A 72089-nucleotide genomic window follows, 5' to 3' on the forward strand; every position below is an offset into this window, starting at 1 on the left:
AGTATTCATATCTTATTGAAAAAATTAAATATTATAAATCACATAATTAACAATTTTAAAAAATTTTAAAAAATAAAATATTTAGCTGACTCTCGAAATTATATCATTGTCATTCAAATTGAAATAGAAAAAAAGTATTATAAATCACAATAATTAAAAACTTAAATTTTTTTTAATGATTAATTATCTAAATTCTATTTAAGTCACATAAATTGAAATAGAAAAAATATAGCACGGCCGTGCATATCTAGTTGTTTTGTTGTTATATAGAAGCATGGGTTTTGACTTGTGTGCTTCCTTGTCAATAACATTAGAAGTAGGGGCATTTTAGTCATTTAAATATGTTTTGCCTTACAGCCTGTTTGGACGGTGGTTTGTCATGGTATGCTATGGTATGATTATCATGGGAATCATATTTGTTTCCATGGTTTTTTAAAAATAATGGTATGGTATGTTACTATTCCATGGTTTGATAACCATGGAATGAGGCAATTTCTTGAACCACTAATTTGGTGGTGTGGTATGGTTCTCCCTTTTTTTTTTCAACTTTGTCCTTATATAATTTTATTTAAACCCATTATACCCTTTTACTCTTCTTAACCTTATACTCTCTTCTTCAACTTAACTCTCTTCTTCACTACAGCATCCATCTCTGGCACCACCCTATCATTTAACATAGTAGTATCCTCAGAAGAAGTAAGAGACGTTGCTACCTCATTAACACCTTTTAGGGTTTTTCCATTTTCGGGGTTAGAATTTTCAGGTAGAATAGACATAGGTATAGGTATTTTGCGAGGCCGACCACGACGGGGACGGTGGGAAGTGAAAGAAGGAGGCGGGTCGATGAGCTCAACATAGCTGACAAAGAAAACGACGTCATCAATATCCTGATTGAAAATTTATAACAAATAGGGGTATTTTAGTAAAATTACCCGTTAACATATAATACCATACCATCAATCCAAACAAAAAAACTATTATTAAACTACAATAAATGATACAGTCCATCCAAACATGATACAAACCGTACCATACCATACTGTATGTACCATACATTATGAAAGCATGGCAAACCACCATTCAAACAGGCTGTTACGCGTGTCTGGCATCCGGCTTTTTCGTATGTATACCCGTAGCACTTTTTGATAACCTCTCTTCTGTGATCAATATTGATGCAGAGTGGCAGAAGCCAAAGAGAGAAATTTAACAACAGCAATTCCTTCAGATCTACAATCCCTTATGGAGCGCTGTGAGAATCTGGAGAAGGAAGTCCGCTCATTTCAGTGATCAGTATCGATGCAGAGTGGCAGAAGCCAAAGAGATAAATCCATTGACGTTTGATACGCTGAACGGGAGAAATGCCTGCACTGTGCTGCCTATTATGGGAACTCTGATTGTCTCAAGACAATTCTTTGTGCTTTTCAGACATCACATATTGAGTCTTCTTGGTATACCTCTCTGAGAATTCACTTGTTTGTTTCTTATTTCTATGATGTATATTTATCGATTTGTTCTAAGTCATTGTGTTGGAATTAAACTTTTAGGGGATATGTTTGGTTTGTAAACGTTAAAGATGGTAAAGGAGCAACACCTTTGCACTTAGCAGCCCGTCAAAGATCATATTTTGCTAGACAATGGTGCTCTAGCTTGTGCTTCTACCGGTAGATATTGGTAAGTATCCCGTCCAAGTTTTAACTTTTCTTTTTCATTATATGTGCTTTCGTAGTAATTTTGTTCTTATAGCAGCTTCTTTTTTAATTTGCACAAAAATAGTTTCCCAAGGAGTACATCACTTCATTTGGCTACAAAAGCTGGTTCTCTTGATTGCATCTGTGAATTGTTAGCATGGGAGCAGATCAACTACAAAGAGATGATTCAGAGTATCAATTTTTTCCCTCTTTTAAGCTTGCCAAGTTTTGTACAACAAAGTATAGTTATGAACTTGCAGAATCTTGCTTACTAATTTTGAAACGAAATCCTTCATATGCAGAGCCTCTGCCATCGCCTTCAGTGATTGAGGGGAGGTACGTGTTAATAGAACTTTATTGAAAGGAAGAAAGGCTCAGGTTTTCAATATAATCTGAAAAGCCTCTATATATACATAGCCAATAACCTAAAGGTCCATAAACTAAAGGCCCAATAACATATGGGCTAACATCCCCCCTCAAACTCACAATGCAACAGCAATAAGCATTGAGAGTTTGTCACACAAAAAACGAAATCGAGACGCCGACTGAGCCTTCGTAAAAAGGTCAGCAATCTGCAAAGACGATGGAACAAAAGGAAGCGATATGGTCCCGAGCTGTAAATGATGACGGGTGAAGTGACAATCAATCTCAATGTGCTTCGTACGCTCATGGAAGACAGAATTCTTTGCAATTTGTACCGCACTTTTGTTATCACAATGCAGGGGAGTAGGCATAGAAATGTGAACCCCCATATCTGCAAGAAGCCAACGTAACCAAATAATCTCACATGTAGTCACAGCCATAGCACGATACTCAGCCTCCGTGGAAGATCTAGAGACAACATCTTGTTTCTTGCTCTTCCACGAGATTAAAGAGTCTCCAAAAAACACACAAAAACCAGTGGTGGATTTACGATCATTGCGATCTCCATCCCAATCAGCATCACTATAGGCTCGCAACTCGAGAGATGACGTCGAGGGAAACAAGAGATTCTGAAACTGAGTGCCACGAAGATACCTTAGAATACGAAGTACAGCTCCCCAGTGCACAGAAGTAGGAGCAGTAACAAACTGGCTAACAACATGAACTGCATGTGCTATATCTGGACGAGTAACCGTAAGATAAACCAAACTACCCACAATAGTCCGATAAAGACTCGGATCTGATAATGGAACACCATCACTAGGAGAGTAACGTGCATTGGTTTCAAGGGGAGTATCTACAGTCCTGTTGTCAGAAAGACGCGCCCGTGTAAACAAGTCAGATATATACTTAGTCTGAGAAAGAAGATACCCTTTCTTAGACTGAGCCACCTCAATACCCAGAAAATAACGCAGCAAGCCCAAGTCCTTCATTGCAAATCGATGAGCCAAATCATACTTCAATAACTCAATACCACTATGATCATCACCAGTAATAATCATATCATCTACATATAAGGACAATAGAATTCGCCCTGCACTTGTACATCTAACAAACAATGCTGAATCATGGTTACTCGGGACAAATCCAAGGGAAGTAATAACAGTGGAGAATTTCTCAAACCAAGCACGAGGGGCTTGTTTGAGACCATATAAAGCTTTTCGAAGCCGACAAACTTCACCTGGCTGGTGGTCAATACCTGGGGGAGGAGTCATATAAACTTCCGCGTGGAGATCACCATTCAGAAAAGCATTCTTGACATCCATCTGAAATATCTTCCACTGTCGAACGGATGCAACAGCAATCATAGTGCGAACAGTCGTCATCTTTGCTACGGGGGAAAAAGTCTCCTCATAATCCATACCATATTGTTGTGAATACCCTTTTGCCACAAGTCTTGCCTTGTATCGCTCAACAGACCCATCAGATTTTGTTTTTATCTTATACACCCATCGACAACCAATCGCATGCTTACCAGGTGGGAGAGTAACCAAATCCCATGTATGTGTATGATGAAGAGCAGCAAGTTCCTCGGCCATAGCATTCTGCCAAAGAGGATCAGACACAGCCTCTCTATACGACTCAGGTTCAGACAAATGATGTATGTTTGCAATAAAGGAAGCAAATGAGGCTGAATATGTAGAATAGTAAAAATCTGGCAGTTTGGTGGACTTACAAGGTCGAGTAGACCTCCTCAGAGGTGGTGGGTCTCCAGTCTCAACAGTCGAAGGAGCAGACTCAGGCACAGGCGAGGCTGAAGCACTATCAGGTGGCACACCAGATGGCATGGATGAATCCGGAACTGGAACCTCTATGTCAATCCCAAAGGGATCAATAAGCCGAATATCTGACTTTGTCACATCATGGGTTTTAGCTGGAATGGAATAAAAAGGAATATGTTCCAAAAAAGTGACATGTCGTGAAACATATAATTTCTGACTTACAGGATCATAGCAACGATAGCCTTTTTGTCTAATACCATACCCCAAAAACACACATATAGCTGATTTTGACCCTAACTTATTTCGTTCAACATGAGGACGAAGAACAAAGCAAGTACATCCAAAAACTCGTAATGCAGAATAATTCGGCGGGTGACCATATAGTTTCTCAAACGGAGACATCCCTGAAGTCAATGCAGTAGGAATACGATTAATCACATATACAGCAGTTAGAACTGCTTCTCCCCAAAAAATACTAGGAACCTCTGCAGACAAAAGTAAAGAGCGTGCTGTCTCAACAATATGACGATGTTTTCTTTCTGCCAGACCGTTCTGCTCAGGAGTGTCGGTACAAGATGACTGGTGTATGGTACCATCAGAGGCAAGTAACTGAGTGAAGTCATTAGAGGTATATTCACCCCCTAAGTCACACCTGAAACACTTTATCACAGCTGAATGTTGTGTTTTAACAAGGGCTCTAAAGTTGTTGTAAATGCCAAAGAAATCAGATCTGCGTTTCATAAGATACACCCAGGTATAACGAGTATAGTCATCTATAAACGAAACATAATAGGTCGATCCACCCTTAGTGGATACTGGCGCTGGTCCCCATACATCAGAATGAATAATGTCAAAAGGAGCAACAGAATAAGACACACTTTTATTAAACGGTAAGGCAGAAAATTTTGCCAGTTTACAACCACTACAATCTGAAATATCACTAGTGTTCACATGACCCAAAGCACCACTAGAGACCAAAAAACGTAAACGTGAAACTGACACATGTCCTAATCTGGAATGCCAAAGATAAAACTGAGAAGACAAAGGACTCAAACGAAAAGAAGATAAATCTATGCTAGAGGCAGCAACTACAGACACTTTGAGATTCTCCAAGACATAGAGTTCCCCCAACCTACGGCCGGTCCCAATCACCCTCTGAGTGTGTTGGTCCTGTATAACACAAACAGAATCAGAAAAAAACACCCAATTACCAGCCTTACACAACTGACTGACCGAAACAAGATTTAAAGCAAGTTTGGGAATGTAATAAACATCAGAGAGGACAATGTGAGGGGTAGTAACAGAACCAACACCCTCGACTGACATAGGTACAGCACTCGCGGACATAACAGAGATTGGTGAAATGGGTGACAAAGAACCAAACGATGACAAATGAGGGGACATGTGATGAGACGCACCAGAATCCAATATCCACAAGGAGGAAGGAATACCTGAGGTACTAGAAGAAACTGAACCCGAATGAGACATAGATGCTGACATGGCCGTAGGATTAGAAACGAAGAACTGTTTGAACTGTTCGAAAACCTGGGGATCCAACGCAGAAGGTGGCATAGTGCTAACAGACTCAACATCTACAGATGGTGCAGCAGCAGCGAACTGTGGAGGACGAGATGACCACGGAGGAGCACCAGAGGAGCGTGACGGAGACTTTTGCTGCCCATATTTCTGTTGCTGCCCAGATTGAGGCTGTTTGACCTTGTTAAGTAACAACGGACACTGAGCCTTCCAATGATTTTTCTGTTTGCAGAATGCACACTCATCAAATGCAACTTTAGGAGATTGTCGAGTCTGAGTACGGGGTGGCCTAGACTGATCAGTTGAAGCAGCAAACACGACAGGAGTAGTAGTTACTTTAGACCCTTTATCCACTTGAGACTTGATACGAGTCTCCTCTGCAATCAGTTCATGAACCACAGAATCAACAGTAGGGAGGGGAGATCGATGAAGGATTGTTCCACGTAGGCCCTCAAAGTCAGAACGGAGTGCCATCAAAAACTGAACCAAGCGTTGCTCTTCCCGTCTAGCAATGTACGGCCCAAAACCTTTTAACTCCGCAGATTCAGTAAGTGCCAATTGATCCCACAAATCCGACATGGCAGCATAAAAATCTTGAATACTGAGATCATGCTGTTGAAGAGCACGGATATCATACTCCAACTGGTACTGCTTAGCAAAATTAGACTGAGTGTAGAGTCTTTCCAAATGATCCCAGACCTCCTTTGCTGTGTCATACTTAGCCAATTGCATACCAATTGACTGAGTTACAGAATTGTTAATCCAAGTGATAATCTTGGAGTTATTAGTTTCCCATAAGTCCACCAACAAATCAAAATTTTCAGTTTTATCATCGATAGGTCTTGGTTTTACTCCGGTGATATAACCCCACATATTCTTCCCACGAAGAAAATTCTTCATGACATAACTCCAATAGGCATAGTTCTTACCATCTAATTGAGTACTAATGGACTGGAGAGAATCATCCTTTCCAGTCATTGTAAACACAGCAACACACAAACAATTCAAAAAACAAAAAGATGCAAAACCCTAGGTTGAACAATTCCGAACGAACAACAATGGCAGCAAGCAAAAGAACGAAAGACGAACAATACCAGACAGCAAACGAAGACAGCAACAAATCAATCCAACCAAAAACCCAACGAAAACAGCAAACGAATACAGCAGCACCTCAAAAAAAAATTCGGGGCTCCGCCCCGAACCCCGGACGGGGGCGCGCTGCCCCCCGTACCCCCCAGCGAACTCACCGCGGAGTTCGATCCGCGCAGTAGGTGCCTTCTACAAAATCTTCAACCAACAAATCAAAGGACATGGATCGAACTAGCTTTGATACCATGTTAATAGAACTTTATTGAAAGGAAGAAAGGCTCAGGTTTTCAATATAATCTGAAAAGCCTCTATATATACATAGCCAATAACCTAAAGGTCCATAAACTAAAGGCCCAATAACATATGGGCTAACAGTACGAACGAGGACATATACAGGTACTCCTTTCTTTTCTATCTCCCACCTTTCCTCCATAGAAGTGTATATGTTTAAACAGAAGATACCAAGCTTTATAATGTTAATGAGCAGCCCGACGTTGTGGTTAATTGTGCCGCACTTTCTGTTCAAATGGTTGTGAAAATAAATTTGCCACTGTGGTTGAGGAACCTAGAGATGATGACACTATCCTTCTTCATTATGGAAAAATCAGAATGACGCAGTAGAAGACCCATTCCCCCTGATGCTTCTTCCAGTGTAGCTCACTTGAAAACCCAAGTTTGCCCTCTTCCCATTTCTTTTTCCCAAGATAACCAAACATGCTAAGCATATCTTTGTCCAGCTTACACTATGTAGAATCATCACCTTTAAAAAAGGGCAGTCCCGTGCATTAAAGCACCCGCTATGCGCGGGATCTGAAGAAGTGTCGGATCACAAGGGTCTATTATATGCATCCTCACCTTGGATTTTTGCCAAGAGGCTGTTTCTTTACCAACAAAGTTTATTAATATCATGCACCATTTCCAGATCTATGCAAGAGTATTTGAAATACAAGCACAAATTGAGAAACAGACACATATTTAGCAATCTTCACCTTAATATTTATCTCATTTTTGGAAGAGGGAGGAATAAACAGTGACCAATAACCTTTTCATTCTAAAGTCAGCATGGGCAATGTTCAAAGGCACTTGAGATACATGCACAATCCCTTTAGTGAGACACAAAGAGGAGAAAAAGAAATATGATTAATTATATTTATTTTTGCCTTGTGTCACATGAAATAGGTGCTGGTTTATATCTATTTTACTATTTTGTTCGATGAAATTGAACAACAAAAGATAATATTGGAAAATGAAGTATGCTTTCCACAAAATTAGACACCACTAATGTTTAGCCAAAACATAGTTTTCCAGAGAGAACAAAAAGTACTACACTAAAGTAAAGAGAATCTCACCATAGATTCTTCATCGCCCTCACCAATCGCAGGGCCAAATCACAGAGCTCTTGTGTAGTGGACTCGACAGTCATGGGCTTACCATAAGAGAATCTATGGTGCTATAAGGGGAAGGTAGAAAATTTTCGATTATTCGATCGAGACAGAGCAACACAAATTGCTCTCAATCATATGCATGTGAGACTGGTTTTTAAGTGTGTAATAATGTAATAATTAGGCAATTCATTTCTGACCCTTGGAACTTATAAACCTAGCTTAGATAAATGAATAAAGTTGTGTGTGCTTCAGTAAAGACGAAGACGAGTATCTTGGAGAGATTTTTGTGTGAGCTGGGTTGCATTTTCACATCTATCTGACATACTAATGTTTTGCTTCCCCTCACTTGCCATAAAAAATGGAGAATGAAAACCAATTTAATCACGATCAATGATGTAGGTTCGTCTATGTTGAAAGTAGTAGCTCGACCTCTTGCACCTTTAGCCCGAAGTTTTCTTTGTTGTGAATATGATTATTTGTATGTCTTGTTAAGAATTACTCAATCTTAAAAGTCATAATATATAATATATAAATATGACTCTAAACTTACATCAAATTATAACATTACTTAAATTTTGTCAGTGCATAAGTAGGTCTTTTAACTATACAAAACCTAAATAAATAAACACTCCGATTTTGCAATTTACACACGTCCACTGAAATGCTACCACCTAATAAAAAAAATACATTATAACTATGACCTTTTAACTTTGCCAGTGCACAAATAGGCTCTTTAACTATACAGTTCTAACTCTAACTTGCATGGTTTTGAGTGTATACACATATTTTATCACGTAGGATTAGAGTGTTTATTTGTTCAAGTTTTGTATAGTTAAAGGGCTTACTTGTGCACTGTCAAAATTTAAGTTCAATGTTATAATTTGATATTAAATTTAGGATTATATTTATTGTATTATGCCATTTTAAAATATTAAAAATATTCTTAACACGGGTCATATCCTTTAGTATTAGTACATTATATAAGTGGTGGTTTCGACATGTATGCTTGCCGGCAGGAAAAAATTGTTCAGGGATATTTTTGTTATTTGATGGCAGATAGTGATGAATTGGCACAGCGCTTTATTATACGCGTGGTAATACAAGCCCTCCATCGCATACTTGCTATTGTCTCCTTCTTTCTCATCTCTGTGTTCTTCTCCATTACTAAATAAATGTTCTGATAAGCATACAAAAACAGCAATCAACAAAGCGAAAAAACAAATTTAGGTTGGTGCGCCTGCTTTCTGCGGGTATGAATTTACCATTTCTAAAGGTTTTGATTATACAAATTTTATTCGTTGGGATGAAGTTTGCTTATTTTCAAAAATTAGGGTTTGTTTGTAAGCTTAATTAGGGGTTAAGGTTAGTGAAATTAGCGTCTGTCGTGTGAAAATTTGGATCTGTTTGAGAACAGTTCATAATAGGAGCTTTGGTTGAGTTGTGGTTAGATTTCAGCGATGGAGGTGAAGGGGATGGGAAAAATTACAGGTATGGTTTACTAATTGAGTAATTTTCCTTCGACGCTTTATGCCTGTTCTTGCATTTGTCTCTTGTGATTGAGTGTCTTAGCTCTATCTTTTGTAATCTCTAGCTTAATTAGTTATTTTCTAATAAGCTGCAATCAGAACTACAAATTGGTCCTGTAAGTTTATCAGTTTTGTTGGTTTGTACGAACTTATGATTATGAGATTTTAGCAGTTCATTTATAATTCTTCATTATATTGCTGATAATAATAATAATAATAATAAGGATAAACATGTTTTTGACTTGGAATTCTATAAATTAGGGATAGTGCCAAAAGTTAAAACTTGGTACGTAATACATCCTCAAATGTTTAGATGCAGATGGGCTTCAATTATAGATTTTGAAGAAATCTGATTTATGCATTTTCTTATTTCAGCTCGACTATACAAGATAAAACTTCAGTCTATACATGATCAGTTTTTGAAAAATCTGCAGAATATCCTCATTCGTGAACAGAAAGGACAAAAACATCACATTCATAAACAGGTTCGATTGGTGTTATGTATAAGCTCCTTTCGCAAGGATCTTTTGTAATATCTTCAACTTTGATTTCGACGGATACAGTGAATATTGTGCTTGGATGGATGACACAGCAGCTTCATTGATGAATAGAACAGCAACGGCGACCTCCCTCTCCGCTAGAGCCGTCCAAAAGTGTATTGATTCCCAATTTTGGTATAACCTCAAGACTGTTTATTGCTTATCTTACGGAATGTTTGAAAATTATGTCTTTGCGTTACATCAGTTCGTTTTTGAATGATGAATTTCGTATGCGTTCTTTCTCGGATTAATTTAATTTACTCCTCTGCGTTTACTGATATGTTCATAAGAGATTCATTTATCATAATGACCTGCTTATACATCGCATAAGAGGAGTTAAAATTCATTTTAGAAAGACATTTTTTATTTTTTGTAGCGATGATCATGATATTTCATTTATTAGGATATCAATTTTTGGTTCTTAGTTCTCTTTTTTCCCTTTCTGTCGACTGCTATAAAATTATAGTTGGTTTGAACAATAAGTAATGATCAAATGTCTACTTCATTTCAGGTTTAATAACTTTTACGAGCAACAAATGTTGTTGGGTTCTACGTAGCTATACATTTTTTTATCCTTTTCTGGTTATTCTCTTCCAATTCCATTTCATTGGCTCACTGTGGGGATGGTTGCGATGAATTTTTTGAGCTTAAGCTGATGGGCGAACAAAAGCAGTGCCTCTAAAGCTAGGGAGCCAGGGGTAAAGCTACGTACACACCACTCTACCTAGATCTCATTTGTGGAATTACATTAGGTATGTTGTTATAGTAGTAGTTTATACTTATAAAATGATCTGATGCAACTGAGCAAACCATAAGGATTCAATAGGACTGGACTATTAGAACGGAAAACCTCCAATTAAACCCAAAAAATATAAACCAGAAAGCAAAGAAGCCATAACCAAAAACTACAAGTTGTATAATATAAAATAATTTGACATAAAAACATACCAAAAATAAATTTTAAAAAATAAAAATTAACACATACCATCAAAGCATTGGAACAGAGAATATGCTCTATTGTCTAACAAGTTAACTTTATCTAATTTTACTTTAATTTGAAAAAGAATTGTTGTTGATGAAAATTGCCAGATTTTTACTTCTACAGATATGAAGGAATCAAGTTTGTTACTTTATAATTCCATGTTAGATATATCAATATGTTATAGTTTTCATAGATTCCCTCTTATATTAGGATTAGTCTTTTGAGTTTAGATGTTAAGAGAAAATTAAAGAAAGGGTGAATATCGACTGTTGTTGCTGGTGGACTGGACTATAAATTACTCTTATGAATATTAATTAATAAAACTGGGAAGTGACACAAAACTAAAGCATCGAGGGAAATTTGACACATAAAACTCTCATGAATACGTATAGTTTTTGTGTTACTTTTAATTGCAGAAAGTGACAAAGGAGGTCTTCAATTTTCGTCTTTGTGCTTCTCTTGTAATGTATGAATGTTGTTTGTGCAGATTCAAATGTCTTAATTGAGTTGAGAGACTTCAAATATGATTGAACAATGCCTAAGGTTTCCGCCGTCATGAACTTTGTTGTAAATGGAGGTAATTAAAGATATGAACTGGGAAGCAGCTAGAAAGGTCCTCAATGTCGTATTTTTCTTGATTTTAACTACGCTCCTGCCTTTTCTTATTTTGTTTTCCTTACAAATATAGGCTTCGACCCCATTACTATCTGAAGCTCGCTGTTCTGGTTTTGCAGGTGGTAGCTGGTAAATTTGTGCATGCTTATTCGACGAATGATTGGATGCTTGGCGTTGCCTTTCGTGCCAGGTATGCATTATCTGCAAACTTAATAGTACTTTATTTGACGGTTTCAACGATTCCCCTCTATTTGCTTTCACATTTGATTTGTCGTTTTCTGCTTCTCTCCCTTCACTTATTTTTCATGTAAAAATCAAAATAATCAGGCTTCATGTGGAAGCTAACAAAGCAGACCTCGAAATCGATATATCAGAAAGGGCATTATTGTAGTTCCAGTTAGTCAAGTGAATTATTGGTGTCTTGTAATGTGAGGAAAGGAATGGTGGTGTAAAGTTTAGTCTCATATGTTCGACAAGGTTTGTTAGCTAGGGAACTGGTCCTTTGAAGATGCTACATTCATTCTGAATGTAATTCGAACTTTCTAGCCAAGGTTCGAGGGAAGGAAATGTTTAATTTTATTGGAGAGTAGTTGCTTATTGTTCAGGCCTTCACTTATACAGTTCATTAGGTTATGCGGTGCGAGTATTAAGGAAATCTCTGAGCTACATATAACATAATGCGAATATACCTTATCGCGAGGCCCAAAACCACCCTCTCTGAGCTTGTTTTCACCCGAGAAGTTGTTTGTAGCTGTCTATATGAATCCAAAATTGAATATTTTCAGATGTATATATTCTTCCTCCTTTCTTTTCTTACCTATGCAAGAGAACTTTGTAGATACATATACATGTTCAACATAACTGACATCCAAGTTTTTCCTGCTACCTTTAACATACAGAGAGTTATATCAATCTGGCATCCTGTTCCATTGTCACTGACGCTGGTGAAGCCAATGCCACTGCAAAACTCCCAACACTTCTGCATACAATTGCCAAGACTAATGTCTGCATTATCATAGTAATTAGTAATAGTACCAGATATATCTGCGAAGTCTCCTCTCTTTTGCCAAGACTAAGTGTTTTGCAGCAAAATTTACTATCAATAATGACAACTCTTGCTGATTCATTCTTAGCAGAATTGGATGAATTAGACCATAATACAACTGATGTTCATGAACATATGGAGAAAGATGGATGTGAAAAATTAGCATTTAATTATCATGATGATGATGATGAGTATGATCTAGATAATGTTTTGAAGCTACGAAAATCACGTCATTACATTGACATAATGCAGAAATTAAAGGCGAAGATGCCCTATTTTTCGCGAATAAGGGTGATGTTCTTCCTGAAGCAGATGATCCAGAATATAAGTTGATATAGATTGTAACATGTTATCAGTTGATATTGAAGATGAAATTGACATATAATCCATAATTTTATGTGTGACAAGTACAGATTGACATTTCCCGACTTAGATTCACTTGTTAATCATCCAATTGATTATGCTAGAGTTGTTAAAAGAATTGGTAATGAGATGGATTCAAGTCTTGTTGATTTGCAGGGGTTATTGCCTTTAGCTATTACCATGGTTGTTACTGTTACAGCATCAACCACCACTGGCAAGCCACTGCTGGAGCACGTTTTAGAAAGGACATTGGAAGCATGTGATAGAATCTTAAACTCAGGGCATTTTTCGGTCGAGACAGGATTGCATCAGGGATCGACTCTTAGCCCGTTCCTTTTTGCGTTGGTGATGGACGTGTTGACGCGGAGCATTCAAGGGGAGGTGCCTTGGTGTATGTTATTTGCATATGATGTAGTGTTGATTGATGAGATGCGGGGAGGTGTGAATGAAAAATTGGAGGTTTGGAGGCAAACTCTTGAATCTAAGAGATTCAGGTTGAGTAGGTCCAAGACAGAGTAGGAGTGCAAGTTTAGTGATTCGAGTCAAGAGGACGAAGTGGTGGTGAGGTTGGATTCCCATGATGTTTGTAAGTGGGATAGTTTTAAGTATCTTGAGTCTATGATTCAAGGAAATGACGAGATTGATGAGGATGTCTCTAAACGTATTAGAGCAGGTTGGATGAAGTGGAGGCTCGCCTCAGGAGTGCTGTGAGATAAGAAGGTGCCCGCAAATTCTGCAGAGTGGCAGTCCGTCTGGCCATGCTGTACGGAGTCAAGTGTTGGTCAGTCAAGAACTCCACATTCAAAAATTGAAGGTGGCGGAAATGAGAATGTTGCGTTGGATGTGTGGACTTACTAGAGGGGATAGAGTTAGGAATGAGATTATCCGGGAGAAGGTGGGAGTGGCTTCGGTGGATGACAAGATGCGAGAAGGAAGGTTGAGATGGTTTGGGCATGTGATGAGGAGAGGCACGGATGTCCCAGTTCGGAGGTGTGAGAGGCTAGATTTGGATGGCTTCAGGAGGAGTAGAGGTAGGTCAAAGAAATACTGGAGGGAGGTGATTAGACATGACATGGAGCAGTTACAACTTACTGAGGACATGACTCTAGACAGGAAGGTGTGGAGGTCGCGGATTAGGGTAGAAAGCTAGTGTGAGTGTGTGGATTGTGGCAAGGTGGTAGGAGAGCACTTGTGTAGCCGGGTGTCCCTCTTTCTTATCTCTTATTTCAAATTGCTAGTATTTTCTCTTATTTCGTATTTCTCTAATATTTTTTTTTTATTTCTTATTTCGTTTATGTCATCCATCCTGTTTCATGTTTCATTACGACCTTGATGTACTATTCTCTATCTTGAGCCGGGGGTCTATCGGAAACAGCCTCTCTACTTCTTCGGAGGGAGCGGTATGGACTGCGTACATTTCACCCTCCTCAGACCTCATTTTGTGGAAATATACTGGGATTGTTGTTGTCGTCGTCGTCGTCTTTCCTTGAACCAAAAAATTATGTTTCATCTATCTGTTAACGTTTCATTCCCGTTCTTTCATTTTCATATATAAACTACTTATCAAAACACTAACACTTCACAATTTATGCAACAGGTTTCAATTGTATGGTTATTCATCTCAACTCTCAAGCTAAGGATGCATCATATTTTTTTATCTAATGTAAATAAAATGTACATAATTCCTTGTAAAATTTTGCTCCTTTAACAAATAGCATAAAATAAATAGTTTGTTCCATATATTGATGCATTGAATTTAATTATTCTTTACCTGCAACATGGGCTTGTGCTAACACGGGCCTCGACCCCCTAGTATATATAGAAGAGATGTTTCGATGCGTGTGTTATTCGTCCTTAAAGTTCAATGTAAGGACATAATGGACTTTGCCGTGCTAACGCGTGTGTTATTCGTCCTTAAAGTCCAATGTAAGGACATTAACTTTGCCCGTGCTAGCACGGGCCTCGACCCCCTAGTATATATAGAAGAGATGTTTAAACGCGTGTGTTATTCGTCCTTAAAGTTCAATGTAAGGACATAGTGGACTTTTGACTATTTATTTGTTCACAGGTGTCTTTTATTTCTTTCATTACCAACCACGTGTCTTCACATCAAACATAAGACTACATCAGACCTTCATGGTTATCTTCACAGTTCATGCTATTCTTTTTCTTTTCGAAGCAATCTGATTTGACTGGAGAAAGAAAAGTAATCCGATTTCTCTTCGCTGCTAAAAATTCTACAGAAATTATTTTGATTGTTCAGTTCCAATTTTTATTAATTTCGGTAGGCTTTCTATTTCTAATGATACCGCTTTGAGATTTTTTTTGGTAGAATAGCTTCATTCTCTTACTAGGTTGATATGTGTTCTTTTACAAGGGATAAGCTACGTGTCTTGCTGCTGCAACTGCATAGACACGTAAGACGCCCATCTTGCTTAAGCTGGTTAAATTGCGATTTTGCATATTCGTAGGGAGAAAAAGTATGACTATGCACCCAATAAGGGCTTTGATGCAGCCAAGGTGCTCGAAGATATGCCTTATGCAACTTAGATCTGATACTTGAGGATAGTTGAATTTAATTTATTAAATTTTTCTTCTACTGAATAGCATTTGATTTTTATTTCTTAAGAGTTTTTCTCCTATTTGGATGTCTCGCTTTTATAAGTGCACAACTGATGCATATGTGGAATAGGACATGTTCTGCTTTTAGAGGGATTTGGATCATGTAACATCCCGTAGCATTCTCCGCTTAATACCGCCCTTAGTAGCATGCCGAGAGAACTCTCCGCTTAATACCGCCCTTAGTAGCATGCCGAGAGAACTTACAACATGAAATTTCTAAGTGTTAAAAGACTTAGTCATATTTATGAGCCCTTAACTTCAATGATTTTTAAATTGATCTTTCTGACCTCGAGGAATAGATTTTTGAGTTGATTCATGTTCAAGGGTGTAAAGGGATGTCTTGGAGAAGTTTCAGATTTTTCAGATGAGGTTTAAGACGTGTTTGAATTTCGAAAACAGTAGGTTACCACGATTGCACTGCTTTGCGGTGCTATAGCGATGGGACCTTTGTCGCATCACGGTGAGCTCCAAAAGTGGGTTTTAGCTGCGAATTTAAATTTTGAAGGGCAGTCTCGTCTTTTCCCCACAGCCCCAAATCGTGAAAACAATAAATTAAAGCATCATTAGGGCATTATATGTCCAAAACTACACAATTCCCTCGAGAATTTAACCCTAACTCTCCTCCAAAATTCAAGAATTCAACCTTAGTCAAGATTTCAAGAAAAGAGTCAAGACTAGGATTTCAAATCTTCAAACTAAACATAAGGTATGTGGGACTATTCTTAAACTCCACGGGCATGAATTTTATCTTTTTTATCAAATATAATGATTTATAATCATGTTGCAAATGAAGGGTTTTGAATATTATTTTAAAAAGCATGTTATTAAATCGTCTTGATGAAAATATATGTATTGTGTTGAACCCTTTTCGTGGAAATTGAATTATAACCCTTGTGCATTTACGTTTATAGTTTTGAAAAATTTAATTGAGAGCATGAACAATGAATCCCCTCTCTTGTTAAGAAATATAGTATCTATTTGTATTGCGAGTGATTTAGAATGTATGAATTAAGGTTTGAAAGTAAGTTTCTTAACATCATGTTTGACATGTTTTTATGATATGATGGGATGGAGTTTTCTTGCTATATCCATACTTTTGCATTAAAAAGAAGAATTGCATGTGATTGAATAAATTGACATGACCATCGTATGTTAAAGTCTTGCAAAAAGAGGATAATTGCATAAGTTTTCTTGAGATTTTAAAGTGATGGCTCTCTTGTGATGTTGTAAATCTTTGGTGGTCATTTGCACGTCTTGAATGAGATGGGTTGTGAATTTGTTATGATATGAACGACTTGCAAGTCAGGGTATGACGATACCCGTTGATGACATGCCCTTAACAGAATAAGTATTGGGTGTTTTGAAAAGCATGAAGCATGATTTTGAAGAACTAAAAGTTGGGCTTAAGAGAGCTAGTTGGTTATTCGAAAAAGGCGTTTGAGTATAAGAGCTCATCGCTGGAAACCATAGTTGTCGATACGGGTATTATCTTTAAATGGGATAATTTGAACATCATGTAAGGGTGATGCCACAGTATACTTGTAAGGGGGTGTACCAACTTATGAAAACTCCAATCTTTGCGGCAAACTTGGGTTGGGAGCTTGACTGCCGAGTCAAGGGCGGATTTCCTATAGTCCTTGGAATTATAAATTGTAGGGGTACCGACTAGCTCATAAGAATAACAAAGAGTGAGTCTGGGTTGTCGAAGGCCCGTGCCAGCATAGGCCCAATATATGTTATTTTTTGGTATTAATTTATGTGATACAAATAGAATTTAGATAATCAATCACAATTTTAATATGTTTTAGATATTTTAAGTTGTTGATTGTTGTAATTTATAATACTTGTTTATGTAATTTTCAAATAATACATGTTACGCTTCTTGTCCAAACTTTTGTATCATTGATAGTTAATTATATTTTTAACTTTGTCAATTTAAATGAAACTGGTATAATTTCGAGAGTCAATCAAATATTTTATATCTTTTAAGTTGTTAATTATTGTAATCTATAATAATTTTTATGTATTTTTTTGAAATATAACAAATTAATTTCTTTAGATATTTTAAGCTGTCAAAATATTGTAATTTATAATACTTTTTATGTAATTTTTAAATAATATAAGTTACTCTTTTTATCCAAACTTTTGTGGCATTAATAGTTAATTATATTTTAAAAAGAATTTAAATTTTTAATTATTGTGATATATAATATTTTTTCACTCTAATTTAAATGCCACTAATATAATTATGAGAATCAACTCAATATTTCATACCTTCTAAAATTTTTAAGTTATTAATTATTGTGATGTACAGGAATTTTTTCGCAATTTTTTTGAAATACATAACAAACTAAAAGAAATAAGACAAATAAACTAAAATGTATGAAATAATGAAGGCAAGGGAAAGGATCAATGAAGTTATGCCAAAGCAGATTGGTTTTTTAAAATTTTTAAGTTGTTATGAAGGCAAGGGAAAGGATCAATGAAGTTATGCCAAAGCAGATTGGTTTTTAAAATTTTTAAGTTGTTAATTATTGTAATTTATATTATTTTTTTGAAATATATAAAAGATGTTTTTTAGATATTTTAATTGTTAACTGTTGTAATTTATAATATTTTTTTTAATGTAATTTTCAAATAATATATGTTACTCTTCTTGTACAAAATTTTGTGGCTTTGATAATCAATTATATTTTTTAAGTAATTTAATTTTTTAATTATTATTATTTATAATACTCTTTTTTCTATCTCAATTTAAGTGACACAGTAGTTAGATGATCACAATAATTAATCAGAGGTGGTAGAGTGAAATTGCGAGTGAAGCAACAAAACACAAATGTCTTAGATAACTTACAATAATTAATTAAAAGTGATATAATAAAATTATGAAAAATATGTAAGGGGGTCTCATGTAAGACATTAAATTAATTTAGAATTAAATATTATTAGTGTTTTAATACTTAGATAATTTATAATAATTAATTAAAGATAATATAGTAAAACTATAATTGAAAAATTGAAATAAACATGTTATAAAAATCTATTTTATTTTTTATTAAATATTATTAATTTTTAATATATAAACGACGTATAATAATTAATTATGAGTGATATTATAAAATGGTGCATTGTCGGCAGGGAGGACAACGGAAGCTGCTCAAACTCCCTCTTATATATTAGTAGAAAATATACCTTCATCTTTATTGCTCGGTGCTCTCACCTGTCCTTTCCCTTCTATATTTACCTTCCATCTTTAATGCTCAGTGCTCTCACCTGTCCCCTTCCTCCCCTTCTATATTTTCATTAATTGATCCCGACCTTCTCCTAATAATTACCACTACATTATCAATGCTCGACCCGCCAAAATTTAGATCTATATCATTAAAAATCTCCTTCGGGGCGCACTAGCCAAAATAACTACGTGCATGCTTATAAATTAATTGTGGGTCATTATGGGTTCGTATTTGCCTGCTAATTTATTTTGTGGACTGATCATTCTGGTAGTTTTATGTGTAAGTTGTCCTTTGGTGAACTGTGGGGCGGAGGATTTTTTTCAATCAGAATGTTTACAGGTACCAACATCGGAGTTTGTGGGCTCAGTTAAGTCCACCATTGACACAATCCGGCAAGTCACTTCCATAGTGTCGAAATTCGCCAACTTCTTTAGTGATTTTCGACTTTTTAATGCCATTTCTGATTGCCTTGATCTACTGGAGCTCTCAGCAGATGAACTTACCTGGACTCTCACTGCTTCTCAGAATCCCAAAGGTAGTGCATAGTGGCCATAACTTTAAGTTGTTCTTTTTTGAGTAACGAACTTTCGGAAAGTTTACTACAGTCAATTTTATCTTTTTGAGATTCTTGCTTTATTCGCTTTAAAACTTTAAATTGCAATGTCAATAGATGTTCTTGTTCCTTTACTTTTCAGCCTGTTTTGCACTTTATTAAAGTACAAAAGGCTTGATATTTTTTAGTTGGAACTTGGAACCTCTCCATGATTACGAAATTTTTTAGCTCCAAATCCCTGTATTCTACTCTACAACAATAACATAGTACCACTTTATTCTTGCACAATAGGGGTCTTGAGGGGATACTCTCTACACAATCCGTACCACACGCTATTTCGACAGCGAAGTAGGAAGGTTGTTCTGAATCTCAATTTAATAAAGTATAATAAAATAAATACTATGTCGACTTGTCACTATCCATCAAAAAACATTTATTATATAACCCCTCTGTTCACATAACTCATGTTAACTTGTCATCCTCCTTAAAAAATAATTACTCCCTCCGTTTCGAAATAAGTGAATTATTGATATATTTTTTTGTGTTTCAAAATAAGTGAATCCTTGAATTTTTTTTTCAAATTTATCCTTATGATTTGACAACCAATTAACTTTTGAAAAAGTATTATAAGGTCAATTTTTTCTTTTTTGGGATAAAAATAGAAAGTTATGTTAAATTTATATCTTTAATGTTTTTTTTTTTAATCTGTGTGTTAAAATTCAACAATTCATTTATTATGAAACGGAGAGAGTATTAAACTTAGTTTATTAAATTAATTTTATTAATTATATTTTATAAATTTAAATTTTTCCTATTTATTTGTCTCAAATTTCCTAATTTGATTTCTCATTTTATTTGTCATTTTTCATAAATCAAGAATAGACTTTTTTTTTTTTTTTCATGTTTTACCCTTTTACATTAATTATTTTTTTTTCAAATGAAAATAAACATAATTTAACAGGTCTACTATGATAAATTAGACATTTTATTAATTATTTTTTTTAATTAATATGTCAAATTAATTTGAATAAGTAAAATGGGACAGGGGTAGTAATATTTTATGGAGTCATTAATGATAAGGTAATATTGAAAGAAATAATACACTTTTGTTCTTCTTTGAGTAGCGAACTTTCGGAAAGTTTACTACAGTAAATTTTAATCTTTTTGAGATTCTCGCTTTATTTGCTTTAAAACTTTAGATCGCAATGCCAGTAGGTGTTTTTGTTCCTTTACTTTTCAGCCTGTTTTCCACTTCATTAAAGTAGAAAAGGTTTGGTATTTTTTAGTTGGAACTTGGAACCTCTCCATAATTACGAAGTTTTTAGCTCCAAATACCTGTATTCGACTCTACTACAATAACATACCACTTTATATTTACACAATAGGGTCCTCAGAGGATACAGTATGCACAATTCATACCACAAGCTATTTCAACAGTGAAGTTTTTGGAAGGTTGTTGTGAATCTCAATTTAATAAAGTATAATAAAATAAATCCTATGTCGACTTGTCACTATCCATCAAAAACATTTACTTATATAACTCGTCTGTTCACAAAACTCATGTTAACTTGTCACCCTCCTTAAAAAATATTAAAGTATTTAAGTTATTTTATTAAATTAATTTTATTAATTATATTTTAAAAATTTTAATTTGATTATTAATATTTTATGCAGTCATTAATGATAGGTATTATTGAAAGAAATAATAAACTTTTCTTAATTTCATAACTCAGACAAATAAATTTAAATACTCACTCTTATCTCATATTAGTTATCATTTTAGTAAAAATAGTTATTTCATATTATTTGTCCATCTTACTAAATTAAAAAAATATTAATTAAATTGTCTCATACTTATCCTTGCAAATTTTTTTTTTAAAGTATTCATATGTATTTGTAAAGTTTCCAAGAAGCTCTTCAAGGATTTGATTAGTAAAATTATCTTTTAATTTATGATTTTTAACGTGTGTAAAAAAAAAAATGACCAATTAATAAGGAACATAGAGAATAACTAATTTTAGTAAAGTTACCGAGTAAAATAAAACAGAAAAGTAGTGCCTAATTATAAGTAATTATTTTTAACAAAGTGGGTGCTTAGAATTTAAACACTCCTTGTGGAAAGAAAGCATAGTATAAAGCTTCTTGCGTTCCAAAAGGTAATCCCACTTTCAGATTTAATTGTCACTATTTTAATTTAATTTTCAAATTTTTACTTATCGTTTTTGATAAAATTAAGAAAAGACAAAAAAAAAAAATTATTTTGATTTTAGCATTAGTTACTAATTTTAAAATTATTTTCAAGACATAATAATAAACATCAATTAATAACAATGGTATGGTAAAATTACAATGCAAATCATTATTTCTTAATGAATGTATCAAGTCACTTTGACAAAATTACAATGCAAATCATTATTTTCTTAATGAATGTATCAAGTCAGTTTGACAAGTAAATTCAAAGAGAGAGTCTGTGTGGTCTCTTTTGCATTTTGTACTCTCCATCAAGTATTTATTTAACTAAATTGTTGTTACTAGTAATTGTAACTAAAAATTTTAAATTTGACTACTATTTACTCTAATTAGTTTGAGAAAATGTTACTAAATATGATATGGGTAAAATTAAATTAAATAACTAATTCTCTTATAATTTTACTAAGGTGGATAAGTAAAAGAGAAAAATCATTTTTTTGGTGATTGTCTATCTTGTTCTAAAAATTTACCAATTTTCCCGGAAAGAAAATAAACATGCTTGTCAAATCTTTTTCATTTTTTACCATCAGAAGAGTAATTGAGATCTCTACTCTTTAACTTTTACATAATTTGCAAATCTGTTAGGGTCAGCTTTATCTTCACTTTAATGTCATATCCCATAATCCAAAGAGTCCTAGCCCCTTGGATACTCTTGCCAGAACAACTACCGGAGCGGTTTTTGGCCTTTGGAACTTTTATATTACGAGGAGGACGTAAATGAATTGAATAATTGTCTAACTTAGTAAGAAGTATAATAAATTACTCCCTTCGTTTTGAAATAAATGAATTGTTGGGGTATTTATTGGTGCTTCAAATAAGTGAATTGTTGAATTTTTTTTCACAATTACCCTTACGATTTGACAAGCAAAAGAGACTGCACCTTTTTTTCTTTTTTGGGTAAAAGAGATTCAAGGATAAAAATGAAAATTTATATTAAATTTATGTCTTTGATATTTTTTTCTAAATTTATATGTTAAAATTTAACAATTCATACTTATTTGTTTATTTTGGAAGCATAAGTATTAGTGTAGGAACATTTTAATAAAGACGGGTGATGTGATGATGGGACAGGGAAAAACAACAGCACCGGTAATCTAAGTGCAGATTTGAGGAATTATTTAAGCGGAGCACTGATTAATCAAGACACATGCATAGAAGGATTTGATGGGACGAACGGGCTTGTTAAGAATTTGGTTGCGGGAAGTCTCAACCAAGTTACTTTATTAGTCCGCGACATTCTTTATATGGTCCGTCCCGCCCCTAAGAACGCCCCCCAGGGCCAGGCCAATGACAGACGTGGGAATCCGTGGCAGTGGTCCCGTGAAAGGAAACTAACGTCAAACAAACAAGACAGCCACTCATATCCCTCCTGGCTTAAACGAAAATATCGAAGGTGGTTGTTGCAAGCAGCTCCAACTAAAGGGGTAGTAGCGGACGCTGTGGTAGCCCTTGATGGGACTGGTAATTTCACGCGTATTAAAGATGCCATAGAAGCAGCACCACAATTAAGTACAAAAAAATTTGTCATATATATCAAGAGGGGAGTTTATAATGAATATGTGGAGATTAGTAAGAAGAAATGGAACATAATGATGATTGGTGACGGCATTGATGTTACTGTTATTTCTGGCAATAGAAGTTTTATTGATGGATGGACCACTTACAGATCTGCAACCTTTGGTAAGTCTTCATTTTCATTTATTGTACACACATCCAAATTCAGGCGTAGTACTACTATAGTAAGTATATTTCAAACATAAACCCCACCCCCACTATTTAAATATTGATCGGAGTACTGTACATAATAAGAAGATTACTAAAATGCCACTATTTATTACTCGTATGCTTTAAAGATGGCCCGTAATGTATGTCTGTAAATAGATCAGTCAAGTCATGGATTGACTAATTAATTATAGTAGAATTAAATAAAATACAAGTAATACTACAGTTCAGTAATTCCATAATGACTCGGAACCAAAATAAGTCAAAAAAAAAAGTGATTAAAATATATTACTTATTCAATAAGTTTTCAAAATAGATTAAACGTAATAAATTATTACGTTTTATATATTTTTTTAACGGTCAATTGACGGGGGTGAAAAGTGAAAATATTGTTTGTAAAACATAACAAATTATTATGTTTTAGAAAAAGTAATGTAAACTGTAATAATTTATTACGTTGTATACGAAAAACAGAAAAAAAACAATGTATTATCATATCATCATCTTTATGTCAAATAATGTAAAACATAATAATTTATTACAATTTTCAAATATTTTGGTAAAACATAATAAATTATTACAAACTACATAAATAACCCCACCTATTCCTGTTCCATCATTTACTTACCTTTATTTTTTGATAATTAAAGATAGAAGTAGGTTATTTTTTTATATAGGATAAGTATAAGAAAAATAGATGGTATTTATCCACGTGGACAGACACATAAGCATTTTTTTTTACGTGTACGCACATGTTTTACACGTTGTGATATGTGGGCCAAAAAGGACCACGTGACGTACTAAAACAACAAGTTCGGAGTACTTAAAATGACTCAAAGTTCAAGTGCACCATAAATAAAATGAGACAAGTTCAGGGGGAAATTGATACTTCTCTCTTTTTTATTTTTTTTATTTTTGTGTAGAACATAAAAATTTATTACAAAGAGATCGCTGAAAATCAAATAAGTTCGTCGCTTGGGGGTGGGAGTGGGGTGGGGGGACCGCTAAAAATCAAAGAACTAAGTAAAAGGGATGACACAGTTAGATGGGGTGGGGTGGGGGGGTGGGGGGTTTACCCTTAAAATAAGGTAAGTAAATGATGGGACAGTAGTTTGTAATAATTTATTATGATTTACAAAAAATTTTGCAAAACGTAATAAAATATTACGTTTTAAAGAACTTTTTGTAAATCATAATAAATTATTACGTTTTACATGATTTGACATAAAGATGATATGATAGTACATTGATTTTTTTATTTTTGTATAAAACGTAATAAATTATTATGTTTTATATTACTTTTTGTAAAATGTAATAATTTGTTATGCTTTATAAACAGTATCTTAACTGTTCACCTCCGTCAGTTGATCGTTAAGAAAAATACATAATAACGTAATAATTTATTACGTTTAGCCTATTTTGGTAACTTAATAAGTAGGTGACCTATTTTGATCACTTTTCGTATGTCTTGACTTATTTTGGTTTCGAGTTTTTCATAAATTCATTTCTTTGGCCATTTATTATGGAAAATCTTTTGGTCCCACCAGGCATATCAATAAGACTATAAGACGTTCGGATCACAAAAAAAGAACTGTTTATAAAAAGATGAAAAAAAGGAAGGGTGTTTTTTTTTTTTTTGGTGAAAGGGATGCTTCATATCATAATAATAGCATGAGTTTTACTAAATATATCCGGGAGTCATCAATCTGGATCAAAATCAACAATGGAAGTTACATATTGGCATTGAATATATTGTGCAACATCAAGATTCCTAACTAATCTTTGATATGTAGTTCCTAGGATGTTTGCCTGTAATTTCTACATGGCATACATTGGAGGAACTAGCAAAAGTTTAGCTTGTTCAAAATTTATCGCTTGTGCACCATGTTTGGCAAGTGCATCTGCGACTCCATTTTGTTCTCGATAGACATGGCTAACCACTAGACATTCCAGCTTCCTTAGGTTGGACCTGCACTCATGAACAATGAAGAAAGGGTGTTGCTAAATGACTCGAATCACTTTGGCACGAATGGCATGAAAGTCATAAAAAGATCATAACGTCCTCTAGCTCCAAATCAGCTTATGTTTTCCTCCAAAATGCAAAACCATATCTTTCTTATTTTCTTTAGGCTCCAAAACCATTTATTTTTTCCTCCAAAAACAAAATTACTATAACTTTTATTTCTTATTTTTTATTATTCTTTCATATTTTTCTTATTTCATATTTTTTGTTATTCTTTCATATTTTTCTTATTTCATATTTTTTATTATTCTTTCATATTTACTCCTTATATTTTTACTTTTTTATTCTATTTTTTCTTTTCTTATTCTAAGTTCTTTTATCTGATTTAAAGTCTTTTAATCATCATTTTTATTTGTATTATATATTTTTTTCTTCCAATACTTCAATCTCTTTAGTTGTTTTACCATATAGATTTTTTTACTTTTTTTTTTTAAATTTTAAATCTTCAATATATCTCATCTACAAAATTTCTCCTATAATTTAAAAAAAAAAATTCAAAGTAATAAAAATATTTAACTAAGAGAAATCATGAATGAAATTTTTGGAATTGAATAGTGATAGTTTAGTCGCTAAATTAATTTATTTGTATAGTGATTAATAAATAATACAAGTACTTTTAAAGTTAAATTGATTTTTATTTTATTTACAAACAATAGAAAATTATCTTTAAATAGCAATTCAATTGAAGATTATCAACATGATATTTCAACTATAAAATCAATTAAATTTGACTTAAAAAATTTAGTATAAATTTTATTTTGACTCTAAATAACCCGCATGTTGAGTTTATATAGGTTTGACTGAACATTCAACTGTATGTAAAGATTAAGTAAATTAATAAAAATTGTTGGGATCGTCACATAATGTTATTCTAACAAACTGGTCAAAAAACTTATAATCATTGGATCACGAGTATGAGACTAGACAGTCGCGATAAAATACAAATTTATTTTAGTTAAATTATATTTAAGATTTTTGAAGTATTTCTATATTGTTTCACTAAAATTACAAAGTATTTTTCATAATTAATTTATCTAAGAAACTTAATTAGTTTGTAAAAAATGAAGCCGAGAAAATTTTTCGATCCAATATTTATTTTTTTTCACTTTAGTTCACAAAATATAAATATTAAAAAGAAAAAAAACTACACTACTGAACAAACATAAGCTCTTAATTATCTTATTTAGCCTAAGTTTTAATTAATTACAATTCAAACGATCCCTAATAGAAGTGGGAGTGAAAGGTGTTACAATTCATTATCTTTCTTTTCAATTAAGTACATCCATACAAGTGCGACCTATAAAATAAAAATACAAATAGAATTGCATCAACAAAGACAAGAAATATAAATGACGGTGCGAATACAAATACAATATGTAATTGTATTATTTTTATTATCATTCATGATTTATGCTCGACGCGGCCATATATTTTAAGAATACAAAAAAAAAAAAAAATAGAACAAAAAAGAGAGACCGAAAAAAATAAAAAAGAAAGGAAAATTTTTAAAAAAGAAAGAAAATAGAAGTTAGAGATTGGAGAGAGAAAAAAAAAGTGAAAAAAATGAAACAAAAATAGGAAAAAGGAAAAGAAAAAAACCAAAAAGAAGGAAAAACACACACGAAAAAAACTAAGGAAAAAGAACCCAAAAAAAGAAAATTTTTAAAAAAGGAATAATGCAAAAAGGAAAAAAAAAAAGAGCAAAAAGTACCTAAAAACGAAAAAAGAAAAGAATTGAAAAAGGAAAGAAAGGGAAATAGAAGTTAGAAATAGAAGAGCGCGAAAAAACGAAAAGAAAACAGAAAACGAAAATAAAAACGAAAAAAAGTGAAAAAAGTTGCATGTAACTACTCTCATTATATTTATATCTTATAACGAATAAAGTCGGTTGCATACAGTTGATACATTGACTACATATAATAATTTTGAAGTTAGATTACGGGCTCCTCCAATTTGTTGAAAGTTTGACTATTTTCACAAAGTTTTTCACCTTAAAAATATACATATGAGTGAATTAAAGTTATTAGAAGTTAATAATTGTGTTGACTAAAAATTATTTTTCTTTTTATATATTTTCGCTAAAAAATATATTAATAATTGATCAAAATTGAACTAAAAAAAATAATTCTAAGCTAATATCTTTTTAAATTATTTTTCACTTCATCTCATGAAATAAATCTTTAAAGTATGCATAAGAGTGAAGCTCAGTTATTAGAGGTCAACAATCGTGTCAACCAAAACTTTCAAATATTTTTTCATATTATTTCGCTTAAATTTTTAAACAAATGGTCAACTCGAACTCAAAAAATCTCAAATCAATTATTATTATTATTATTATTATTATTATTATTATTGTTATTATTATTATTATTATTATTATTATTATTATTATTACTCTATTTCATTAAAAATAAATTTAAAAGTGATATTAAGTTACTAGAAGTTAATAATTATGTTGGCGAATTGTGAAATTCACAAATTCAGACTCGATTTATTCTTAGTATATATTGAATCGGCATTTTCTAAGTAGAAATCAATCATTTATGTTGACTATACTGACAAATTGACACATGATTCAATCCTAACATAGATTGAATCAATATTCCCCATTTAGAAGTCAATCATTTATTTGACTATAGTTGTGATAAATTGAGACTCAATTCGATTCTAATAAATATTAAATCAACATTTTTTAATTAGATGTCAAATATTTATGTTGATTATAATCTTCAAGAAGTCAAACATTTATGTTGATTGTGATCGTGAAAAAATGAAACTCAATTTACTTCTAACATAATTAGAAGTCAAACATTTATGTTGATTAAAATAGTGACAAATAAAGAATTAATTTAATTCTTATATAAATTGCATCAATATTTTACAAAAAAAAGTCAAACATTTATGTTGATTATAGTCGTGATAAATTAAAACTTAATTTAATTATTGCATAGATTGAATCAATATTTTTTAATTAGAAATCAGACATTTATGTTGATTATAATGGTGACAAATTGAGAATAAATTTAATTCTAATATAAAGTGCATCAATATTTTACAAAGAGAAGTCAAAATTTAATTTTAATATAAATTGCATCAATATTTTATAAAGAGAAGCCTAAAATTTATGTTAATTTTAGTCATGACAAATTGAGACTCAATTTAATCATGATATAGATTGAATCAACATTCGTTAGTTAGAAGTCAACTATATATGTTAATTATAATCGTGATAAATTGAGACTCATTCGATCCTAACATAGATTGAATCAATATTTTTCTATTAGGAGTTAGCTATTGTGATAATTAAAGTCGTGATAATTTGAGGCTCAATTTATTTTTTATTAATTTACAAAATTTAATTTAGTTGTGGACCTTTTAAAATGTTAAAAATGTGAATCTGCACCAAATTAGCTATATAAATAGTTGTTTTAAAATCATAATTACACATGCACATATATAGGATGATTTGTATTAGCTCTCTCTCAATTTATATGACTCATTTTTTAATCAGTCTAAAAAAGAATAACAAATTTTTATATTTAATAATAATTTAAATTTTAAAACACCATTTTATTCTTAATGAAATGATTTATAGCCACACAAACATCCGCCATTTATTTTAGAACACAAATTTTTAAAAAAAATTCTTTCTTAAATTTCGTGTCAAGTCATAGTAACTCATATAAATTTAGAAGAGGGAGTAATTTATATTTTGATAATTCTAAAACCTAATTTATATTCAAAATGACTTGGTTTTAATTTTTTAGTTATGTTGAAATTGGATATAAAATATTTGTTGAGGAGAAGGAGCATCGAAGAGAAAAAGGAAAAAATATTAATGAAAAAAAAAAAATAGAACGTGATGACTCAAAAGAGGAACTTTAAAGAAATTAAAACATATATTTTATTTTGAAATTTTTTATTATATTAAGATGGGAGAAGAGAAAATAAAAAAAAAATTACAAGTGAGAAATTAAATTTTCACCAGTATGATAAAAATTTAAGTTGCCGATCAATTTACGTTAAATTCCTCATTTGATGTGTATATAAGTCTTGATTGGTCAATTTTTTTAACTTATCAAATTAAGATTGACAATATTTGTATTAATGAGCTATATATCCATATAGTAAAATTAGATTGTTTGATTTTCTTGAATTTTGTAAGTTTGATTTAAAGTACACTACAATAAAATTCTTATTATACATTTATTGTTGTTCTTCTTGTCTCAAATTATAGCATGAAATTGAGATGTTTATTTCTTTTTTGTACACGTGATGAAATGAAAGCTTTGTGTGCGAGTGAGAGAATTCATCCAAATTACTACTCTTGTTTTTATTTGCGTGGGTCAATTTAACCACTCTCTCGCAGTTGTGGAGGAACATCCTAAGTAAGGAGTTTAAAATTGAAAAATATAAATAAAAAAATCAATCGAAAGTAGATTTAATATTTGCTTTATATACATGAAAAATAACTGTAAACTTATATAAACAGTACGACTTGAATGAACCCTCTCATTATTAGTTAGCTTTACTCCTATTTCCTCGATCCAATAATACTTGTCCATTATTCATTGATTTAGATAAATATCTAAAAAAGTAATAAGTATAATATAATTTACTATCACCTTTTAAATATAGTAAATTTGTTCATATTTTTAAAGATACATTAGGTCTAATGAATAGATATAATATCAAGGGTATAATCGACACAAATAGATAAATTGATTCGTTGATTTTCAACCTGAACAAGTATAATTGGACACTAATTTTAGTAATATAGACAAGAGAAGATAGACGAATGGAGTATTTTTTAAATCTAAATTAGATTAGATTAATTCAATATTGTAGAATTAAAATCTAGATATTTAAAAATGATACTTAAAGTATCATAAATTGCAATCTTTCTCATATTAATAAGAACAAAATACAATTTATAATACTATTCAAAGTTTACATTTATGACTTAAAAAGAATTATGATAAATATTTTGATACTGAGTAAAAAGAATTATGATAAATATTTTGATACTGAGGGTTTTGAAACTGTGAAGTACTGAATATCTTTGGATTTAAGTTAAATATATAGTGATGGTGTAAAGATTTTAATATACTGTTAATATTAGGAAGAAGGATGTTTTGGTCCCTCAGTTATTCGTAAATTTTGATTTTACTTTTCATGATATTTATTTTAGGATATTTTATCTCAATTAATTCAATAACATAATTTAGATGTAAAAATGTTGTTTACCAAAAGATTACCAATATAAAGAGTGAAATTTATTTCTATGCCTCTTCAGATAAAAGTAATGATCAAAATCACTAACTAAAGGGAATACATTTGACATTCTCAAAATCCTATAAAGATGCAGCTAAGTTCTGGCACTACATATCTTATAATTAAAAAAATATAAAAAAATATCATAATATATTAATTTAATAATAAAAATAAAATATTCTATTAATTTGTGAAACAGACTATACTCAGAATTTCTTCTAAGTGGTGCAATTTTTCTTAAATTCTTAAATTTGTGAAATAGGTTTTTGTTGTTTTCACAATTTTTCAACTTCAATTTCAACTTTTATTATTATTACTACATATAATCCCAATCTTTTAAATTTTTACATAAAACTCTCCTTATAACATTACTTTTTCAATATTACGTATATAGCAGTTTTAAAGAATAAGATAATTATAATGTCAAACTTAATGCTATTCTAATTAATATATATCTCTTTTTCTCTCTCATCATTATTTTTCTCTTATTTAATATTCTCCCTTATTTAAGACATTATTTTACTGCTAATTTATATTTATACCCATAAATATATAAAGTATTATATTTATAATAAAAATATACAAAGTATGTTATATATAAAGTTTATACCATGTATATACTATATACACACATATATAAATATATAAAGTATTAAGAAATATACTAAGCATATTTATAATATAAATATACCAAGTATGTTATTTATGAAGTTTATACCATGTATATACCATATATACATCTATAAATATACAAAGTATTCAGAAACGTACTAAGCATATTTATATATTTATGGTATATGATATAATATACCATAAATATGCAAAGCATGTTTTACATAGAAATAATTTATTCACACATAGCAAAATCTTTTATGTATAAGAAAATTAAAGAAATAAATTAGCGGCACTCTAAAATTTAATAACAACTCATCATTCCTATTTTTTAGGAACGAAAAATGAAGGAAATAAATTCCTAAAAAAATAAATTTGTTTGAAAGATAATATTTGTTACCTAAAAAATAGGATACAGTGATCTGTTAATATAACATTCATATTTAAAATTTTCAAATATGAGAAAATGGCTATTAATATAAATATTATATATGTCATAATTGAAATTCATTAAATATGACCATGTATATGCAATTATTTTTATAATAGTGGCTAATTATGTTCTTTTTTCATTAGTAGGTAAATTTTAGTTAGGTGATTTTGATAGTTTATAAAAGTTAGGGTATAAAATTATATTTTAAATTTTTTTAAAAAAATTAATTTTTTTTTTAAAAAGACATAGTTAAACACAACTCCAACTTAAAATTTTTTTAGTTTTCTTGGCGAAGCAGCTACTAAGTGTTAAAAAGAGAGAGAAATGGAAGAAGGAATGAAAAAGGGTTGAAAAAGGAGAGAGATGGAGAGGAAAGACTTTGGTGCATTTATGAGAGTGGATCCAATAATATTAAAAAGGGGGAGAATAAGATTTTTTTGCTCTCTTTTGTGTAGATAGGATAACTCTTGAAAAGAGTACTTTGTGTCAGCTAGCCTAAATTTAGGTGTAGGCTAATGGTTTGTTCAAAATCGGATAGAAATTAACGATGATTTTCAATTAGGAAGGGTAATTTGGGTATCGAAAAATTGTAAAATGATAATATAACCCTCCGTGCCACTTTAATTATCAAAATACCATTCAAAAAGTGATTTTTCAGTCATTCCAGTTCAAAGTCTTCGAGTCAAACTATATTTTCTGAAGAAGAAAAAGAATTACTCCTAGCTACTATTTGTGAATTGATTAGATAGCAATTGATTTTTTGTCGTTCCTGCTGTCTTCTGCATATTCCCATCTAAAGTATAAAAATAACTTATTGAAATTGATGTTACTAGGTAGACTCTATTAGTTGCTTTTGATTTGATCATGACACTATTAGCACCACACGAATTTTGAACGAAATGCCCCTAACAAATTTGTTTGTATTAATAGTGAGAACTACTGGGTCATTCTTACAGAGGTTTGAGCTTGAATGACATCTACGTGTAGACTTTGGGAAATTTACGTTGACAGCATTCATGTTTTACATAGTCAAACGTAAAATGAATCATCATGCACTAGCTAGTTATTATAAGACAAAACGCAAGGTTTGAAAATAATTTGATAACTCCGAGTTACGTACGCGGTACGCCATTACATTGTCGGTGGCCATGCATCATATTTGCATATAATACAGCCAGGGCATAGAGTTAAACATAATTCTCTTATTCGAAAAATTATAAGTATTACCTAGAATAAATAAAAATATATTTTCTTGTATACTTGTAAAATGTGAGTCAACAACAACACCAAATTCAGCTATTCTCACGTAGTGAGGTTTGGAGAGGGTAAAATGTACGCAATCCATACCACTAACTTTGAAATAGAGAGGTTGTTTCCGATAGAATTTTGACTCAAAGACAAAGAACAATAAATAAAATCGTAATAAAATGTGAGTCCTTTGACATAAATTAAAATATAGTAATTACTATGCGTGATATTTGACATATTCTAAAATTTCCTTAGCTTGTTCAAAAGTCTGAATCTGCTTCTGAATATATACGTACAGCTGTGAAAGGCCAAGGATTCATTGCACGGGACATGACATTTGAGAACACGGCAGGACCCGAAAAACACCAAGCAGTTGCATTTCGATCGGACTCTGACTTGTCAGTCTTGTTCAGATGTGCGGTGAGGGGCTACCAGGACACTCTCTATGCTCACTCAATGCGACAATTCTACAGAGACTGCATTATTACTGGCACAGTTGATTTCATTTTTGGAGATAGCACAGCCATCTTCCAAAACTGTCAAATATTGGCGCGAAAAGGACTGCCTCAACAAAAGAACACCATTACAGCCCAGGGTAGAAAGGAAACTGCAGAGACAACAGGCTTCTCCATCCAATTCTCCAACATATCAGGTGAACAAGATCTACTTGCTTCCCTCAACTCAACATTCACATATCTTGGCAGGCCGTGGAAGACTTATTCACGCACTGTGATCATGCAATCGTATATGAGTAGCGTAATTAGGCCTCAGGGTTGGTTAGAGTGGAACGGCAATGTATCACTTGACACATTGTACTACGCGGAGTATGAGAATTACGGCCCTGGTGCGGGCTTCGGCGCCAGAATCAAATGGCCTGGTTATCATCTGCTCAATGATTCATCACAGGCAAATAATTTTACAGTAGCTCAATTCATCTTGGGTAACTCATGGTTGCCTCCTACAGGAATTAAGTATACTGCTGGTCTAGCGGTTTAATTTTAGCTGAGTTACCAATATCTATGTCCTTTTTTCTTTTTTTTTTTTTGTGTTACCACATCAATATATATTCATCTTTTGTTCTTTTTTGGTTACCTGTTGGTTGCATTGGGCTTGGTGGTTCTGTACTCAACAAGACAATTTATACCGATGTTTCCTTTCTATTTACTCATAATGTACCATCTTTATCCATTTTACTGGGATATCTCCATAGATCGAGTATATATGCATCTGTATGTTTAATGCATGACCGGTTATAACCTTCAGACTTTTAATCAACTAAAATAAGAATTAATTACAAGAAAAGAGCAAATAGATCGTGAGATACTATTGTAGTACCTTGTGCTATAAAAATTTTTCACGCTGGCTTAACTTTAAACTTGTATGTAATCTTATTTGTTTTTTTTTTCTGGCTTAACTCTATTATACTAAAAACCAAAACATATTCACTTTATTTGTTATTTTTTAAGTTAAAAATAGAATTGTAATTGTGTTGACAATAATATTTTGGAAATGGGGTGGTTTTTAAGTTAAAAAATAAGTGAAAATAAATTTAGATTTTTCTTTTTACAATTTTAAGAAAATAAAAAAATAGTTTTTTTTTTTGAAAAATATAAATTAAAAAGTATAAAAATTGAATTCAAAAATAGTGAAAACACCTGCGTTTTTCCAAAAATACAAATATTATGAAAATATATTCTTTAAAAATATTTATGATTAAATAAAAATTTTAAAATAAATTTAAATATATTTTAAAATATTACAAACAATATTTATACCAAACACTTGCCCAGAATAAGCACACAAAATGCATATAAAAGCATGGCTAATAAGATGATGGATATTTTTCGTTTCTATTTTTTCTTCTTTTCAGATTCATGAAAAGGGGAAAATGACAAAGCAGCTTTAAAAAGCCTGCACGATTTGCAGTGATGGAATGGACTGTCATGAACAAATGATCAATGGGATTTCTGTCTTCCACACGAATAAAGGAAGAGAAAAGAAATCTTTTTCTCGTGAACTTATTTTTCAAAATCAGCACTTAAACTTAATTTCTATTTTTTAAAAAAATGTATTTGTTTCACCCTTCAAAACTGAATACCACTCTTACAGTGGAGAGTAGACTATACACATGTCACGTTAATACCAAATCAGTGTAGATTATACACGCGTCACGTCAATGCCAAATCAGTGTCAAGTAAGTACGAGATCATTGCCACGTAAGAAATTAAGATTTAAAAAAAAAATCTCACACACATACTATTTTTATTTTAAAAAGAAAAAAATATATATTTAATATTTATATATATATATTAAATAATATATATTTTTATATATATGTATAATATATTAAAAGTGTGAAAACCCTTAGAAAAGTGATTTGAACTTTTTGCCCTTCATTAAAAAACTCTTCTTTAGACAAAATTGTCTTTTCACTATTTTTAAATTTATTTTTAATTATTTTTATTATATTAACTAGACTTTCTAAAATATATGAGACTCATAAAATATATGGTAGGAGAATTAATTAATATTTTTCTTTCAACTAGACTTCCTAAAATATATGAGACTCCTAAAATATAAGATAGGAGAATTAATTAATATTTTTCTTTCTATTGTTCAATTAGAAAAACACTCCTAAAATAGTACTCTATCAAGCAAATACTTCTATAAATATTGAGATGTACGTTAAACTAGAGAATAAACCGATTTGGCTATTGGGAGAATATGATTGATGCGAATCTAACTTGATTTAATAGCAGGTCTAGATTGGTGGATGCTCTTCACTGTTTTTGTCAGTATAATAGAATTCAACATATGTGTATATATATCTTCTTTGTTTTCATTCAAAATCATTCTTTAGGTTCAAAACTTCTGCTCAGACAAGAATTAGTTGGATCAAAATCGAAACTTTGTGATCACTCTTATATTTTTTTTATAGTTTACAGGTCGTAGATGAATGTCGATTGGCTTTGAAGAATTTCTTATGTAAATGTTGGATTTAACTGTATTGTTTTGATATCTTTATTATCTTATTGTTTTATTTTAATTTACAGATGTTAGATGAATGTGGGTCGACTTTGATTTCTTTTTTTTAATTAAAGGTTAGGTTTAATTGTATTATTGTAATATCTCTATTAGTTTGTTGTTTTGTGGTAATTTACTGTTCTTAGATGAATCTTGATCGACTTTGAGAAATTTTTGTGTGTAAAATTTAAGTTTAATTGTATTATTTTGATATCACTTTTATCGTATTATTTGTTGCAGTTTACAGGTGATAGATAAATGTCGGTCGGTTATAAGAAATTTTTGTGTGTAAAGATTAGATTTAATTGTATTATTTTAATGTCTCTATCATTGTATTGTTTTGTTGTAATTTACAAATGGTAGATGAATGTTAATCGACTTTTAAAAATATTTTTGATAAAGGTTAGGTTTAATAAATAAATTCTCCATCTTTACATACTCAAAAGATATTAAATTTAATTATTATATTTATTTTTATTATTAAATAAATATCCTATTTAGTATGATGTTTGAACTCATAAAAAAAAATAATTTTGTAAGTTTCAGTATTGAGTAATGATATTGGTAATCATTCAACTAGGGATTCCTTGCTCAAAGATGTTCAGTTCTAAAAGAATAGAGTGAATGAGAAAGATAAGTAATTTGAAACTGCTAACAAAAGGGGGTTGGAAAAATAGTTGGGGGTTGAAATAGTCTTTTTGGGGATAGAGGGACTTGAACCCTTACGATTTTAAAAGTCGACGGATTTTCCTCTTAACTAGTGTGTGTATATATATATATATATAATAAAAAATTCCCCCCCGTTCTTTCTCCCTTTTAGTCCCTCACCCCCACCCTCTTTTTTCTTATTCAAACACAAAAATACTTTCATCAAGTTAAAATTAATTTTTTCAAATTGTCTTATTAATAAAAAAAAATTTAAAAGTAAAAATCAAAAGAAATCTGATTGATGATAAGTGATTCAAAAACAAAATCATCAATTTAATGTAATTTTTAGCTAAATTTTGATGGAGTTGGATTGAAGGTTGAGATGGTGTTCAACGGAGAAAATTATTTAATAGTGTTTTCATGTTTGTTCTTGGATGGTGTTAATGGAGGAAAATGAAAAAAATTAAAGGAAAGTGTTGTTCTTGGGTGGTGTTGTTAATGGAGGAAAGTGAAAAGAATTTGAAGTTGTTAATGGAGGTTTGAGTGTTGTTGTTGTTGATGATGATTTGAAGAAGAAAGAAGAAAAAATTGTCAATTTTTTATTTTAATTTTCTTTTTTTTTCTTTTTTTATTATATTTTAAATATAAGATTACTGAAATTATTTTTTTTAATAAATATACACGCCCTTTTTTTTAAAAAAAATGTCACGTCAGCTTTAGGGATCTAACAAATACACTTTAAAGATGCTAAGGGAGGTAAATAAATGAAAATTAAGTTTAAGTGCTAAAATGAGTTTGGAGGACAAGTTCAGCGGGGTAAAAAAAATGTCTCTTCTCATAAAGGAAAAACATATTTTAAAATATGATGTGTTTTATCCCCTTTTAACTTGAAGGCTTGAAAAATATTGATTTCAACTTTTTAAATTATTTCAAGACTTTAAAGAAAATTTTGAAATAATTTAAGAAATTATAAAGTCGCCACTTTATTTATTTGAAAAGAAATTAAGAAAATTTTAAAGAAAATCCTAAGTCTTAAAACAGAAAAAGATTTAAGCTTTTAAGAAAATTTCGGGTAAGAGGTTCTTATTAACATTTTAGAAAGATTTTTAAGGCACCTAAAATGTCAGCTAACTCACAGTTATCCGGACTATTTGAAAATGATTGTTTGACTAACTTGAAAAAAATATTTGATTTTTTTTTTAAAGAAATTGATTGAGAAAACATCTTTGAGGTTTATGCGAAATAACTTTTTGATGAATTAGTAGGGAATTTAAATACGCCTTAGGAAACAACTAGCAAATAAATATAAGGAAAAAGAGATGGAGGGAAGAGATTGAGATATCTAAACCCATTTGGACCCAAATCTATGAACCTGTTCTAAACTATTCGATTGGACTTTTGGCCCACTTGCACCAGTCCTAAACTAGTACTTTGGGCTTTCAGCCCATAACCGCTTTACTTATATTAATTTACAACTTTGATTTTGAAGTCCAAATGAATGAATAAATAAATAAAAACAACAATATAAATTTAACGACTTCATCAATGGGTTTCGACCAATTTTTCTTCTTCCACAGCAACAGACTCTTTTATCCAAAGTGATCAGCTATAAGGGATGGGCCTCATTTGGCTCATTATGGAATGCCAAAGGAGAAGAGTCCATTTGGACTTCGAACAAATTCGCATACAAAAGAAGACATAAAGAAAGTTAAGATGCATGCATAATGGAGTAATATAACAAAATGATAAATCAAAAGGAAACTATTATGGTCCAAAATAAAAATAAAAATGAAAGACAGTAAGCCAAGATATAGAAAGGCCAAAGAAAATGGGCATGTTTGACATAGTAAAGTCATGCAATTATAGCTATCATCAATACCTAAAAACGTATAGACCGATTTTAAAGAATAGACATGTCCAATACTAACTTCATGGAGGGAGGCTTAGTGAGCAGGGATAAGAATGATAAGAAAACACAAACTTGCAAACAAAGATTTGGGGATAAAAGAAGAGAAGCATGTGAGATTACATTGCCTATCTCCAAGGCTCCATCAATTCTTTCTTTAACATTATGAACTAGGGAGAATCATCAAATCCTAAAATGTGTTCATTATAGCCCTTAAAGTCGATCAAAGCATCACAAAGAAAATAAATGAAACCGCGAGAAGACATCTCGAGTGAATTTGAAAGAAAAATTTCAGAAAGTTTCTTGTGAAATGGGGTGCAACAAGATACAAACTTTTATAAAGATACCAAAGCATTAACATACAAGAACAAGAAAAAGCACTAAGACATACACTAGAGTTGAGAATTAAACTAAACAAACCTCATGAGCAACATACTCATGATGTCAAATAAGAAAGAAAACATTAAAGATGAAAACTTAAGAATAAGTCGAGCAACCAGAGAGAAAAAAGGAAAAAAATTAAAATGATCCAAGCAAAATATACTTATCTAAAGTTGCCGGCAGAAGGATCTTAGTGATGAAGATCGAATATGATGAAACTTTGTTTCATTTGCTACTTCCCACTTTTGAGAGAAGAACTAGAGAGTGTTCTCCCAAAATTTGCCTTTATATATTCATTGAAGAAAAATTCAAAGTAATTATAGAATTTCAAGCAAAGTGAATCAATTCCACACATACACTGGGATTGAAATAAAAGCAATTAGAAGAGGTGAAACAACTCAACGTGCACAAGAATTAACTACTTTTTGACGATGATTAATGTATCCTAGCCCCTTTTTAGACATAAATGAGTGTTATCAAAACTCAAAACAGCAACAAAGGTTGGAGTAAAACAGGAAACAACTTAAAATAGAACGTCTTCCAAATTATTATATTTATCCTTAGGAGAAAGAAAGCAACAATATGTTCCATAGAATAGGCAAACTAATTAAGCATTTCACTGCACATATAGTATGCAAAGCCAATTTTATCCTATTTGATTTCTCTACCACATGATAACACAAATGAGGAAAAAGATAACTTTAAACAAAACATTGAGACTATGCCGAATACAAGCAGATGTAAAGCTCCTAACCTAATAGACGTTAAAGTAAATTGGAAAGGGGAAGGAACAACACAACTACAATAAACCTACTCCAAAGAAAAAGAAAAATTAACAGAAAAAACCCACTGAAGTTTACTTCTATACCCAAAATAAACACTAAATTAGAACAAGCAGCTCCATAAAACAATCTTAAACATACACTGATTGACGCGTTCAAACATGAATCACAAACATCAAGCGACCGACAAAATAGACGAAACTATTGCAAATTTTGTTAAACACAAGTACTATGGCCTGTAAGCCTTTCTACAACAAACAATTCTCAGCACTTCTATCATTAAGGCTAACACGCTACAAAAAATTGACAAAAAGAAGAAAAAATATCGAAATTAAAAGAGACGAAATATTACCTATTTCGGGGCAGCAAAACAGGTCTTTGGGCTTCCGTCGAAGTCACAGCCACCATTAAAAAATATTGCCGTCAACTCGAGAACTTTGATTAGCCCACGATTTTCAACAAAAAGAAAATATTTCACGAAAATTTGAATTCTTTTTGCTCAAAGCTTTTTCCAAACCCTGAGACTTGTCCTTAATTTGCTCCACAATGAACTATTTATTGAAAACAAAATGGGAGGAATTTTTAGCTTTCACCGATGTGGGACAAAGGATTTTTAGGGGTAATTTGTGGAATTTTAATTGGGTGAATTCGAATTTTGAATGAGGATATACCTCATTCTAGTACTGATTTTTGGAACTTTTTGAAGAAAATTTAATGGGTTTAATCAATGGAAATTCGGAAAAAGGAATAATCCTCAAGAACCAATAGAATTCACAGAAATGTGTACTAATTCGTACCAATTTTCCCTCAAATTCGTGGATTTGAATGTTAGAAGAGCCAGCTAAGCAATTTCTACAAGCTTCTCAGCATCTTCATTGTACAGATCCGCGTGGGAGGGTACATGATACATACGAGAAATGGGTTGAGGTCGGGTCGATTGCGGGTCGAAGTATGGCTGAAGTTGTTGTAGTAGTTATCATCGATATTGAAGCTGTTCGCTGTTGTTGTTGCTTTTTAGTGTTGTACGCGTATGAAGTTGCTGTTGTTCATTGAAGTTGAAGAATATAAACAACGGGACGGGTCTTGGGATTTTGGGCTGCTGGTTCGGTTGATTAGAGTGATTGAGAGCTAGAGTGTTGTTGCGCCCGAGGCGGGTCAGCCGTGGCATGGGCTGTTTGTTGTTATTGTTTTGTTGGGCTACTTTCGTGGCCCAATTTAAAATGGGGAAGGTTAAAGAATTTTGGGGTCAAATTAAAAATCAGTTGACCAATTGTATTGCAATTATGGTCAATTTGATTTCAATTATGGATAAATTTAATAGATTGGCTAAATTAAATTGACATTCGATATAAATTAATGCCTTGTTTAGTCCCGACCTTCTTGGTTTAATAAAATTAAATAAATATTTTTTTAAATAAATTATTTTGAGAACAAATCATGTTTAAATCAAGACTTTGCCTTCGAATTATCTTTCGAGATAATACAAAAACAACAACAAACCTAGTGTATTCCCACACAGTGGGTCTGGGGAGGGTAAGATGTACACAGTCCATACCACCACCTCCGGAGAGGTAGAAAGACTGTTTTCGATAGACCCTCGGCTCAAGACAGTATCTTTCAAGATAATACTTGATTAAAATTTAATTTTTTCATAAAAATAATTATTTAAGTGACTAATTTATTCGTTCTCATATACACGAACACAAGAATATATAATCATCACTTAAAATGGTAAAAATTACGTAGATAAATACTTTGAAAACCTTTTATCTGGATAAAACAAATATTATAATTTTATTTAAAATTAAATAAATTCAAAATAAAAATAGCCGTGGAGGGCAAAATTTAGGTGTCAACAACTGCCCTTTCTCTTTAGATAGGGTGGATGTAAGTAACCCTGGACAAATGAAGTTTGACGTTCCTAATTTCGTCCTACCACAAATTAGTTTCTAAGAGAGGTTGATTTTCACACGAGTTTCATGGAGTTATGGCCAGACTTTGGTATCAGGTTTCCTACACATCTCAGGTATCATGAGAATTCAGGCCACTTGCAGTTCATAAAACTTGATTTTTAAACATGATTTTTGATTTTTTTGATGAAATCAAAAAACTGTGAAATAAGGGGATTTGGGGGGATATTGGAACACAGTCGAGTTTTAACATAAAGCCCAACCCACATATCATCGAGACTCAGGGAATCAAACTGTTTGTAGTTTGATTCAATAGGTAGAAAAGATAGTCTTTTATTTTAGATGATCTTTGGCCCAAGAGGAGTGAAAAGTTTATTGAGTTGTGAAAAAGAGGCTTGTAACCTCTGAACCATGAATGTGGGATCCTTCACATCCATAGGCAAAAATTTACCTTGACATAATTTCCAAAACTCTAAGTATGTTGTCACCCTAATTTGACAAAAAGAGAAGGTTTCCCTCAGTATGAGTTTAGAAATATCCCGAAGGTGAAGCTGAACCAGAATATCCCAGAATACCCACATGCCTTCTAATAGGGGAGTGGTTTTATAGTGGTGGTAATTATCCTTTAGCTCGCGTCCAAAGAGTTTGACGTCCTTCTATAGACTTTGTCCCTTTTGCTGCTAAGAAAAAGTTTCATATGCTGCGTCCTTATTGGGGTCATCCGAACCTGTGATTTTGATTTGATATTTTCATCCTTTCGGATGTTCTCGATAATATCTCAAAAAAATCATTAGTAATAAACACAATTTACGAAAGAGATGTAGAGTTTTTTACCATATCTCTATGTGAGTTGTTGCCTAAAAAGCGAAGTCATCCTCTCATGTACCTATTTGAAAGGAAATAACTTGCTATAATTTACACAAAAACCCTATTGGTTGTTGCATAATTAGATTATTTGTCAATTGAAAATGTCTTCAAAATGGGGTGGCTCTTTTGGACACCAATAATACTTTATGCAGAACGGTCCTTGCAACTGTGTAATCTTATGCTGATGCGGCAACCTTTTTGGTCGCCTATAATGCTTGTTGTATGTGGAATAATAATTTTTTCAGTTATTGACAATGATTCTTTGTATGTGACCTCGGGTAAGTCTTGCGTATCTTTTGCATCGATACGACTTATAGATTTTCCTTGAATTTTCAAGCTTTGGATAATCTTGCATATTATTTGATATTGGATACGAGACAATCTACATATATCCTTTGAATTACTAGCCTTTAGGTAATCCTGCACATTATCCGACCTTGCATAAGAGATGGATTACAGATATCCCTCCAATTGCTTGTTCTCAGGTATTCCCGTAATCATCCAACCTTGGATACAATATGACTTATAAATATTTCTCAAAATGCTAGTCTTTAGGTAATATTGCATATATTGCGGCTTATAGCAAACTCTTGGACGTATTTGTAATGTCCTAAGTTTGTACCCCGAATGCTACACGGTGGTCATAATTTTGAAGGACCACAAGCTAACCCATGATTGGTACCTGCTGCAATAACTGAATAATAATACTGTAAATATGCAGAAATTAGGCAAAAACTTTCCATAAAGTTCAATACTAAAAGAAAACTGAATACGGTATAACAATACCAAAATTGAAACATCTGTCTGAAAATACTCTAGTCTGAAAAGCCTCTAAACTGTCTGAAATATTGAGTTGATGGGACAAGTCCCCAACTAAATCCAAACTACTGAAATAAACTGGACTATTGAAATACTAATCATGTCCTCGAACTATGAGGACTCACCACTAACTCTGTTAGCTGAATATTTAAACCTGCTAGGTATGATCGGGAGCCCGTGCGTCTGAACCTATGATATAAAACATCATAGCGCAAAAGAAAGGTATGCGTCAGTACTTTGAATGTACTGGTATGCAAAGTAAGGTAGGCTAAAATATATGGGTTCATATGCATGAACAATACTGACTGAATAACATGAATTTAACTGAATGAGAGTACATGCTGGAATACGTAAACTGTAACTGAGATTGTGATAACACTGGATACTGCTGAATACTAATTAACTGATATCTAAGTTTACTGGTACTGAATTATTGATAACTGAGTGAATGTATCTAACAATCCTGAATATGGAACTATGCTGAGTTTCATACAGAGCTAAATTACCGTATCTAACAGTCCTGAATTTGTAAAACTAAACTTAGTTCTATACTGAGATTGGAACTAAAATTAAGACTGCGAGAGATAATTATCTAACCGATATGCTCCTCTTTGAACTAATTGGGGTCCAACCTGTAACCCCAGTTGGAAGGGTGTCAATACCGTACCACGGGTAAGGACAAGCTGAGTCACCCTCATCTGGCATGTGCTCTGAACGAGAATGGTGGTACCCTCAACTGGAAGGTAAATCACTTCATCAACCCTCAACTGGCAGGTTGATGTCTCAACCTACGTTGGCTGCGTAGTTATGGAACACAAGGACTGCTTCTAAGGTTCATACCCTCTACTGGTAGGTGAGTCCCCATCCTTGGGTTCACTCGGTGATGAATCTTACTCCTAACTGAATAGACACTGGACTGCTTTCTAAACTGTTCTAAGCTGGACTGAGATGTTACTGATCATACTGTTTAACTATACTGAACTGAGTTCACTGAGTTTCGTGGACTGACAAATACTATTGAATTCTGTTAACTGACTGAATTCTACTGATCGTGACATGGCTAAATACTTGTAAGACCCCGTAAAATACTTAAGCTTAATTCAGTTCCTTAAGCTTGTCAAGGGGGTCACAGACTTAGAAAATTCTAGCTAGGTACCCAGACTTAGCTTAATTTTGGCCTTCAAAATCTGAAAAATTCATTTCGCTACCTTAACATCCATTAATTATCTATATTCTTGTTAATTCATGATCAAGAAGGTCTATAGATGTTCTCGGACAAGTTTTGAATTTTTCAAAACTTATTTCAAGCAAGTTTGGAAGTCCAAAACAGTGGAACAATGCAATCTTGGCGCACCGCATCGCCAATCGCGTTGGTCACCAGTGGTGCAGACTGCCAGAGCCAAAACAACTAAGGATCAACGCATTTACGGCGTGCCGCATCGGGTATAGCATCGAAACCCTTGACACGCCGTGTCGCTCATACCGTTGGTGCCCAGTTATTTAGTCATTAAATGTCTACGTTTTTAAGGGAAAATGGGTAATTCTCCCACCCCTATATAAGTAACAAATACTGGATTAAGCCCCATTTACACCAAAATATAGCCACTTACCTCAAGATCCTCTCAAGAACACATTAGGGTTTTCAATTGGGGATCCAAGTCCAAGCAAATTTCTCCGTCAATCATCAGGAGTCTTCCGTCTAAGGTATGCATAGTGTTTATTCATGGACTCTTTTCATCTATGAAGCCCAAGAATCAAGTTTTAAATTACGAATTGTGTTATTCATTCTATCAACTGAATTACGTTTATGTGTTGTTGTTGTATGAATTCCAAGATGGAACCTTTATTATATTTTTATGAAATTACGCTAATATGTGGACTGAAATCATGAAATTGGGTGGAATTGTGAAGTAAGGATGTATTAAATTCATGCTCATGACTAAGCCTTAAATGATGCAATCTAATTATTTGATAAAATGCCTAGGAGAATAGTAATTATGATTGATAGTTAAACTGTGACCCAAGTTATGAATGTACGTGTTCCCCTATATTTAAAATGATTTGCATGAGGATTTTTGTGTAATACAATTGCATGATGATATAATTATGATATTAAAATGATGAAGTTAAGACGTGATCATGTGCATTTTAAGCTATATAAAAGATTATGATAACCATGTGATTCATGAAATATCCCTTACGGTCGTAGTATCAATTGTTGGCCATGTATTCAAGAAAGTCATGCTTTGTCAGTTTCCTTCTATCAAGTCTTGGGGGTACTTGTACCAAAAAATATAGTTGTGTACCTAGAGCCAGTGTCATGTTTCACGTTATCCTCAGTCTAGCCATGATCCATAAAACTCAGTCAGTCATGTGACTCAGGAAATCTCAGTAAATTCAGAAATCTCTGTAGTATTCCGTCAGTCAACGAAACTCCATGAAATTAGTCTAGTCTAGTTCAGTTAATTATGTTCAGTGTCTATTCAGATAAGAGTAGGAATTAGCGTCGAGTAAACCCAAGAATGGGAACTCACCTATTATAGAAGGTGCGATTCTTAGTAGCAATCCTTGTGTTCCTGAACTACGTAGCCAACATAGGTTGAGACATCATAGCCTGTTATATAAGTGTAGATGAGGTGGCTTAACCTATTATATGAGGGTTCCCACCATTCTCACTAGAGTTATCTATTATATGAGGGTTACTCACAGATTGTCCTTACCAGTGGCGCGGTATTGACACCTTTACAATTGAGGTTACAGATTGGACCACAACTCAGCTATATTGTGATTATTTGGGGCATTCCGATTAGATAACTACTTTCCATAGTTTCAGTTACATGATCAGGACTGTCAGATATAATCATATAATTTCAGTAAAATAACTCAGATAGTTCTTTATAATTCATGACTGTCAAATACAGTCAACTCTGAATAGTACAGAACTCAGCTAGTTCCATCAGAAACTAGACTGTCAGATACAGTCACTCAGTATCAGTTATTTCAGTTATATAACTATCAGTATCTCATGTTATTAGCACCCAGGCTCAGTAATCATGTCGTCACGATCTCAGTTACAGTTATTATGTATTTATGCATGCATTTTCACGTTCATGTTATCCAGCCAGTTAGTATAGTTCATGCATGTGAACCTTTTGTATTTAGCCTACCTTATTTATACCAGCACATTCAATCGTACTGACGTATTTGCACTATGGTGTTTTTATACCACAGGTTCAGAAGCACGACTCTTGAGCATTAGTAGCAGCCATGTTTAGCAGTAAGTCCTCATCATTCGAGGATGATATTATGAGTTATTTTATAAATTCAGATTTAGCTTTTAGTAGATGGAGTTAGTTAGGAATATGTCTCATCAACTCCTTATTTAGACAGTTATAGGCTTTTCAGACTATCATGTTCAGATGGTTATTTCAGTTGTTTTGGGTATTTCATACCCCATACAGATATTATGTTTTTATTAGTTATGTTCAACATTGAACCTTACGGTCTATCATCCTTTATTTCTGCATTTTTATATGTATATTATGCAGTGTACAGGTACAGGTATCAATCATGGGTTAGCTTGTGGTCCTTCGGGGTCATAGGCACCGTGTAGTATTTCGGGTATCAGATTCGGGGAGTTACAAACTTGGTATCAGAGCCTAAGATTCAATAGTATCCTAGAAAGTCTAAAAGCCGCATCTAGTAGAGTCTTGTCCATGGGTGTGTTGCACGCCATACAGGAGGCTATGAGATATTTTAGAAATAGTTTCCCTTCTTTCAATATTCATGTTGTGCCAGTGAGCATCATCTTAAGTTAATCTCTCAGTCTGATTTATTTCTCCTTTTCTTCTACAGAACATGCCTCCCAAAGGAAGAAATGGGAATCAGTCAGCCCCTCAGCCCAAAGATCCTTTGGGCGAACATGTTTCTCATCAGAGCTAGATTCACTAATCTTGCTCAGTTAGTTGCTACTCAGAATGAACGACCAGCTATCATTTCAGCCAACCTAGTGGCCAGTTCAGCTGCAGCCAGGATTCAGGACTTCACCCGAATAAATCCTCCATCTTTTCTCGGTTTTAAGTCAGATGAGGACCCTCAGGAATTCATCGATCAGGTTCAGAAGATTATAGACATCATGGGGGTTACTTTTAGTGAGAGCACTGAGCTAGCTGCATATCAGTTGTAGGACGTTTCTCACACTTGGTTTAAACAGTGGAAGTCAGAAAGGCCAGATGATGCAGGGCCTATTGAGTGGGAGGAGTTTGTTACTGCATTCTTAGATAGATTCTTTCCCCAAGAGCTGAGAGAGGCTAAGGTGTTAGAGTTTATTAACCTCAGGCAGGGTAACATGATGGTAAAGTAGTATTCTTTTAAGTTTACTCAATTAGATGGATATGCCCCTCATGTGGTTGCAGACAGCAGGGCCAAGATGAGTAAGTTTGTTTCAGGGGTGAATGATAATGTGGTCAATGAGTGTAGGTCTACATTATTGAATAGTGACATGACTTTAGCCAGGCTTATGACTCATGCCCAATAGATAGAAGAGCAAAATATTTAGATGAGGAAGAAATAAAATAAGAGAGCAAAGATAGGTAGTTTCAACTTTGGTCAGCCCAAATCAGAAAGAGGAAACCATTCTCAATTTTTTCCTAAGTCATCAGTTCCAGCTCCTAGATTCAGAGATGCTAGCAGAGATAGAGTGCCAGGCTCTAAGTCTCAGGGCAGTGTTAACAGTGCCCGCACCTATCTTCTTTGCCAGACTTATGGCAAGCACTATCAGGGTATTTGCAGAGCTGACAGTGGTATTTTTTTTAGATGTGGCAAGCCAGGCCATCGAGTTAGAGACTGTCCTTATCCAGGTCCTCAGGGTCAGCAAAACCATTCCTCATCTCAGTCCGGTCGCTCAAATCAGTAGAGTGCCACCTCCAGTAATACTAGTGGGTAGCGCCCAAATCAACTTTATACTCTCTTAATCCCGACAAGATCAGGAAACTTCTCCTGATATGGTTACTGGTACATTATAGATATTTTATTTGCATATTTATGCTCTGCTAGATCCAGGTGCTTCCTTCCTTGTCTTTTGTTACTCTTTATATAGCAGTTGATTTCAGAATCAGTCTCGAAATTCTAGTAAAACCCTTTTCAGTCTCTACCTCAGTGGGTAAAACCATCATAGCCCGACAGGTATACAGGAACTGCCCGATTATGATATTTTAGAAAGTCACTTTAGCAGACTTAGTCGAATTAGAGATGACTGATTTTGATGTTATTCTCGGCATGGATTGGATTCATTCCTACTATTCCACAGTCGACTACAGAAATAGAATGTTCCAGTTCTAGTTTCTGAATGAACCTGCCCTAGAATGGAGGGGTAGTACTTCTGCTTTCAGAAGTCAGCTTGTTTCCTACCTTCGGGCAAGGAAAATGATATCTAGAGGATATGTCTATCATCTTATTCATGTTAAGGACTCTTGCTCCAAAACTCCTAGTCTTGCATCAGTCCTAGTCGTGAATGAATATTCAAATATCTTTCCCGAAGATCATCCAGGAATTCCTCCCGAGAGGGAAATAGACTTTGATATTGATCTTCTTCTAGATACTCAGCCTATACCTATTCCGCCATACAAAATGGCACCAGTCAAACTTAAGGAATTGAAAGAGCAGTTGAAGGATCTCTTGGATAAGGGACTTATCAGACCCAGCATATCCCCATGGGGTGCATCAATCTTATTCGTGCGCAAGAAAGATGGTTCTCTTAGAATGTGCATTGATTACTATTATCTCAATAAAGTCATGGTCAAGAACAAGTATCCTCTTCTCAGAATTGATGATTTATTTAATCAACTTTAGGGTGCCAGCTATTTCTCTAAGATAGACCTCAGATTCGACTATCATTAGCTCAGATTCAGAGAATGTGACATTCCAAAGCCAGCCTTTCATACTCGGTATGGTCACTTTGAATTTATAGTCACGTCTTTCGGTCATACTAATGTCCCAGTCGCTTTCATGGACTTGATGAGCCGGGTGTTCAAACAGTGCTTGGACCTATTCGTCATAGTCTTTATAGATAATTTTATGGTCTATTCTCTTAGTAAGCATAATTATACAGACCACCTCAGCGTTGTACTTCAGACTCTCAGAGATCATCAGCTATTCGCCAAATTCAATAAGTGCGAGTTTTGGCTAAGTTCAGTAGCATTCCTTGTCCATATCATTTTCGGTGATGGCATTAGGGTAGGTCCTCCAAAAACCAAAGTGGTAAGAAACTGTCCCAAACCTGTCTCTCCATCATACATCAGGAGTTTCTTGGGTTTGGATGGCTATTACAGATGATTTGTTGAGGGATTTTTTTTTCTATTGCGTCCCGTATGTCCAGACTGACTCGGATGAAAGTCAATTTTCTGTCGTCAGATCCTTGCGAGAATAGTTTTTAGGAGTTGAAGACTCAACTCACCTCAACTCCAATCTTAGCTCTTCCAGATGGTTCAAATGGGTTTGTAGTGTATTATTATGCATCTAGAGTAGGTTTGGGTTGTGTTCTCTGCAGCATGGTAAGGTATATCCTACGCCTCCAGACAGCTTAAACCCCATGAAAAGAATTATCCTACTCATGATCTTTAGTTAGCAGCTGTAGTGTTTGCCTTGAATATTTGGAGGCATTATCTATAGGAGTTTATGTAGATGTATTCACAAATCATAAGAGCCTTCAGTATGTCTTTTCTCAGAAAGATCTCAATCTTCGTTAGAGAATAGAGCTCTTGAAAGCTTATGACATGAGCGTCCTTTATCATTCGAGAAAGGCCAACGTAGTGGCTGATGCTCTCAGTAGACTTTCTATGGGTAGTGTTGCTCATGTTGAGGACAGTAGGAAGAAGTTAGCTTAAGAGTTCCATCAGCTTGCCAGACTAGGCGTTCGCTTAGTCGATACAGAGGAGGGTGACATATGGTTTCAGAGTAGTTTAGAATCATCTCTAGTTTCCTAGGTGAAAGAAAAATAAGATAGAGATCCCAGTCTAGTCAAGTTGAAAGAACCAGTCAAGGATCAAAAGATAGAGGTGTTCTCCCAAGAGGGAGATGGTGTTCTGCGTTGTCAAGGTTGTCTGTGTGTTCTAGGTGTAGATGACTTAAGGAAGCGAATTCTTGCAGAAACGCATGGTGCACACTACTCTATTCATCCAGGGGCCACAAAGATGTACCGCAACTTATGGGAAATCTATTAGTGGACTGGGATGAAGAGAGATATTTTAGAGTTTGTGGCTAAGTGCTCTACATGTCAGCAGGTAAAAATAGAGCATCAGAAGCCTAGTGGGTCTATGCAGGAGTTCAGTATTCCTACTTGGAAGTAGGAAGAAATGAACATGAACTTCATGGCGAGTTTACCTCGTACTCGTCATCAACATGATTCAGTTTGAGTCATTGTAGACAGAATGACCAAGTCAGCTCATTTTTTTCCAGTTCATACCTCTTATTTACTCGAGGATTACTCCAACTTCTATATCAGAGAGTTGGTCAGATTTCACGGTGTTCTATTATCCATTATCTCAGACAAAGGTACCCGGTTCACCTCTTATTTTTGGAAAGCGTTCCAAAAGGGTCTTGGTATCCAATTTCATCACAGTACATCCTTTCATCCTCAGATAGATGGTCAAGCAGAAAGGAACATTCAGACTCTAGAAGATATGCTAAGGGCGTGTGTAATTGATTTCAAGGGAGATATGCTAAGGGCGTGTGTAATTGATTTCAAGGGTAGTTGGGATGACCACTTTTATTTGATTGAGTTTGCATACAACAATAGCTATAATTCCAGTATTAAGATGGCTCCGTTCGAAGCTCTCTATGGTAGAAGATACCAATCTCTAGTTGGTTGGTTCAAAGTTAGTGAGGCTTTAGTTATAGGGCCTGACTTGGTATTCGATACCTTTGAGAAAGTCCAGTTGGTTAGAGAAAGACTCTGGGTTGCTCAGAGCCGACAGAAGTCTTATGTAGATGTGCATAGAAAAGATCTCGAGTTTGAGATCGGTGATTATGTCTATCTAAAGATCTCTCCCATGAAAGGAGTGAAGAGATTCGGCAAGAAGGGAAAGCTCAGTCCCCGATATGTCAGTACCTTCAAGATACTTAGTCGTTTCGGCAAGGTAGCTTATGAGATCGAGTTGCCTTCAGATCTAGCCTCAGTTCATCCAATTTTCCATGTCCTTTTTCTCAAGAAGTGTATAGGTGACCCGACAGTCATAGTCCCTATTCAGAGTGTAATGTTCAGAACAACCTCTCTTATAAAGAGATTCCAGTCGAAATCCTAGACTATTAGACTCGTAGACTGAGGAACAAAGAAGTTCCTATAGTCAAAGTTCTTTGGCGAAATTAGTCCGTTAGGGAGCTACTTAGGAAGCAGAAGCAGATATGCGAGCCAAGTATCCTTACCTCTTCCCCGCCAACTTAGGTCTAGCTCAAGGTAACAGTTCTCCTTAAGCTTTTCAGTTTCATGTTCAGACTTCAGTTACAATCGTGGTACTCAGTTTATGCTCAGAATTCCATTATAAACTTGGTATTAAATACTACTCCACATTCAGTCATGCATTCATGTATCAGTTCAGTTATATAGTCATGCATCAGACATGCATTCTTATTGTGAGAAACCCAGTTCGTCAGAACACTTAGTAATGCATCACGAATTAGTTACACATGCATCAGATATGCATGCTTAGTATGATATATTCAGTTATCAGTCATGTCAGTCATGAAATCATGTTCCAGTTGTTCATGCTTAGTATGTGTTTCAGTCTATCGTTTCTCCCCTCTTAGTCGGTCTCATTCGAGGATGAATATTCTCAAGGGGGAGATATTGTAAGACACTGTAAAATACTTAAGCTTAATTCAGTCCTTTAAGCTTGTCAAGGGAGTCATAGACTTAGAAATTATAGCTAAGTGCCCAGACTTGGCATAATTTTGACCTTCAAAAGTTGAAAAATTTATTTCGCCACCTTAACGTCCATTAATGGTCTATATTCTTGTTAATTCATGATCAGGAAGGTCAATAGATGGTCCCGAACAAGTTTTGGATTTTTTAGAACTTGTTTCAAGCAAGTTTGAAAGTCCAAAATAGTGGACCAATGCGATCTTGGCGCGCCGCATCACCAATCGTATTGGTCACCAGTTGTGCACACGGCCAGAGCTAAAACAACTGAGGCTCAATGCATTTACTGTACACCGCATCGGGTATAGCATCAAAACTCTCAACGAGCCGCGTCGCCCATAGTGCCGGTGCCCAGTTATTTAGTCATTAAATGTCCTTATTTTAAGGGCAAAGGTGCAATTCTCCCACCCCTATATAAGTAAAAAACACGGGATTAAGACCCATTTACACAAAAATATAGCCACTTCCCTCAAGATCCTCTCAAGAACACATTAGGGTTTTCAATTGGGGATCCAAGTCCAAGCAAATTTCTCCGTGAATCATCGGGACTCTTCCATCTAAGGTATGCATAGTGTTCATTCTTGGACTCCTTTCGTCCATGAAGCCTAAGAATCAAGTTTTAAATTATGAATTATGATATTCATTCTATGAACTGAATTATGTTCATGTGTTTTGTTGTATGAATTCAAAGATAGAACCTTTATTATATCTTTATGAAATTACGCTAATATGTGGACTGAAATCATGAAATTGGGTGGAATTGCGAAGTAGGATTGTATTAAATTCATGCTCATGACTAAGCCTTAAATCATGCAATCTAAGTGTTTGATAAAATGCCTAGGAGAATAGAAATTATGTTTGATAGATAAACTATGACCCAAGTTATGAATGTACGTGTTCCCCTATGTTTAAAATGATTTCCATGAGGATTGTTGTGTAATACAATTGCGTGATGATATGATTATGATATTAAAATGATGAATTTAAGACACGATCATGTGCATTTTAAGCTATATACAAGATTATGATAACCATGTGCTTCATGAAATATCCCCTACTGTCGTAGTATGAATTGTTGATGTCGGCCATGTATTCAAGAAAGTCATGCTTTTTCAGTTTCCTTCTATCGAGTTCTGGGGGTACTTGTACCCAAAAAATATAGCTATGTACCTAGAGCCAGTGTCATGTTTCATGATATCCTCAGACAAGCCATGATCCATAGAACTCAGTCAGTCATGTGACTCAGGAAATCTCAGTAAATTCAAAACTTTCAGTAGTATTCCGTCAGTCAACGGAACTCCATGAAATTAATCTAGTCCAGTTCAGTTAATAATGTTCAGTGTCTATTCAGATGGGAGTTGGAATTTTCACTAAGCGAACCCAAGAATGGGAACTCACTTGTTATATGAGGGTGTGATTCTTAGAAGCAATCCTTGTGTTCCTAAACTACGCAGCCAACGTAGGTTGAGACATCATATCCTGTCCTATGAGTATAGATAAGGTGGATTAACCTATTATATGAGGGTTCCCACCGTTATCACTAGAGTTATCTGTTATATGAGGGTTACTCATAGATTGTCCTTACCAGGGGCGCGGTATTGATACCCTTCCAATTGGGGTTATAGATTGGAGCCCAACTCAGCTATATTGTAATTATTTGGGGCATTCTGATTAGATAACTACTTTCTATAGTTTCAGTTACACGATCAGGACTTTCAGATACAGTCATACAGTTTCAGTAAAAGAATTCAGATAGTTCTTCAGAATTTAGGACTGTCGGAACAGTCAACTTAGAATAGTATGAAACTTAGCTAGATCCATTAGAAACTAGACTGTCAGATACAGTCGCTCAGTATTAGTTATTTTAGTTATATAGCTATCAGTATCTCATGTTATCGGCACTCAGGCTCAGTAATCATGTCGTAACGATCTCAGTTACAGTTATTACGTGTTCATGCATGCATTCTCACATTCATATTATCCAGCTAGTTAGTATAGTTCATGCATGTGAACCCTTTGAATTTAGCCGACCTCACATGCATACCAGTATATTCAATCGTACTTACACATTTACACTATGGTATTTTATACCATAGGTTCAGAAGCACGAGCTCCAAAGCATCAGTAAAAGCCAGGTTTAGCAGTGAGTTCTCATTATTCGAGGATGATATTATGAGTTATTTAATTGATTCAATTTTTTCTTTCAGTAGATGGAGTTAGTTGGGGACATGTCCCATCAACTCCTTATTTAGACAGTTAAAAGCTTTTCAGACTACCATGTTCAGACGGTTATATCAGTTGTTTTGGGTATTTCATACCCCATCTAGATGTTATATTTTTATTAGTTATGTTCAGCGTTGAACCTTACGGTCTATCATCCTTTATTTCTTCATTTTTCTATGTATAATATGTAGTGTACATGTAAAAATATCAATCATGGGTTAGCTTGTGGTCCTTTGAGGTCATGGGCACCGTGTAGCATTCCGGGTATCAGATTTGGGGCATTACAATACTATTCTGTAACTGACACCAGCTCTATGCATACAACTAAACTGTCGGGTATTAAATACCCCCCAAGACTTGATAGCATAAATTATACGACATGGCATAATCTTAAAACATGATAGCTAAGTACTTGGTCATCGTACATTCGTTTGGGACATTCTAGCAAACACTTGCATGACATAAAATTGAATATATGCTGACCTGATATAATTTCACTATTCAACTCACATAAATAATTCATCAAACACTTGAAGGACATAATATATGCAAATAATACTAAACAACATGTAAGCATCATAGTTCAATTTCACATTTACAACTTCAAGGGTTTCAACATGGTTTCGCATGATAATGCACACATATCAATAATTCCATATGAATCTTGTATTAAATCATGAACTAGAATTCCCATTGACCATAGTAATCATGAACACATTCAAATTCAACCATGAATTTATCAAATCTCATAAACTTATAGTTAAAAGGGATTCTTGAACTCCAAGGGAGGAAAGGAACCCTTGGATGAACAATTAACATACCTTAGTGCCTGAATTCTGAAAGATTGGTGGTGGTTTGTTGAGTTCTTGATTTGAAATTGATCCCCCTAGGATTTCTATTCTTTAGAAATTTAAGAATAATGAATGAAATTAGCCTCTAACTGGGCTTAATCTCGTGTTTTGGGGGATGATAAACGTGGAAAAAAAACCTAATTACCCCTGAGGACGCAACTTTTTAATGATTGGAAATTGAAATATTGATGCGCAAATCTATGCACCGCGTCATTGGTATCGACGTAATGGGAAACACACCGCGTCGATTCTACATTGGTTCATTGGAATTTGCCACTGGGACCCAATGAAAATTACTGATCGATGCGATGGCCACTGTGCCGCACCAAGATCGCATCGATACACTATTTTGGATTCCTAAATGTGGTTCAAACGAGGTTCAAAAAATTTAAAACTTGTTCGGAAACACCTACTGACATTCCTGGTCATAAATCAACCTAAAGATTGGCATTTTAAGGTTATAGATGTCGTGAAATAGAGTTTTCAATTTACGAAGGCCAAAATGATACTAAGCTTGAATACTTCGCTTAAATTTTCTAAGTCTGGGACCCCTTAGCAAGCTTAAAAGTCTGGGTTGAGCTTAGGATTTTATGGTGTCTTACAATATCAATTTGATAATCTCGCATATTTTCCGATAAGGATTTAGTTGCGACTTATGAATAACCTTCGGACTATCGATTTTTGGGTAACCTTGCACACTATCCGGGTAGGATGCTATTGCAATTTACGATGAATTATGAAATATCAACTCATTGGTAATATTTCACACTATCCTATTTCAAATATGACTTATAGATAACCCTCAAATTGTCCATTTCTAGGAAATATCATATGTCATCCATCTTAAGATAACGACTTAAAGACTTCCCTTCAAATAAAGTTCTTTTGATTCATTCAGATGCTGATTCATGCTGTGATATCCTCGACACCAGAGTATTCTATCTTCGCGTGTCAACAAATATTAAATACTGAGATATCCTCGATGCCAGTATATTCTATGTCGTGTGTCAATAGATATTAAATGTCGATGATATCCTCGATGCCAATGTATTTTATCTCATGTGTCAATGGATATTAAATGCTGATGATATCCTCGATGCCAGCGTATTCTATCTCGTGTGTCAATGGATATTAAATGCTAATGATATCCTCGATGCCAGTGTATTCTATCTCGCGTGTCAATGAATATTAAATGTTGATGATATCCTCGATGCTAGCGTATTCTATCTCGCATGTCAAGGAATATTAAATATTAATGATATCCTCGATGCCAACGTATTCTATCTCACCTATCAATGGATATTAAATGTTGATGATACCCTCGAAGCCAGTGTATTCCATCTCGCGTGTCAATGGATATTAAATACTGATGATATCCTCGACCCTAGCATATTCTATCTCGCGTGTCAACGGATATTAAATGTTGATGATATCCTCGACTCCAGCATATTTTATCTTGTGTGTCAACTAATATTAAATGCTGATGATATCCTCGATGCCAGCATATCCTATTGCGCGTGTCAACGGATATTAAATGTTGATAATATCATCGATGCCAACCTATTCTATCTTGCATGTCAATGAATATTAAATGCTGATGATATCCTCAATGCCAACGTATTCTATCTCGCATGTCAACGGATATTAAATGTTGATGATATCCTCATCACCAACGTATTCTATCTCGTGTATCAATAGATATTTAGTGCTGTGTATTCTATCTCACGTGTCAATGGATATTAAATGCAATAGCCCTCTTGGCAATGAAATGATATGCAATGACCCTCTTTGGTAATGAAATGAGATGCAATGGACCTTCTGTCAATGAAATGAGATGCAATGATCCTCTTGGCAATGAAATAAAATACAATAGCCCTCTTGACAATGAAATGAAGTGCAATGACTCTCTTGGCAATGAAATGTAATGGCCCTCTTGGCAATGAAATGACATGAAATAGCCCTCTTGGTAATGAAAATAGTTTCTCCTGAGTCCATTTATTTGTATTTTTTGGATTTCTACATGTACTTGTACTCAAGGTAGACAGTTAGTAGAAACAATGTCGCTCTTACTGGCTACCATAGTCAATCTTTATAACAGTTTGAATGACTAATCTGAATAACGTAGTCAACTTATCATCTTTTTATGGATAAGCATTTAAATGATAAATTCACCGAATGTAAACAAATGGGTAAAATTCCTTCTTTTAGGGGGGAGGGGGGGACTTCTCGAATACCGTTTATGTCGCCTCATGGCAAATTTAAGGATGACTTTCTTGCTCTTCACTTTCTTGAGCAATCCTTTGATTGTGGCCTTATAGGGCTGTCTCCTTTGACTGTACCTCGATTCAAGGTAAATATTTAGTAGACAAAAAGTGGCTTTTGCTAGCGGCTATTTTTAGAAAAATTCCAAATATAATATTTATAAAGGAGATAATGCACCTTTGTTTGTCCTTCATGATCTCAAAAAATGAGATAGACAATTCAAAAGATCCTCGATAAATAGGTATTAAATTCATATTTGGGGCTACCCGAAAATACCGTTCTTGAGCATTATATGCTTTGGTGGGGCTCCCAACTCGCTTCGGGATTTTTGAAAAAGATTTCCATTTTTGTGTATTGCTCCTTCCATCCACAGAAAAATGATTAGTTTTGAGTGAAACTACTCTGTGTTGACCTCCTTCGATCCTTGGTTTACTCCTCGCTATCTTTCGGGTGCTCCGTTATGTTGGGACTTCCACCCTGACTCCCTATTTCAATAGATTCTTAGGCAATCACTAAGTAAAAATATTTGAATAGATTTTCGAAAGTAGTCTTAATTTTTAGAAAGTAGTTTCAAAAATTTATGTAAAAACTTTAGAAAATCTCTGCTAGTCATGTCATGTACTAACTCAACGAACGTTCTCTTCTTGAGGTTTGAGTATATTCGACATCCGATGGAGGATTTTCAAAACTCATCGTCATTGTTGGAGAGTTTTTCAAAAGTTTTGTTATTTTAACGCCCCAAAATCTGATTTCCTAGGACGCCACACGGTGCTCCGAACTACAAGTAGTGCTAAGCTAACTCTGGCTGCCCTATACTAAATTCGAATCTCAAAATAGGGGAATATGAATGTAAAATCATAATAAATGCAGAAAATTATCTGAATTATCTGAGTATATCTGAAAAATACTAATCTCATCAGTCTGATAATGGAAATACTAAAAATCTGAATATTGCAACTAAAATCTAAAACTGAATCTAGTAGTCCGACAAGCCTCTACTTACTGAAACTAGAGAGCCACTGGGACAAACCCCTAGCTGACCCAAACTGTCTGAAAATATTTCTAAATCATCTACTAATAAACTTAAAGTCTGAATGACTAAGTCCTCGAACTATGAGGGCTCACCAACTGTAGGGATGTAGATGTAGATGCTCAAAATCACTCGTGTTACTGAAACTAAGCACCTGAACCTACATTATGAGACAATGTAGCACTCAAACATATATGTGAATTAGTACTTTGGGAATGTACTGAGCATATGGGGGTGAATGCAATAAGTAAACAATATCATCACAATTTATAAAATCATGCATGCTAAATGTAAATGACTCACATAGGCTTGAGTAATCTGAAAACTGAGGATCATAAATCATGAACAATAAAGCATATAATATAAATCTTGTGAGGCATTACATTCAATTCCAAAATCTTTTCTTTCTAAAAACTACTACGTTATCTTATCATCTGTAAGAGAAATACCTTATCTCAAGACTTTAAGAATAAAAAAAAAATACGACTTCCAAAACATATACTTTTATCTTAAGGCTTTAAACCAATAGACTGTTTTAAGAGTGGGTGATTTCTTTTTAGGAGGTTCTTCTAACTGACATAAACCATGTGATCATTCATAGAGTCTAACGTCTTACCCACATTGGGGGAAGCTGTTTTACCTTTGACATCGGAATAGAACCTTTATCTTAAGTGATCACAATCTTAGTCAACCACGTAGAAGTGGGAGTAATCTTATTTCTATGGTGGCACGTAGTTCTGGGGCATGAAACCTTGGTAACATACCCATCTCGGTGCTAAGTACTACCCCCATTCTTATGCTCAGGATCTTTGGAAAACCACTTCAAAATAGCACAAGGGTTTACAAGAAAAAAAACAATTATGCTCTTTCTTTTCTTTAAATCTCAAGTCCTATGAGCTATGTGGATTCTTTTTCTCAGCTTAGGACCAAAAGATCAAATCTATATCAAAAATCTGAGAATAATCTTATCATAAGGTGCTCATAGTACAAACAATCTTGAAATAGCAATCTTTAATTAGGGCTTACTGACCCATGCATCAAACTCACATTAAAACATTATAATACTTATGCTTGGTAATGTAAACATTTATAAATCAACTTAAAATCTGGAAATTTCTGCAATATGCATGAAAATATGAACATAGACATGCAATTCAACCTCTACCCCTTGAGATTCCAAAATCTTATAAATAGAAATATTGGGTATAAGCCCTATTTTCAATTCCATGAGAAATCACACAAAATTCAATAAATTTGTAATTAAAATAAGTTTGGTGCACAAGGATGAAAGGATTATCCTTGTTGAAAAACCCACATACCTTAATCGATGATCTTAGATGAAAATCTTGAACCTTGGACTCATATTGTGTCTTTGGAGATGATTTATTAGAATTCTTCAATTGGTTATCCTTAATCTTAAACTATGAATACTTGGTCTTGAAATATTTTGGAGAATTAATGGAGAAATTAGATTTCTCGGAGAGAAAGTTTGAGGCTTTAGGATTTACTTTTGAGAGTGAATAGATGAGAAGTGAATATAATGAGCTTTGAATGGTTTAAATTCTCTGTTATTCACGACTTGGGACTTGGAAAAGAGCCCTTTTTAAATTTTTACTCGGACTGAAAAAAATTCCGCTTTATACCTCTGGCATGACGCACCAACATCGCGGTGGCCTACTAGAAACTGTCAATTGGGACCTCAAAAATCACTGTGATGCGGAGCTATCACCGTAATCCTTTAGAATTCCATTTTGGCCACCTCTGCGAAGCGCCATTATCGTGGAGACTCACTGAAAATTGCCAAATCTGAAATGGGACTCCTTCGCGATGTGCTACGGGTCCATATCATGGTGTTCTATGACTGAAACTTAAAATTACCAAAACTTCCTACTCGGTTATCGAGTTAAGCCGAATCTTATATCATTGGAAAGCTAATTTGATTTTCTACTCATTGGAGGGTCTAAAATTGGAAAATTACACATGTATGGAAAGTCTTTCTTTTTTGAAGCTAACAGTTGACATTCTAAATGTCAAATTGAGTTAAGAAAAGTACGGGGTATTACAATATCTCCCCCTTGGAAACATTCATCCTCGAATATTGCTAGTTAGACTAAGAATACTGAGGAATATGAGGATATATGATAGCATGCACAACGAAAATAAATTACAAAACTGAATCTAAATCATTCTGATATTCTGAGTAATTCTGTGAGTGCATGAACTTACATGAGGACAACTATATAGCCAACTCTGTGATTAGAAAAAAACTGAATTAAAGAAAAGTATTACGTTCAGCTAAATTTGAGTTTGCGGAGAAGAGGTAAGGGTACTTAGCTCGCATATCTTCTTCTGCTTTCCAAGTAGTGCCCTCCACAGATTGATTTAGCCACAAAACTTTGACCAAGGGAACTTCTTTGTTCCTTAGTCTATGGATCTGATGATCTAAAATCTTGACTGGAATCTCTTTGTAAGAAAGACTATTCTGAATATCTGAGCTTTCTAAAGGAACTACAATAGTGGAGTCGTTGATGCACTTCTTAAGTATAGAGACGTGGAATACAAGATGAACAGCTGACAAGTCTGCGAGCAACTCAAGATCAAAAGCCACTTTCCCAATACAACTTAAAATTATATAAGGGCCAATATACCGGGACTAAGCTTCTCCTTTTTGCCAAATTTCTTCACCCCTTTCATGGGTGAAATCTTCAAATATACTAAATCACCAACCTTAAACTTGAGGTCCCTTCTTTTCACATTAGCATATGATTTTTGAAGACTCTGGGTTGTTTTTAATCTTTCTCTAATCAACTTAACTTTCTCCATAGCTTCAAAAACTGCATCAGGCTCAAGCAAAGCAACCTCACCTAGTTCAAACCAACCTATGAGTGATCTATATCTTCGCCCATAAAGAGCCTTAAATAGAGCCATCTGAATACTAGCATGATAACCATTATTATAAGCAAACTCAATCAATGGCAAATGATCATCCCAACTTCGTTTGAAATTAAGAACACATGCCCTTAACATATCCTCTAAAGTCTGAATGGTCTTTTTTGCTTGACCATCTGTCTACAAATGAAAAGATGAACTGAGATAAACTTGGGTACCAAGACCTTTCTGAAAAGATCCCTAAAACTGAGAGGTAAATTGAGTACCCCTATCAGAGATGATAGACAACAAAACTCTATGCAATCTAAATATCTCTTAAATATATATCTTTGCATAATCTTCAGCTATATAGGACATATGAACTGGTAAGAAATATGCTGACTTAGTCAACCTGTCTACAATAACCCAAATCGAATCATGCTGATGGTACGGACGGGATAAACCAGTCAATAAATCCATATTCATTTTTTCCCACTTCCAAGTGGGGATACCAAACTCTTGCAGTGTACCACCAGATCTTTGGTGCTCTACCTTAACCTGTTGACAAGTTGCACACTTTTCTACGGATTCTGCTATATCTCTCTTCATACCACTCCACCAATAGATTTCTCGTAAGTCACGATACATCTTGGTAGTACCTAGATGAATGAAATATTGTGCACCATGTGCTTTTACCATAATCCGCTGCCTCAAATCATCAACACATGGCAAATACAATCTACTCTTGTATCTCAACACACCATCTCCCCCTGGGGAGAAAACCTATACCTTTTGATATTTAACAGACTCCTTCAGTTTGACCAATCGAGAGCCTTTATCTTGCTTCTCATTCACTTCCGAAACTAGGGAAGATTCAAAACTACTCTGAACCCAAGCATTCCCTTTAGCAGAATTAACTAATCTCACACCCAATCTAGCTAATCGATGAACTTCCTGACCTATATCCTTCTTATCATTCTCCACATGAGCAACACTGCCCATAGATAATCTACTAAGGGCGTCTGCCACTACATTGGCCTTGCCTGGATGATGCAACATACTCATATCAAAGTCCTTCAACAATTCGAACCATCTTCTATGCTGAAAATTCAAATATCTCCGAGTAAACACATATTGCAAGATTTTATGGTCCATGAACATATCAACATGTACACCATACAGATAATATCTCTAGATTTTCAAAGAAAACACAACAACAACTAACTCAAGGTCAAGGGTTGGGTAATTCTTTTCATGAGGCTTAAACTGTCTAGAGGCATAGGCTATGACCTTACCTCTCTACATCAAGACACAACCCAAACCAACTCTAGAGGTATCACAATACACCACAAAACCCTCTGTACTATCAGGTAGTGCTAAAACTAGGGCTGAAGTAAATCGAGTCTTCAACTCCTGAAAACTCTGCTCGCAGGCATCTGACCAATGAAACTTAGACCAATGAAACTTAACTTTCTTCTGGGTCAATCTAGACTTAAGAAAAGCAATAGATGAGAAACTCTCAATAAAATGTCTGTAATAACCAGCTAGAATCAAGAAACTCCTAATATCTGATGGAGAGATAGGTCTAGGCCAATTTATTATCGCTTTTATCTTTTCAAGGTCAACTCTAATACCCTCACTGGAAATAATATGATCAAGGAAAGCTACTAACCTTAGCCAAAATTCACACTTGCTAAATTTGGCAAATAACTGGTGATCTCTAAGAGTTTGCAACATAATTCTAAGATGGCCAGCATGATCATCCTCACTACAAGAGTAGACAAGGATATCATTTATAAAGACTATGACAAACATGTCCAAATACTGTTTGAACACTCTGTTCATCAAGTCCATGAAGGTTGCGGGGGTATTGGTTAGCCCAAAGGACATGAATAGAAACTTAAAATAACCATAATGGGTTCTAAAGGCTGTTTTTAGAATATCACACTCCCTTACTTTAAGCTGATGATAGCCGAATCTAAGGTCTATCTTTGAGAAATAAATTATACCTTAAAGTTGATCAAATAAGTCATCGATTCTAGGAAAAAGATATTTTTTTTTGGCTGTAACTTTATTCAACTGACGATAGTCAATGCACATAGGCAAAGAACCATCTTTCTTTTGCACGAATAGGATGAGAACGCCCTATGGAGAAACACTAGGCCTTATGAAACCTTTGTCTAAAAGATCATTGAGTTGCTCTTTCAACTCTTTATGCTCGACGAGAGCCATATGATATGGAGGTATAAAAATAGACTGAGTATCAGGAAGAAGGTCAATACCGAATTCTATTTCCCTATCGGGAGGTACCCCTGGCAAATTTTAGAGAAAGACATTAAAAAACTCATTAACTACACTGACCGACTGAACTGTTGGAGTCTCAGACTTAGTGTTTTTAACTCGAACTAGATGATAGATACGCCCTTTGGAGATCAACTTTCTGGCTTTAAGATAAGATATGTAATGACTCTTGGGAGACACTGAATTACCTAATCACTCTAAGACTGGCTCATCTGAAAACTGAAACTTCACTACCCGGGTGCGACAATCTATGGACGCATAAAGAGAATGGATCCAATCCATACTAAGAATAAGATCAAAGTCAACCATATATAACTCTATTAAATTTAGTAACATGACTTTATGAAGAACAGTGATAGAGTACTTTATATAGATTTGTTTAGCAACAACTGGATCGCCTACTAGGGTAGAAACTAAGAAGGGCTCAGGGATCTTTTCAGAACATATTTCAAAATTGACTGAAACTAATGGGGTCACATAAGAGAAATTCTACCCAGGGTATAACAACACATAAACATCAAGGTGAAAGACACGAAGCATATCAGTAACAATATCTGGTGAATCTTCCTGCTCCTGATGAGATGGTAAAGCATAAAACCAATTCTGGCACTGACCGTCACCGATACTGGATGGTGCACCTTGAGGAGGAGCTAGGCAACCTAGAGAGCTGGTGCGCTAGCAGCCTGAGTTTGGGGATGGACATCCCTATTTCCCTGTCTAGCATGCGGGCACTCTTTGATTCCGTGACCCATCTGGCCACAACCATAACAACCTTTTTAACCCAATAAACACTCACCCGAATGGGTCTTACCTGGGCTTTCCACTCATACTTTTCTGGGATCTAGACATAGAATACTTACCTACAGCTCCTATCTACCTCTAGGAACGGGAGCACTAGCTGAAGATGGTGCTAGCATAGATGAACCATTTTGAAATTACGAATGATTCCCTCTATGAGACCTATCCTAGCCATACTCAAACTGCCCTATTCTTGCCTTCTTATTTACTCTCTCTCTTTCCTTCAACTTCTCTGCCTCAATCTGATGAGCATGCATCATTAATCAAACAAAATCCATGTCCCCAATGAGCATAGTAGTCCTACACTTTTTAACTATCAACCCAGACATACCAGTAATAAACTTACTCATACATGCCCTAGGATTAGCCATTGCATCCAGGGCATACTTAGACAACTGATTAAACTTAAGGTAGTACTCCTTCACTGTCATCGAGCCCTGGCTCAAATTCACAAACTCCTCTACCTTAGCTTCCCTCATATCACGTGGGAAGAACCTATCTAGAAAAGCATCTTGAAATACCTGCCAACTCATAGGAGTTGCATTCTTACCTCGCCATTTCTCCACATAACTACCCAATCATAAGCTATATCTTTCAATCTATAGGATGCTAACTATACACTCTCCTTCTAAAAAACATGCATAATTTGAGTGATCTTCTTCACCTCATTAAGATAAAGTTGTGGGTCTTCACTTGCTTTTGACCCAAAGAATTCTGGCAGATTTATTCTCATGAAATCTCTGATTCTAGCTGCAGCTAAATCATGGTTCTACTGAAGTGGGACTGTAGCCTGATGGTTTCCCTAAACATTAGCAGTCACAGTGTAATACCCTGGGAAATTTTTCATTGAAATTTTGTGCGTAAACGTATTGGGTTCTATCTTCTAGAATGAATTATAAATTTTTCCGTGCTGAATGTCTTAGATTATGACCCACCATTGCGTAGAGTATCGAATAATCTTTCCAACGATATATGGATCATCCAAAAAGGACACCCAAGCGATGAGTTATGAACATTCTGATCGAATATGAATAGTAGTGAACAGTAAAACGTGCAGGAAAAAAAGTATTGAGGCCTGACGTCTTTTTGCTCCAAATTTAAACGATCATAACTCCTTGTACATAATTATCTAGGTGATCTACTATATATCAATAGAAAGCTATACGAGTCCTCTTTCCAATGAAATTGGTTTCATCCAATTTGTCTATCGGAGCAAAACGTTATGGTCGAGCTACTTCAGCCTATCAAAAGCAAATTTTTAGGTCAACTTCAAACGATCATAACTCCTCATACACAATGATCTAGGTGAGATACTATATATCAACGGAAAAATATGAGAGTCCTCTTTCTAATGAAATTGGTTTCATCCAATTTGGATATCGAAGTAAAATGTTATGGTTGATCTACTTCAGACTATCAAAACAGTCCACCAAAGGACAGATTCGAGAATGATTTGATTTTTAGGGGCGTTTTGGTCATTTTCCCCACCCAAAATCCATCCAAACCCTATATTAAAGCTTATTAGAAGCATTATATGTAATATTTCATCAAATTCCCTCAAAAAGAAAACCCTAAACTCCTACATCCAACTTCAAGAACCTCCAAAGTTCACCATTAATTCTGCAAATTTATTCAAGATTCTAAGTTCCTAGTTCAAGAACTTTCAAAGTTCACCATTAATTCTGCAAATTTATTCAAGATTCCAAGTTCGTAGTTTAAGAACTCCAAGAACCATCATTCAAAGGCAAGATTAACATCTCAAAAATGAGTATCGATCTAAAGTTCATCATTCAAGGTATGTGGGATTTTTCAATAAGAACTCTCTTTCGTTCTTGTGCCCAAAAGTAATTTTCTTTACAAAGGCATGATTTTTATTTGACTTTTACGAATTTGAAGCATGAACCCATATCTTATGATGATTATTATGAAATCTTGATGTTTATGATTTTGAAAGATGAATTTACACGTGTAAAGATATAAAGCATGAATCTTGAATTATATTTATCATGATTTTGATATTTGGGTCATGAATCCCCATTGAAAATTGTGTTTTGTTGAGAAAGTGTGTGTTATAAGCACGTTGATATTGAATATTTGAGATATTTTGAATGATTTGACCTTTTGGTCTTAATGGAGTTGTTTTGAACTTGAGTGTGAAAGAAATCCACAATGTGGTTGATTTTGATAGATGAAAACCATGATGACTCCCGATGTATATTTATATATTACTGAAATTATTTTGTTGTGGATTGTCTTTGAAATAATCTGAGCTAAGTCCAGGAGAAATCTTTAGCACCGAGTGGGAGGTATAAAGCGACCTTACTTTCCTAGAACTACGTGCCCTCGTAGGAGTGAGCCTAAGGCTGATTTATATAGTGATCACTAGTTTGTGTGGATTTGATATCGATAGGCCTACTCCGATAGCAAGGATAGGACGGCTCTCCCCAACGTGGGTTGGACGTTGGACTTCATGTGGCTCATATGGTTTATGTCGGTTATAGGATCTCCCAGTGTGTGTGTGTTTTCTTGTGTCTATGGTGAACGGTGAAGTGATTTGAAAGTGGAATTGTGAAAGTTACTCTTTCGAAAGATTTAAATGATATTTACATTATAAGAATTGATATTCTTGATGAACTGAAAGTGATTGACAAATTATATAATGACTCACATATGTTATTATACTTATTTCATCCTCTCATGATTATGATGATTTTCTTTGGGCTATGTGAATCTTTCATACATCCTGCATATTTCTTATAAATATTTATAATGATGATGTTTATAAAACTGCATACACCCCCATATACTCGGTTCCTTTCCATGGTACTGACCCACATCTTTGGATGTGGGCTGTATTTTCTCGAAATGTAGGTTCAGGTGCTCAGTTCCAGGTTAGACAGTAATTCTTTGAGCACGCTGTTCTATATCCTCTGTTGTGGTGAGTCCTTATGTTTCAAGGATGTGATGTCTGATGTTGGTTTCACAAAATTGTTTACATTTGATAACTGAGTATGAGTCAGTTGGGGCATGTCTCAATGGCTCGCTGGTTTTATTGATTTTCTTAGAGGCTTGTCAGACTAGTATAGATGTTGGGAGTTGACTAATAAGTCGTATTTTGTTATCTTTTTGAAATTCTTTTATTCTTGGATGATAATTACTCTGTTGATATTTGAGGATTATTTATGGAAACCCCATTGATTCGTGTTGAACTGAAAGAAAATGACTCAAATGGTTAGCTTGAGGCTACTCGTAGCCTCAAGTACCGTGTGATGCTCTGAAACCCATTTTTGGGGCGTTACACACAGCTTGGGCCAATGCCTGAAAGGCAGCCTTAAACTTAGCATGGGATACATTCCCATTCAAAGAATCTACGGGATGGTTACCATTTCTGTGGGAATTAGCTCAACGAGGAGGCATTTTTAACTGTCACGTAAGAGCATGAGTTAATAGTAGATAGAGATACTGTAAGCACGACAGCTCATGAAAGAAATAGATGATTTCCTAAGAACATCTCGTAGCCTCTTGCTCATAAAAGTGGCATGCTTCACACCCATGATCAAGACTCTACACAACGCGGCTTGTCGGACTCCCTAGGACTCTTAAAAAGAATAGGCTCTAATACCAAGTTTGTAACGCCCCAAAATCTAATTTACCGGGATGCCACATGATGCTCCAAACTACAAGTAGTCCTGAGCTAACCTGGGCGTCCTCTACTAAATCTAAATCTCAAAATGGAGGAATATGAATGTAAAATCATAATAAATGCAAAAAACTATCTGAATTGTCCAAGTATATCTGAAAATACTAATCTCATCGTTTGATAAAGCAAATACTGAAAATCTGAATACTGCAACTAAAATCTAAAACTGAATCTAGTAGTCCGACAAGCCTCTACTGACTGAAACTGGAGAGTCACTGGGACAAACCCCCAGCTGATCCCAACTGTCTGAAAAGATTTCTAAATCATCTACCAATAAACTGAAAGTCTGAATAACTCTGAATAACTAAGTCCTCAAACTATGAGGGCTCACCAACTGTAGGGATGTAGAAGTACATGCTCGAAATCACTCGTGCTGCTGAAACTGAGCACTTGAACCTACATTATGAATGATGTAGCACACAGACGTATATGTGGATCAATACTTTGGGACTGTACTGAGCATATGGGGGTGAATGCAATAAGTAAATAATATCATCACAATTTATAAAATCATGCATGCTAAATGTAAATGACTCACATAGGCTTGAGTAATCTGAAAACTGAGGATTATAAATCATGAACAATAAAACATATAATATAAATCTTGTGAGCCATTACATTCAGTTCCACAATCTATTCTTTCTAAATACTACTACATTATCTTTTCCACTTTAAGAGAAATACCTCATCTCAAGAATTTAAGAATAAAAAAAAACACGGTTTCCAAAACATATGCTTTTATCTTAAGGATTTAAACCAATAGACTGTTTTAAGAGTAGGGGACTTCATTTTGGAAGGTTCTTCTAACCGACATAAACCATGTGAGCATTCATGGAGTCCAACGTCTTATCCACACTGGGAAGAGCTGTTCTATCCTTTCCATCAGAATAAAACCTTTATCTTAAGTGATCACAATCTTAGTCATCTACGTAGAAGTGAGAATAATCTTAATCCTATGGTGGCACGTAGTTCTGGGGCATGAAACCTTGGTAACATACCCATCTAGGTGCTAAGTACTACTCCCATTCTTATGCTCAAGATCTTAGGAAAACCACTTCAAAATAGCACAAGGGTTTACAAGAAAATAACCAATTATGCTCTTTTTTTTCTTCAAATCTCAGCTTAGGACAAAAAAGTCAAATCTTTATCAAAAATCTGAGAATAATCTTATCTTAGGGTGCTCATAGGACAAACAATCTTGAAATAACAATCTTTAATTAGGGCTTAATTACCTATGCATCAAACTCACGTTAAAACATCATAATATTCATGCTTGGCAATGTAAACATTTATAAATCAACTTAAAATCTAGAAATTTCTGCAATATGCATGAAAATATGAACATAGACATGCAATTCAACTTCTAAACCCCTTGAGATCATATAATCTTATAAATAGCAATATTGGGTATAAACCTTAACTTCAATTTCATGGGAAATCACATAAAATTCAGTAAATTTATAATTAAAATAAGTTTTGGGCACAATGATGAAAGGATTATCTTTGTTGAAAACCCCCACATACCTTAATCGATGATCTTAGATGAAAAGCTTAAACCTTGGACTCCTATTGTGTCTTTGGAAATGATTTCTTAGAATTCTTGATTTGGGAATCCTTAATCTTGAACTATGAATCCTTGGTCTTGAAATATTTTGGAGAATTAATGGAGAGATTTGATTTTTTAGAGAGAAAGTTTGAGCTTTAGGGTTTTCTTTTGAGAGTGAGAAGATGAAAAGTGAATATGATGAGCTTTGAATGTGTTAAATTTTCTGTTATTCATGACTTGAGTCTTGGAAAAGACCAAAGAGCTCTTTTTAAATTTTTACCGGGACTAAAAAAAATTCCAATTTATGCCTCTAGCATGACGCACCAACATCGCGGTGGCCTACTAAAAACTGCCAATTGGGACATGGAAAAAATCACCGCGAAGCGGAGCTATCGTGGTAAGCCTTTGGAATGACAATTTGGCCACCTTCGCGATGTGCCATTATCGCGGAGGCTCACTGGACATTTCAAAATGTGAAATGGGAATCGTCCGCAACGCGCCATGATTGCGAGCTTAACTGAAAAGTGACAATTGTGAGATGGGACATCACCGTGATGCGGTGGAATCACAGAGTCTCACTGGAATTTGACAATCGTGATTTCAGACTTCTCTGCGATGCGCTACAGGCCCAAATCACTATGTTCTATGACTGAAACTTAAAATCGCCATAACTTCTTACTCGGTTATCGGATTAAGGTGAATCTTATACATTGCAAAGCTAATTTAATTTCCTACGCATTGGAGGGTCTAAAACTGGAAAATTGCACATGTATGGAAAGTCATTCTTTGTTGAAGCTAACGCTTGACATTCTAGATGAAAAATTGAGTTAAGAAAAGTATGGGGTATTACAGTTATAGCAAGAGATTTAGTCTATCTAGATTTTGTCGCTACTAGTAATTTCTAAAGCTGGACTTTGACCTCCTAGTGTTGGGGTATGTGAAATATATTCCAGTGTATTAGCAAAAATTTTGAGGACCTTCTCAAAATTTCTGCCCCAATTTAATACCATTTAAGATGATCTTGGCTTGAGAGGAACTGTAGTCTTCGTAGGTCTTCATGTTCTTTTTTGGATGATGATCTTCCTCTTGTGAATTTTTGAGATTCCTTCAGGAAAATTTTGCCCCAATTTCTATTTTCTGGGGTTATATGACCAAGCCGTTGGGGTGCCTACGTATCCCATTGAAGCAGAAATTAGGCCAAACTTAGTTCAGGACTACTCTAAGGATATATAGAAAAATCTAATGGAATGACCGAAGTTGTCATAGGCCGCCTACGTATCACATTCTTGAGAATTCAGGTCATCACGTTGTTCATACATAAAAGAAAAGGATAAATTCTCCTAAGGGGTTGACCGAGGCCGACATAGGTCACCTATGTATTCCTTTCTTTAGAATTCAGGTCAAACTTAGTTCGTACATAAAAGGAAAGGGACTCTAGGCAATTACGTATCATAAAAATGAATACCTTCATAGAAACGATTACAAATAAACAAAGAAAACAAAAGCAAAAAAAATAATTTTCAATCATAGTATATCTTTACCACATCGAAATTGATTGGTTTGGTCCACTCTTGACCATCCATCTCAGATAGGTTAGGGCTCTTCCAGAAAGCACCTTCTGAACTATATATGGTCCTTGCTAATTAGAAGCAAACTTGCCTTTGTACTCTTCTTGGTGAGGAAATATGCATTTGAGAACCAATTGCCCAACTTCAAATGTTCGAGCTCTTACTTTCTTGTTGAAGGAACGGATCATCCTATGTTGGTACAACTGTCCATGACATACAACAATCATTCTCTTCTCATCAATCAGCATGAGTTGTTCATAGTGACCGCAAACCCATTCTTCATTACTTAATCCGGATTCTTGAATAATCCTTAAGGAAGGTATTTCAATCTCGGCAGGTACCACAACTTCATTTCCATAAACAAGTAGATAAGGAGTTGCCCCAGTGAAAGTTCGAACAGTTGTAAGATACCCTAGTAGAGCGTAGGGCAACATCTCATGGCATGATTTGTCATTTTTTATCATTTTCCTCATGATCTTCTTGATATTCTTATTGGCGGCTTTCACGACTCTATTATTCTATGATGATATGCGGTCGATTTGCGATGAACAATCTTGACTGATCACGAATCTCATTCATCAAGTGACTGTTCAATTAGCCCCATTATCAGTAATGAATGATTCTGGCACTCCAAATCAACAAATCAAGTTATTCTTAACAAAATCTTCAACCATCTGCTTGGTGAAAGCTTTATATGAAGCATCTTTGATCTACTTAGTAAAGTAATCAATAACAACTAAAATGAATCTATGCCCATTTAACATCGATAGATCTATTGGTCCGATAACATCAATACCCCAAGCTACGAA

General features: G+C 34.2%; 2 protein-coding genes and 2 long non-coding RNA genes across 16 annotated transcripts; 2 read left to right on the forward strand and 2 right to left on the reverse strand.

Annotated features, from left to right (window-relative positions):
• Positions 1-1109: 1109 nt before the first annotated feature.
• On the forward strand, positions 1110-15621 carry LOC107850845. 13 transcript variants are annotated; one of them, XR_007048222.1, is made up of 13 exons: positions 1112-1448; positions 1545-1671; positions 1774-1880; positions 1991-2024; positions 6833-6853; positions 8899-9330; positions 9744-9853; positions 9932-10042; positions 10419-10659; positions 11377-11466; positions 11624-11694; positions 12404-12522; positions 12641-13003. It is a non-coding gene; the product is annotated as an uncharacterized LOC107850845 (long non-coding RNA). The 13 variants fall into 13 exon arrangements; XR_007048224.1 differs by having other exon boundaries at positions 8899-9092; positions 9257-9330; positions 12404-13003; XR_007048225.1 differs by having other exon boundaries at positions 8899-9092; positions 9291-9330; positions 12404-13003.
• A 3039-nt stretch (positions 15622-18660) lies between these two features.
• LOC107850767 (pectinesterase/pectinesterase inhibitor PPE8B) lies at positions 18661-34075 on the forward strand. Its single transcript, XM_016695514.2, has 3 exons — positions 18661-19302; positions 22642-23250; positions 33181-34075. Exons 1-3 carry the CDS (start codon positions 18987-18989, stop codon positions 33876-33878), a joined length of 1623 nt encoding a protein of 540 aa, XP_016551000.2. The 5' UTR covers positions 18661-18986; the 3' UTR covers positions 33879-34075.
• Positions 34076-37874: 3799 nt separating this feature from the next.
• LOC107851636 lies at positions 37875-40842 on the reverse strand. The gene is made up of 2 exons (XR_001669107.2): positions 39976-40842; positions 37875-39124 (listed from the first exon to the last, which is right to left on the reverse strand). It is a non-coding gene; the product is annotated as an uncharacterized LOC107851636 (long non-coding RNA).
• Positions 40843-71351: 30509 nt separating this feature from the next.
• Positions 71352-71744, reverse strand: LOC107849387. The gene has a single exon (XM_016693973.2). It carries the CDS (start codon positions 71742-71744, stop codon positions 71352-71354), a length of 393 nt encoding a protein of 130 aa, XP_016549459.2.
• Between the last annotated feature and the right edge of the window lie 345 nt (positions 71745-72089).

The sequence above is a fragment of the Capsicum annuum genome, chromosome 12 (assembly GCF_002878395.1).
Source record: "Capsicum annuum cultivar UCD-10X-F1 chromosome 12, UCD10Xv1.1, whole genome shotgun sequence".
Classification (NCBI taxonomy): Eukaryota; Viridiplantae; Streptophyta; class Magnoliopsida; order Solanales; family Solanaceae; genus Capsicum; species Capsicum annuum.

Excerpts from the sequence above, each read along its gene's own strand:
- LOC107850767 (XM_016695514.2), top strand. The coding sequence starts at position 18,987 with ATGGGTTCGTATTTGCCTGCTAATTTATTTTGTGGACTGATCATTCTG. Across the intron at positions 19,303-22,641 it reads TGCTTCTCAGAATCCCAAAG|GGAAAAACAACAGCACCGGT; the intron begins GTAGTGCATAGT and ends ATGATGGGACAG. Across the intron at positions 23,251-33,180 it reads TTACAGATCTGCAACCTTTG|CTGTGAAAGGCCAAGGATTC; the intron begins GTAAGTCTTCAT and ends ATATACGTACAG.
- LOC107849387 (XM_016693973.2), bottom strand. The coding sequence starts at position 71,744 with ATGATAAAAAATGACAAATCATGCCATGAGATGTTGCCCTACGCTCTA.